The sequence below is a fragment of the Pteronotus mesoamericanus genome, unplaced genomic scaffold (assembly GCF_021234165.1).
Source record: "Pteronotus mesoamericanus isolate MK-2021 breed Mesoamerican mustached bat unplaced genomic scaffold, CSHL_Meso_final contig_123, whole genome shotgun sequence".
NCBI classification, from domain to species: domain Eukaryota; kingdom Metazoa; phylum Chordata; class Mammalia; order Chiroptera; family Mormoopidae; genus Pteronotus; species Pteronotus mesoamericanus.
This window is the reverse complement of record NW_026555049.1, coordinates 3,830,348-3,895,175: the sequence shown is the minus strand read 5'-3', so window position 1 is coordinate 3,895,175 and position 64,828 is coordinate 3,830,348. Positions and strand designations below refer to the sequence as shown.

At 45.3% G+C, this 64,828-nt stretch overlaps 2 protein-coding genes across 2 annotated transcripts; both read left to right on the top strand.

The window, feature by feature from the left end:
* The first annotated feature begins 5,917 nt into the window (after positions 1-5,917).
* LOC129081993 (von Willebrand factor A domain-containing protein 5A-like) lies at positions 5,918-31,005 on the top strand. Its single transcript, XM_054587695.1, is given in 17 exon segments — positions 5,918-5,978; positions 6,097-6,299; positions 6,596-6,818; positions 6,906-7,096; positions 7,352-7,466; positions 10,841-11,010; positions 11,283-11,371; positions 11,569-11,713; positions 12,168-12,247; positions 19,107-19,221; positions 19,975-20,139; positions 20,380-20,480; positions 20,772-21,040; positions 23,741-23,863; positions 25,047-25,177; positions 29,473-29,599; positions 30,124-31,005. Coding segments are annotated over 17 exon segments (2,370 nt in total). The 5' UTR covers positions 5,918-5,935; the 3' UTR covers positions 30,204-31,005.
* A 15,004-nt stretch (positions 31,006-46,009) lies between these two features.
* LOC129081904 (olfactory receptor 149) lies at positions 46,010-46,945 on the top strand. The gene has a single exon (XM_054587563.1). It carries the CDS (start codon positions 46,010-46,012, stop codon positions 46,943-46,945), a length of 936 nt encoding a protein of 311 aa, XP_054443538.1.
* Positions 46,946-64,828: the final 17,883 nt, after the last annotated feature.

The window sequence follows — 64,828 nt, the reverse complement described above, 5'->3', positions numbered from 1 at the left end:
TGGGTCCAAAGCGACCCCATTTCTCCTCCTCCCTGTCTCTTCACTCTTTCCTCCGTATGGCGCAGTATTTCTGTCTGAAATAGAGCTGTTTGTCTTTCCATGTAAACTAGATGGCACTGGTTTCTAAAAGTACTTAAATGTAGGGTAGATTTTTTCAGTCCATCTTACCTATTATTCATCCATCTATGATAAGATTCTGCTGGGCTCTGTTTTCATATCTCTTTGAAAACAAAATTTCGGCAACTTACCAGTGAGCATAAGTGAAAATGATAACTATTAATGGTAATTGCGTATCTCCAGTAGGATAGGCAAAAAAATTGCTTATAAGACTTGGGTACATTTATAACATTTGTTCGTTTTGATATCTGTCTTAAAATATCTCTAGCAAATAGCAATCATAAGGCCTATGAGTATGTATAACTATCAAGACTTATATGCATTTATTATTAATCAAATAATTTTAGATACTTGAGCATATTTTACTTAAAGGTTTATAAGTGTTAGGAGTACATGAAGGGCTCAAGTATGAAAACAATACTTGGAAATCTTAGATGAATTGCTATGGAAACATCAGAGGAGAGACAAAAAGAGCAGAGCAGAAGAATTAGCGAAACTCCATGTTGATAGAGAAGGGCAGTAAATGAGAAGACGAGGAAACAACTCATTAAAAGCCTGTTCCAAACCAGAGCCACATATTCTGTGTGGTACCAACACTAGCGTTTATTTCAGGAAGGACGTCTGAAGACCTGGGCGAAAAGAGACAGCCTTCTGTGCTCGGTGTCCGCTGGCGTAGCCTAGGGCACATGAGCTACATGGCTGGGGGCGAAGCAAGTTGGGGACTGTTCCCGTAATGCACGGATCTTTCTCCCTGTTATGCAAAATGCTTCTCATATTCAACGGGAGGTAGTTTCCTTAAACTTTCAACTTTTTATTGAGTATAATCAGGTAGGATAAGGATTGTGTGGCACTGAGCCCAGTAACAGTCACAAATCATAGAAAATACTTCTTCTTCTTTGTAAAGGTCTATGCTAATACAGCAGTTCTACTCCAGCTAAGTCTCAGGGACTGAGGGCCCTTTTATCTTGTTTCTTCTCCATTCCTGGGGTATCATCATAGTGCTCATGGCCCGAAAAAGGCTCAGAAGACGTTGGCAGTCTCTCCAGTGAGTGGGAAGAGGGCACGTGGAGCGGAGGCCGCGCTCTTTTCTCTGGAAGTGTGATGACCTGCTGCGCACACGGCTTCTTGGGCCCTGTGGGCCGGGAGGTAGGGAGAAGGTCACACCCAACTGTAAGGAAGATGAGGACATGTCTTTATTCCGAATGACCATAAGCTTGTTTCAACTTCGCTGAACTTGAGAATCAGTTTTGGAGAATACTTAGCAACATTAAGTTGCACGGGCAGGTTTTTGGGTGGCGATACCTAATCTAAAGTAGCCTCTATTCTCTATTATACCACATGTTGTATTCTCTTTAAGCACTTGGACTACTGCACATTTTCTTGTTTCTTTATTTCCTTATTTGTTTATTGAATATTTCCATCTCCTGCAATGTAAGCTCCAGGTCAATGAAAATTTTTGTCTTGTTAGTACCATAGTACCAATGTCTAGAACAATGCCTTGCATATAGTAGAAGCCTGGTAAGTACATGTTGACTAGGAAAAAGGAATTATTATATGTGCTTCTCTTTTAAAAGTTTGATCATTGGGTTCATTAAATAGTTTATACAAAAAGGGTAAAATTATTTATCATGTTTAAACAAAATATGTATAAATAGTTAAAATGCATTCATATTTTAATAGCTATAAATGTTTAGTTGTATGTGTGTATATATGTGTGTGTGTGTTATATATATATATATATATGCTTCAGAGACTTTACATATAAATGCCCTTCCAAAAACCAGCATCGCATACATGTTTCCTGATCCATACATACGTGTTCTTTCCAACCAAGCTGCCATGTCTGATCGGTGGCAGGCTTCTAGTTGTCACCTCAGCAGTCGAGCTGGATCAGATGACAAACTCTGCCTACTTTTCCAGCTTCTCTCTGTTGTGGCCCAGAATCTTCAGCCAACAGAAAGCAGTTGCAAGCAGAAGAAACAATGCTGGATATGGTCTCTATCAAGAGAAAAGGATTGTTCCCTTTCACAATGAGCTTGATACATGTAAAGAACATGGTTCCAGGGCCTAGTACTAATAAAACAGAACTTGGGCTTGTAGTGTGCTTTAGTGTGTGTGTGCGCGGAGTGGGTTACTTTCACATCTGTTGAGATCCGCTGGATTTTAAAAAACAGCTCAGGGAGGTGTAGGTGTGTCCTTATCCCCATTTCACAGAAAGAGAACAAACTCAAAGACAGCAAATGTGTCACAATGAGTGAATTGCAGAGACCGAAATCAACCTGAGTCATCAATACATACATTCTTTCCCCTTCACAGATTCTCAGCAGTGCTGTGACTTTCTTTAAGCCTCCGATTTAATCAGTCATCTTCAAATTGAAAAGACATAGGGAACTTCATCTCTAGAGTCCCTGAGCCAGGAAAATAAGCACAGAAATTCTCTCAATTACCTACATTATTTGCCCCCTGTCCCCTTCCCCCACCACAAGGTTTAAGATTCTGATGAAAACCCGTGATGAAAAACCCCTAAGTGGGGGAAAAGTTGTGACAACTGTAACTGAATAACAATAAAAAAAAAAAAAAACAAAAACAAAAACGTAAGAGACTCATGACTCAAGACTTGATCCCTGTGCACAATGTCCTGGCTCCTCACCTGCCCCTCCCCTCCCGCCACCCATGCCCTAGAGAGGATACGATCTTGGGAAAAGTGACTCAGATCAGAGATAAAACAATGATACAGAGCCCATAAAGTTCAGGACCCACACACAGTATTTCTAGGAGCGCCTAGAACACAGCCCCTTGGTAATGAGGTCTATTACAGAAACGTAGTGTGTGATGTCATTGTTGATGATACTATTACAGCATTATCACTTGGAAAATAATCCATTCCGTTTGCTTGTCCTCTGATTGTCCCTTGGCCTAGACCAGGCAAAGGAAAAAGAAAACCTTCCCAGTCTTGAAAAATTTTCCTTTGACCCAGAGGAAAGCGAAAGCTAGAATATTTGCTTAGGAACTTCCCCTCGATCCCTTAGTCATGCCGTCGCACTTTATCACCGGTCCCTAAAAGTGGGCAGGCTTTCCTGGAGCTTTTGACTGCAGTTTTTTTCTTTTCCCTGCGACTCAGGGGGTCGGACGCTCACAAGCTCGGGACCAGGAAGGCCACGGAAGGTAGGTGCCCAGCGGCAGCGCCGGGGCTGGATCCCGTCTCGTCCCTGACGCCCCGGACCCGCCCCTCCTAACCCCCCTCTCCATCTGCAGATCTGCGAGGCAGGGTTGTGCCGGCCCTCGGGGCACAGAATTGAGTCCCTCGTGCGAGCCCGCCCCGCCGGGGGCTTCGGCGGGTGTGGCAGGTTGGGGGAAGCTGGTGGGGGCTGGAGGTGGGATTTAGGCATCGCCTATAATGCCAAGGCCCCTTTTCCCACTCCTCTTTTCGTTCTGTCTCACTCGTCTTCTCTTTTTGTCCCTCTTTCCTGTGGACAATCGGTGTTTCCTCAGTTTTATTTAATTTTGTTCTGTGGAAATGGAGCTCCACGCCGCCCCCCCCCCACCCCCATCTAATCGGAGTGCAGCCCCCACACCCTTATGTATAGAAATTCAGGGGAACAGCTCAGACCCCTTCTGTCGATACCTGGATGCTGAAACTCTAGGACGGAAAGGGTGAAAGTTAAGTCACTCCCGGGTCTTACGGAAGCGGCACTCGGCGCCCAGCTGGCCTCCGGCGTCGCATCCCGGGTTCTGCTTCGGTCGGGCCCGCGGGCTGCAGGGTGTGGCCGCTGTGCCTCCGGCGCCCCCGCGGGAGGACCCCGGGGCCGGGCCCCGGAACCGGAGGGTCCCGCCTGGCGCAGGCCTTGGGTTCGCGGATCCGCCCCTGTTCTCCCAGCGGCCTGGGGTTCAAGACTCCGCTGCTGTGGCCGGTCTGCCTACGCGAGGCCACGTTCGTTTCCGAAATGCTACCCTGACCCGGGAGGACTAACTCAGAGCCAGCAGAGGGTGCACTGGGAAGAGTGGGGGAGCCGGCGCAGGAAGGCACGATTCCCCCTTGAGGGATGTGTTCGGTTGGAATCGGAAAGGAAGCCTATTTCTTTGCAGGACACACACCCCTTGCTCAGTCTGTTCACCTGAAGCCACCCGTGGCCAGTGCTGCCCAGAGACAGATCTGGTGGCTCGGCAGTTTCTTCAGGTCCGCACCCCTCTCTCCTTGTCTTCCCCTGCTTGGAGCTCCCCGCTGGGGTTCCTAGGGTTTCTTCCCTCCCCCAGGCACAGCAGGTGTTACCAGGGGACATACCTGGTCAAGTGTGTGCAGGGAAACCCTGTGCCTGAGCCCGCCTTCCTCTCCCCACAGCCAGGGGCGGCCCTCCCTGTGTCGATTCCGTAGGAGCCCTGCTGCCCAGTCCATCTTTACCCAGTTCCTCAGAATAGAAACAGACACAACACAAAAAGCCTGATTTACTGGCGCTGACCTGTAGATATGGGGCGTGGTGTACAAGACACACCATTGCTGCCAGATGGGTGAGCGCGGGGCCTTTGCTCCGGGCTGATTGAGTAGGGCCCACATTTTATGGTGGTTGGGGTGTGCACAGAGGGCCTGAGATAGTCCTGCCACAAGCTTAGGAGCCCCTTAGGGGGCTGGGGGGTGCGGGGTGGTTGCTCAGGGAAGGAAAGTTACCTTTCTCAAGAGCCGGCCTGCTTTTCTGGCCTGTGGGCTCCTGAATGATAATTTGGGTCCCCAGTGGGACCCTGGGGCTCCAGGTAAGTGCATTAGATTCACTTCCGCATTCTCTCTGTTCCTGGCAATTACATGTTGGTTCCCTAATGTTTATTTTCAGTAAAAATCCCCCCCTGATGGGTGCTGGAGGTTGCAGCTGAGGTCAGCCTGCGACAGGCAGGGAGAGGCAGCTCCCTGATGACTCAGTTCAGAATGGTTTGGAGGGCGGCTTCCTGTGACTTCAGGGCCAGAGACTAGGACCAGAGCCACCTGTTGATTGTTTGGATTCAAAGGTTATAAAGTCAGTTGTAACCCATGTGCATACATTTTGTGGTGCTATATCACATGAAATGGTTGTCTAAGAGAATAATAAAATTTGGAAGGTATGTGTAGGATGGCCTGACATAAAATAGAGGACATGTTGAATATATGCTATATTAATATCTTGGACAGAAAACAAACAGTGCTTTCAATTATAAACCACAAAGGAAAAGGTATGAGATAAGTTATCTAAGTTGCATGGGGCCCTTTGGTATCAGGCAACTTCTTAAGCGCAGGTCTCTGAATAGCATGATGCAAAGGAACAGCCAAGTTCTATTCGCAATAGTAAGAAGAACGATATTAATGTGCATTGTCATTGATTAAAATGCTTCCTATAGGCCAGGCCCCATTCTAAAACTTCATACGTATTAGTTCACAGATGCATATATGATGTGCAGGTTATTAGGATTTTCATTTTCGAAAGAATACTGAGGTTCAGAGGGGATTAAGTTAATCACCTACTGAATACACCTACGGACTGGTATCGTCAGTGCACTTCCGAAAGGCGGACCTGGTGTTTGAACCAGCCTTAGGGTGTTTCAGAGATTTCCTGTTTAGCAGGCACTTGGCGACTTTGACAGCTTTCAACCTGGGCCGGGCATTGAAAACGAGCCTTACTAGTGGCACTTTGTCCCCTTCTTTTCAGCTACTTTCTCCTTCCTAGTTCCATCATTAGCCCTCTGAATAGAGTTTTTCGCCCGAGAGAAGCACACAAGGTACTGGTGTTTGAATAGATAATCCCCACCATGGCCCTCTGTTCACGATGTGTCTCTTCCACAGCAACGCTGTGCCACCATGGTGTGCGCCTGTGGTCTAATAACGCGCCAAAATGAGCCAGGTGAGTCTGATTTGTGAGTCGTCCTTGCCATTGTAGCTATGGCACCCAACACGATGCTGGCCCGCAGGAGACGTTGTATTAAATGCTGTTGAACTCTTGAACTCCGGTCTGTCTCCAGTGCCCCTGAAGAGCATCTCTGTGACCGTGTCCATTCATGAGTTTGTGGCTGGTGTGTCTGCTACCTTAAACTATGAGAACGAGGAGAACGTTCCTTTGGAGGCCTTCTTTGTTTTCCCCATGGACGAAGACTCGGCCGTCTTCGGCTTTGAGGCCCTGGTGGACGGGAAGAAAATAGTGGCGGAATTACAGGAGAGGATGAAGGTACCAGGGATGAGTACATTATCGCTTCCCTTTTTTCCCTGTGTTGCGTACCCTTCAGGATCCGTATCGGACGGGCTTTACGAAAGCGCTGATACCGAGTGCTTTGTCCGGCACTGCCCTCCGACTGACGCTCCCCTAAAACCATCGGAGGGAAGAGTCACTCAGAGGCCCTCGAAGTGCAGCTGTGAACTTGGCCAGACCGGACGTCTCACCCACCAGGCTTCATTTCTGTGCCCCTCATCTCCTCATCAAACACGTCACCTGTGATACCGCCTTTCTCTCCTTCGTCTCCTTAGGCCCACGCCAATTATGCGGAGGCCCTCAGCCAGGGCCACCAAGCCTTCCTCTTGGAGGAGGACAGGGACTCCAGGGACATCTTCTCTTGTAACGTGGGGAACCTGCCCCCTGGGTCGAAGGCGGCGGTCACCCTGAAGTACGTGCAGGAGCTGCCCCTGGACGCAGACGGGGCTCTGCGCTACGTGCTCCCGGCCATCCTGAATCCCCGGTACCAGCTCTCCAGTGAGTGCCCTCCTCCTCAGAGGGTCGCGGGGGTGGCGCCCTGGGAAAGCCCCTGAAGGGCGTAGGGGTGCCAGAAAGGGTGGGAAGGGAAACCACAGTACGGTAACTTCCTGTAGGACGGCCGCAGGAGAGGGGGGATTCCTGTAGTCCCTCTGGGGGACCTGCCCTACACGCTCAGCCTGGTCGCCACCGTCAGTTCCCAGCACGGCATCGAGAGGATCCAGTGCAACTGCCCCTTGAGTCCCATGGAGTACCTCGGAGATAAGACTTCTGCTCAGGTGATTAGTAAGAGAAAAGTGTTGTTGCCAGCACCCTGTCCTTGGGTCCTGATCTTCTTCCTCGCTCAGGCTTTCCTCACTGTTCCGCGCTTTCCCCCAGGAACCCAAGGGGATCACCCTGTGTTCCTTGTCCTCCACCGCCCTCTGACTGACCCTCCCCTAATTTTCCTGTCTGCATTAATCTCCAGAGCCTCCTCTCCATCCTTGCAGGCATCCATAGTGCTAACGTGGCTTCTTTGCCTGTCCCCATCCCAGGTTTCCTTGGCTGATGGGCACAAATTTGATCGAGATGTGGAACTTCTGATTTACTACAGCGAGGTGCACGCCCCCAGTGTAGCTGTGGAGATGGGGAGCCCCACAGCAAAGCCAGGTGTTTTCTTCCGTCCTTGGTAGTTACCTCCTATGGGGGGAACCCTTGTCTTTAAGTTACCCTCAGATTAACCTCACTTTCTTTTTCTTCCTTCTATCCAGTAGCGGGTAAAAAACTGAAATAGCTTACACTAAGGGATGCAAAAATGGTTCAGGTCAATGAATATCATGTCCATGTGACTGTGTCGTACAGGCAAATTGAAGTGAGTTAGTAGATAATTGGACAAAGGACATGAAATAGAATGCACAGGGAAACACGGCTAAGTTATGAGCATGTGACAATAATCAATCTCTACAAGTATAAATGAAAATACAATAAAAATAATGATGTAACCTTTTTACTTTTCCAATGATCAAAGATTTTCAAATCTGGTAAAGGCTCGCGCTCTAAAAGATGAGGTGAATTTGGTGCCCTCATAGATTGCTTTAAGCAAAATACTTTGGTATCAAGCTTTTGAGAAGGAATTTGGCCACATGTGTCAAAATAAATGTTCATTTTGGTAATTCCAATTTTAAGAATGTCACCTAAGGAAACAAATTTAAATGTAAGTAAAAGTATTCACTAAATGTCCTCAAAATATCTTAGAGGAGCTAAATTCAGCATGGTAGGATTACTTGATGAGTTATTTCGCAGCAACCGAAATAATGTATTTTCACAGGTTGAAATAATATGGAATAAAAGGCTTCCAGAGTTTGTTAAATAAAAGTAAACAGACAGATTACTAAAAGAATCCAACCTATGGATTAAGAAAAACATTTAAAACCACATGAGATATGCAAGTATTAATTGTGATTAGATTAAGACCCAGCTTATTTTCTTAATTTGTTTTATCTAATAAATAACTTATGTATTGATTTATCAAACCAACAAGTATTGTTACCCAGAATTCTTTTTTTGTGGTAAAATTTATGACATAAATTTTAAGTATATGAAAACTAGTAATTTGGCCTAAATGTGTAAAATTTAAAATTAATAAAATTTATATAACCGGCGTTTTACCATTATAATAATTTTCCACATCTAGTTCTGTTGCCTGACACACGTTCACCTTGTGGTGTATTTGTCACCACCATCTGTCTTGAGAGCTTTCTAATCTTATCCTGGGGTCTTAATTTCTAAGTCTCAGTTTAGTTTCCTAATAGGCTCAGTGTTCACATTTCTTTAATTTTTCTGGTGGTCTAGATTTTCCTTAGTGTGTATGCACTTTTGATTATCACTGGTAGAGCACATGTCAGTCTGTTGGGCTCTTGGGGCTTCCTGGGCTTCCTCTTCCCGCTTGCAGAGACCCTGAGGGGTAACCGGGGCGGGGGACACTGCCCCTTCTGAAGCGTGGTCCACATTGGTGGCACGGACGCGTGCTTGGGCAACATCACGGCCAAATACTACGTCTTGGGCTAGGCTCGTATTTCTGTAACTACTGCTGCTCTGAAGACAATTAGCTATAGTTGGTCTTCCATAGGCTATTCTTCTATGTCCTTGGGACCCTTCGGCCGAGCTAGCCTCAGCCCCGAGCTGAGAGGTTGGAACTCCTTAGCCTGCCCTCACTCGTTGCCCCATCGTTTCCCCGTGCAAGCCGTCCCCGCTAAACCTGTTGGAGGCGGTCCCGGCCTCAGCCGGTGTGCTTCGCTCCCGTCCCATGGAGCTCCCCGCTCTGTCTTCTTCGCACATCAGTTGCCTGGCTTTCCCCTCCTCTAGCGAGCTCCCCTTGTGTGCCCCTGAAAGACTCCCAGAACAGTGACCCAGGTTTTCGTCAGGATTATTTGAATCCGCCAGAGAGAGTTTTAAAATGTTGCATCTTACAAGGTAAGGATTGAGGTCTCAGTGCCTGTCCCTCCAAGAAGGTCTGTCGGCCGCTTTGCAGATTGCGCCTTTGGTCCCCAGTGAGCAGCTGTGTAGACCAGGGGACGTCGGGGGCAGCCTTGAGGAGCCTCGTGAGTCCCCTGCAGCTGGGCCACTCAAGGCTTGCTTTCCAGATCGTGTGTGTGTGGCCAAGACGGCTTGCTGCTCCCACCTCTACTCAGAAGTGCAGAGTAGCTGGCAGCGCCTCAGCCATTTAGCGCTTTGCCAATGGGGACGTTTGTCTCCGTGATGAAAATGCAAAGTAGACTTCTTAAACTTAGAATGTACTCACCATACTAAGAACATGATTTTTTTTAAAAAAAAATTATGTTTACAATCTAAAACCAATAATTGTATCAAAAACTTTAATTTTATGAAATTATAAGCTTACTCTGAATCGAGCCCTAGATTGAGTTCCTTAAGTGAATTATGCCACTTAATTCTAAATGTACACTTGACGTAGGTAATTACTACCTTGACGAAGCAAGGATACTCAGCTACCTTATATCCAGAGACCTGGGTTATGTAAAAGTCATTCTTGAACCGATGTGCTGTCAAATATTTGCTGAGCCTCGCCCTTGTAGTCGGAAGCAGTTGGGCTAATGCAGTACTTTGTGTGTAAGCGAGTGGACTCGGTCAGCCCTGTAGTCACGGTGAGTCCCGGGCCCCTGAGAAGCTAAGCCTGCCGTCCGGGGAAGGCTGCGGCACAGACAGGATGCTGGCGTTCGATTCTGTGTCTGCTCCCGTTCTCTGAACTGCGAGGCTAGAGTTTATGTAAATCAGCCATCCCCGTTACACCTGTGTCTTAAAACTAGCATTTCCATTCCTCAGTTTTCACGTGCTCCTCAAAATAAAATCGTAACCATGGCTTTGACAACGTGGTGACACGGGCCCGCTCCCACGGTCTCCTCCATCCTCTGCTCGGGTGATACTATCATGGTTCCAGCACACATCCCGGTGCTTCTCTCGTTCTGGAGGGTATCGGGAAGTGCGCCGTACCCCAAGCAGACGGGCTGTCCTTGGTGTGTGCGACACTCATTTTGCGGTCAGCTCTCATGCATTGTCAACCAAAGAATTGTCCACATGGCCCTCATTTCTTTAAAGCTGTAACTGGAGAGCTAAACAAGAACCCATGTGATAAATTTCCTGTTGATTTGATTTGAGGAGAATGTGTCTCTGCAAATCAGTGAGGTTGATTCTTCTGGCAAATGCTGGAACATTTTAACTTAATGTATTTCACTAATTTGCGTAGCTGCTGGGAAACTTGCACCCAATTATAGTATTTTAATGTTTTCTTGTTCCCGGTAACCTCTAACCTCTTCATTCTCTTTAACACCTGTGCTGCTTCTACCACTTACATGTTTCGAACTCACCTCAGAACCTTTGCTGGAAGTTAGAGTACAAAGGTGAAAGCGTGGTTTATATTCGGGTTTTCTCAGCTTGCTCTGTAAGTCACTACAATCGATTCTTGGTGTCGTTAGTGTGTATGTTTGAGTTCCTTTTCTTCTTACAGTGTCCTTTTCCTTCCCGAGTAGGTTGTCTGATGGGAGATCCATCTGCGATGGTGAGTTTCTACCCAGATATCCCAGAAGCTCAGCCGCCGATGATGTGTGGAGAATTTGTCTTCCTCATGGACCGCTCAGGAAGTATGCAGTGTCCCATGAATAACCAGGACAAGTCTCAGGAGCGCATACAGGCAGCCAAGGTGAAGCTAGTTCTTTCTCTTTCCGGTCATGTGGCCACGTGCTTACGTGCGCCAGTGAGGATGAGACTCAAGGGCTCAGCTAGAGTCCATGTGGAACTTTGGGCCTGTTTCCAGCTGAACTACAGCTAAGGAGACACTGTGAGGCTGGCGTTGGAACACAGGGCCTGGAGGAGGGATGGGGGTGCACGGCCACACCCTCAGGGTTGGGTTGGCATCTGTGCGTCTGAGAGGACCCTCTCTCACGGGCTCCTCCTCCTACTCTCTTCCTTCAGGAAACACTGATTGTGCTGCTAAAGAGTTTGCCTCTAGGCTGTTATTTCAACATTTATGGATTTGGATCTACCTTTGAGGCATTCTTTCCGTAAGTTTCTAGGAAACTCATAGAGTTCAAAAAGGTACTCTAAAGAAAGGACTAGATTGTTAAAGTGGTTACAGCAGAGTGGACTTTGGCACTGGGGTTTTCAGGTGAGGTTGTTTACCGTGGGGCTCAACAGGACGCAGGGACTGAGTGCTGGACAGTGTGGAGTAGCTTCGTCCCTGAGCGCGCGCTCTTTTCAGGAATAGTGTGCAGTACACGCAGCAGACCATGGCGGAGGCGCTGGAGAGAGTCATGCTCCTGAAGGCTGACCTAGGCGGCACGGAAATCTTGGCGCCCCTCAAGAGCATTTACAGCGGCCCTTCCATCCCGGGCCATCCTCTGCAGGTACGAGTCGGAGCGGAGCCGACAGAGGGCGCCAGAGAGAGTGCATTTCTGTTCAAGGACGCTTAGCCCCGAGATTCTCTGTAGGGTTGTCTAACTGTGGCATGCCGTTCAGAGTTGTCTGCTGTGTAGTAAGGAGGGGAAGACGAGGGGCATTTAGTGGGATTCCTCTTCCTCAGCAGCGTGCTGCGACGTGTGGGCGATGGACATTCCTCGGTGGCTGCCAGAGCAGCTGTAGGTGAACCTAGCAGTGGAGGGGGCGGGGGTGATCGAAATGCCCAGGGGCTCAGTACAAACCACATGACACAGTGCAAGTGACAGTGTCCCATTAGAGATTTCACACCTGTCTGAAGAGGCATCAGTGTCTGTGGCGTGGAATAGTTGGGTTTTTGAGGGGCAAATTTTGGTATTTTAAAAACAAAGTCCACAGAGATTGATGAATGGCTCTTGTGTTCAGCTTTTTGTTTTCACAGATGGAGAGGTTAACGACACATTTAGTGTCATTAAAGAGGTTAAAAGCAATCGTCTGAAGCACAGGTATGTAGATAATGTGATTTCTGACTGACCCAAGTCGTGCCACATGTAATCTAGGGCCTCATGAGAGCAGCGTTCCCATTCCTTTTAGAGGACGGAATGCTTCAAGAATTTTAGTGTAGCCAGCTGACAGAATGTTTTCTACATCACCGTTTCCTCTCTGCTAAATAAGAAAAACAGTTTTCTAAATAACATCAATAACACAGTGCTGTCTTTGTCCCATATTCTATCTAAACTGCAGTGTAAAAAGCATTGAATAGTAAGACTCTTAAGAATAGAAACATTTTTATCAAAGTAGACAGAAGGCCTCACCAATGGGAAGTGTGCAGCTGAGTGAACTACCAGCGTGACCACGCGTGTCGTCATCACGCAGGTCAGGAGCCGGCCTGCCACTGGTGCCTCTCCTTCTCTGTTCTTTTCGGTCGTGTCCCCAGTTTACTGCCTTTTTTACCTCTCCAGAGAAATAGCTTTCCTGAGTGATGACATCAGGGGTTATTTTTGCTTGTTTTTGAATAAGAATAAATATTATACACTATGTTTTTATTCTGTGTATTTAGGTTCTTTCCCTCAGCAGTGTGTTGAGGTTCCCGTATATTTTGCATGAAAATACAGTTAATTTTTGTCGTTTTGTAGTATTCCACAGGATGGTTATACCATAATATATTTATCGATTCTATGGCTGATGGACATCAGTTTCACTGTTAAAAATAATGCTTTTGTAAATAACTTTGTATTCTTGTACATATAGTTTTTGCGCACACACGTGTATGCACATATATAAGCATGTATACATTTATTTTCACATATGTTCACACATTTTTTTGAGTTGGCATAGTTGTGGAATTTATTGTGAATGCCAGTTTTCCAAGTTATGTTAATTTCATTCATGCCAGCATTGTATGAGGGTTACAATCACCCCATTTTCTACATAAAATTTGGCATAGTTTGTTTCTTTAGATTTTAGCGAATTTTGTGGGTTTGTAGTAGAATCTCCGTATGACTGTAATTTGGATTTTTCTGATGACTAATGAAGTTGAGCACCCTTTTATTTTTTTTTTGACCACTTGGATGTCCTCTTTTGTGATGTCCATTAAAGTTTTTTTTATATTTTCCTCTTTGCTTTTAGTTCTTTCTGTGCTCTAAATATAAGCACTTTGTTCATGTCACTTGACATGAGTTTTTCTATTCTATAGCTTTCCTTTTCCCTGTCAAAGTATTATCTTTTGATTAATAGTTTTTCTTGGATTTAATATAGTTTAATTTTTTCGTCTTTTTCTTTGCACTTTATGTTTTTTGTGTGCCCTGTTAAAAAGTCTTTATGTACCGAAGATCAAGAAGCTATTTTCCTTTGTTATTTTCTAGAAGTTTTGTTATTTTTTGCTTTACAGTTAGGGCTACAGTTCAGCCGAGATTTATGTTTGTGCCGTGTGTGGAGTGGGGTCAGGCTGTCTTTCCTTTTTTCCACGTGCACATGAAATTGATACTGTGCCGTTTATTGGAAAGCGTTCCCTTCCTTACTGATAGGCAATGCTGCTGTTGTCACAGACCAGCACGTAAGCCTGTGGGTTGTTTCTGGAGCCCCTGTTCCATTTCCGTGATTTATGTGTTAGACGTGTGCTAGAGCCACACCTCGTAAATTAATGTCACGTTCTGAAAAATAAGTAATTTCCATTAAAGTCCTCAACCTCGGTCTTTTTCAAGATTGTCTTAGCTACTCTTGACATTTTGTGTACGTATTTTAGAATTAGCTGGTCAATTTTTACCACAAAAGAAAGTCTTGGGATATTGATTAGAATTGCATTGCCTTTTTGTATCAGTTTTGGGAGAACTTAGTATTAATTCTATTGAGTGTTCCAATTTATTTAAATGGTCTATCTTTCCATTTATTTAGGTCTTCTTGGCTCTTCTAAATGTGTGTTTCCAATATTTTCTTTCAAAAACTAAACTTACACAGAAATTGTAAAAATAGAACAATAGACACTCATACCTTTCACTCAAGTCTGCAGTTAGCAACATTAGCACATTTTCTTCACCTGTTATTGTTTTGTTCTGTTTTTTCTTTTTTTGCCACAGGTATCATAATCCTTCACATGCAAATAATTATGCACTGATTGAGAACATTTCAATAAATAACCAGAGTAAAACTACTCAATTCATGATATTTAATGTTGAGATAACACCATTTTATTAATACAGGCCATATGGGCCCATTTATCTAGTAATGCCCTTTATAGATTTCTGTTTGTATACATTTTGTTCCAGGAGCAAATCTCGGCACGTGTTTTATTTTATTGTTAGGACTCCTTAGTCTTCTCTGGGATAATGTCTCAGCTTTTCATTATCTTTCATGACATTGACATTTTGAAGATTCTAGCTACTGTTTGTTGTAGAATTTGAATTCATGTTCAGCTGCTTAAAATCATGTTTAAACTAATATGAAATATTTTGGGAGAAATATTCCAAACGTAACTGGGTCTGGTGACCAGTTTGACCACTCAGTTGAAGACGGTATCTGACAGGTCACTCTGCCATTTTGCAAACATCCTGCTCTCAGCAGTTTTTGCGTTCACTGATGATTATTGCCCAAGTGTTATTCCTGTCAGTGGATATGGAATGGTGACGTTTAATCTGTCAACTTTTCCATATTTATTGTCATCGGACTATAAAGAAGGACTTTGTCCTCCTCCTCCTCTCCCTTTACTTGTATCAACATACACTTTGAGTTTTCACCAGTTTTCAGTGTTTTCAGATTCATTAGTCTCATTATGCATTTAGATCCTCAAAATTTCCAGATTTGGCCAGTGGGAGCTCCTTTTAACTTGCTCCTATGTGGTTTCACATGTCTCTTTGGTTTATGAATATTTCCTTTTTTTCTTAAAAGAATGATTCAGGCTCACCTGTACATTCCCATTCCCGTAGGCAGTCATTTCTAGAATGACCCCTGTTCCTTTTAGTGCAAACAATAAATAGAAGTCAGTGTGGGAATGTTAGGTGTCACTCTTTGCCACTAGTCTGTAATTTAATGTAGGCATTTTCAGCAGACAGAACTAGCAAATGGTTAAGAAAAACATGTGTTTTACTGATACTCCTATCCAGGGTAACAGCATAACATTCTTTTTTTCTCCTATTTTATATTTGTGTCTTCTTTTCTCCATGATGAGAAACTTGATTCCCCACAAAATATACTTATTTCCTTGATCTAACAATACACAAAATGTCTCCGTAATATTTTATAATTCTCTGTATAGAGGTCTTCATGAACTTTTCCTTAGATTTTTTTCCTAGGTGTTTGATGCTAATTTAAAAAATTTAAATATATATGTGTGTATATTATCCTTACCTGAGGACATGCTTACTGATTTTAGAGTGAGGAAGGGAGGGAGAGAGAGAGGGAGAGAAGCATTGACGTAAAAGAGAAACATCGATCAGTTGCCTCTCGCATGCACCCCAACCGGGATGGAACCCACCACGTAGGCAGGGATCCTCACCAAAAATTGAACCCGCAACCTTTGGTTTACAGGATGACGCTGCAACCAACTGAGCCACACTGGCCAGGGCTAAATCGTATTTTTAAAAGCATTTTATATACTGGATGATTATTTCTACATAGAAATTGTTTACGATGGTTTTTTAAATTTATGTTGACCTTGCCTAAGGGAGGTATTAATTCTAATAGTATATTTGTAGATTCTTTTAGATTTTCTGTGGATAATTATGTTTGCAAATGATGTCAGTTTTTCCTTCCTAATCCTTGTATTTTAAATTTTCTTCCCTCCTGTATTGCCCTGGAAAGAAGCTCTAATAGCAACCTGAGTAAGAGTGGTCATAGCTCACAGCCTTGCCTTATGTTGCATTTCAGGAGGAGCATGATTAACGTTGCTTTAATAGTGTGCGTGTTTGTTCTAGGTCCTTCTGTAGATGTCCTGTGTCAGGTTAAGGAAATTTCCTTCTATTTGTGTTATGAGAATTCGTTTTCTCTTTCCTGACATTTAAAACGATAATTAATGGTTGCTGAAGTACATCAAAAGTGTTTTATGTATCTGGTGAGATGAGTGCATGATTTTATCCTTTATTCTTTAGCATGTGAATTACAATGACTATTGGTATCTGTTAGACCAACCTTGCATTCCTGAAATAAACCCAAGTTAGTTGTGATCTATTAACATTTTTCATATATTTTAACTCAGTTGGCTCATAATCACTCAGGATTTTCAAATCTGTTTTCATGAGAAATACTGACTTTCTTTGTCATTCCTGTTGTGTTTTACTGTCAGTGTTACAGTGGCTTCCCGCAGTGGACTGAGAATAATCGCCTGTTTTTCGATTGTCTGAGAGGTTTTCTTTCGTGTTTCCTAGATGTTGCCGGGAGAATTTTTCTGTGGAAAGTTTTTCAAATCTCTTTATTGAAATAAAACTGTATTTTTATTTTTATCAATGTTGTTGATTCTTATGGGTGTTGGTATACTTTATGTAAATTTTCAAATCTCTTTGCACGAAATTGCCTCTGATGTTGCCAGACGCTGTGACTGACGGAAACATTGGCAGACACAGAGGTGGTATTTCCTTTTCATTTCTCAGGTTGGTTGTGTGCGTCTTCTCTGTTTGTTTTTCTTGCCCTCGTGTTTGTCAATTTTAATAATCTTTTTAAAAAACCAGCGTTTTTGAGTGTATGGATCCCCTCTGTTCTATGATTGGTTCTGTATTAATGTTTGCTTCTATCTTTGTTATTCTCTTTCCTTTGACTTTTGTGGGTATACTGGGTGTTCTTTTCCTAAGATCTGGAGATGGATGCTCAGGTGGTTGAATTTCAAACTTTTTTTCTAATATATGTATTTAGAATGAGAAATTTAAACATATATGTAGCTGAATCCTAAATTTGGATATGTCATTTTCTGTTTGTGGTCACTTGAGAACATTTTCCAACTATCATTATGATTTCTTTTAAAACCTATGTTATTTAGAAGTATAGTATATAATTTCCTAATCATTTGTTTTTTTAAATTTTATTGTTAGCAGTCAGATATGGTATATATAAAATTCTGGAAATATTATGGGCCTCCAGATGCTGCTGTCTGTCCACTAGGAAGATTCGCTCTTTGCTTCTGGCAGGTTGCTAGACAAGAAGCAGGTAATCCTGCTTCTTAGTCCAGTTAGAGTCTAAGGAATATCAGTCATTCAATGGCTGGTTTCTTTTAGAGTCACCTCTCTAGAGTATAGTTCTCCGGGCTTCTGTTAAAACACCTGAGTGTCTCCCAGGGCACTCTCTCTTTGGGAAGCCTCAAACTGAAGCTGCTTCGCTTTCTAACCCCTTCGTTATCAGTGTGGACTGGACACCTGCTTCGAGGTGTAAAGGGATAGCAGATACCAGGCTCATCGCTCTTCGCTTCCCGCCTCTCCCTCTTCTCAGCCCACAGTCTTGGCAGCCGTCTGAGGTTTTCAAGGAGATGATTAAAAGTATTGTTTAGCTTCCTGGTTTTCCACTGTCTTGGAACAACTTGGTGTGGCATGGCTGTGAGCAGAACTCTCCCGGGCTGTTCTACTTTTAGTCGGAAGCCATATATTTAGGTTCCAGGTCTCCTGCTTGTCAGCTGTTTGGACAGATCAGTTGAGCTCTGTAAGCCTCAGGTGCCTCCCTTGAGAATGGAGGTAAAACTGTACTCATCGGTTGACCGTGAGGGTTAGAAAGGAGCGCGCCCAGGGAGAGCGTCAGGAGCCGGGCTTGACCCAAAGGGCGCGCTCCGCAGAGCTGTGCCGTTAATGCAGTTACTGCTCTTAGCATCGTCTCATGGAGCAGTTAGGCTGTAGGCATCTCGTGAGCCATCAAGAAATATTGTTATTGTTGATAAAACTAAAGCCAGTTTTCATTTTATACATAACAACACTTAAACATCCACTTTATAAGCCATAAAGAACCCAGCCTTCAGGTCAAAAGCTTGTTGGAAATTTAAAGATAATGAGATCAAGACGCTGGCGGGCTGTGATCTGTAGGGAAAATTGTCGCAGTTAAGTGTCAGTAATTAGCGGTCTGGCTTGGCCTTCCAGGTTCAGAGCATTAGTCCTGGTGCCGGTGTCCCTAGACACGGGGGTGACGATTCGCACGACCCTGGTTCAAAAGGGGCCGATACATGTGCCAGAAGAGCGCGGTATTTGTTTGCAGGAGAACTACCCTCGTCCTGCCGTCTAGAATTGCTGGGATTACTGGTACTGCCCGCACCTTCTCTGTGTACAGACAGGTGTATTTGGGGCGCCACACTGAGATTAACGAGCTACTTGGTGCCCGTGGCGAGGGCAGGGAGGGGCTGTCCAGTGAGAGGAGCGGCAGGCGCTGTTCCCGTCCTGCGAGGAGCCTCCCGCCGCCCCGGGCGGATGTGGTCCCAGATCAGTGTCAGTCCTGCGCTGAGGGGAGCATCTCTGACTTCCTAACTCTCCCGCTTTCTTGGGACTGGTTATTAAAAGAATTGATGAGGATATAATCCTATCGCATGGTTTTCTGTGCTGCTAGAATCGGTATAATAGGTAAGGGTTTGCAGAGGGCCAAGGAGTCAAGCAGATCAGCACTCCAATGCCTTCTGTGCCAGCGGGTCTGTGGTCTCGGACAGAGTTCTAAAATCCTTTGGGCCTCAGGTGAGCTGCAAAATGAAACAGTAGCCTGCCTCTTCGGAGTCCCGGGGTGATGAAATTGCATCATTAATTTAAGGCATGTGGCCTTCTGCAAGGTAGAGTATGCTCAATGAGCGGTAGCTCTTACGCTTTTGGTCAAGGACGTAGACTATTCCTCCCTGTATTTTTGACCGCTATGTATGATTTCATGATTTTGCCCTTGAGTGTCCGTCTGTGACATCCACCTGTTTTACACGTGCAGGTGTTTCTCCTTTGGTATTGGAGAAGGAGCCTCGACCAGCCTAATAAAAGGCATCGCCCGGGCAGCGGCGGGCACGGCGGAATTCATCACGGGCAAGGAGCGGATGCAGCCGAAGGTGCGGCCGTGGGCGAGGCCCCAGAGCGGCGCCCCACAGCGGGCGCGGCAGGGCCACCCGCCGGGAGAGCGGAGGCAGCGCAGCGCCTCTGGGGTGCATGGCCTCTGTCCCCAAGCCTTGGGCTGTGTGCCTGCTGGGCTCCTTTTGGCTTCGTGTTGAAGGGCCCACTGTAGTTTCTGGGGGAATGGCATTTAGTCCCGGGCCTTGGCAGCCCCGAAACAAAATGGTTGACGAGGTCAGGGCTGTGTGTTTAAGACAAGAAACAGAAACTAAGAATGTGACTGTCACGACTGGCGTTCCAGGTGTGCACCGTAGGATCTGGGTGGGTCCTGTGCTCTATCCTCCATGCAAATGATGTGCGGAAAATAAGGGCAATTGTAGTATGCCTGGCAGGGGGAAGAGGTGGGTAATCGATAGTCTGTTTGATTCCTATGCACAGGGGAGGGCACCTTCCCCCGCTGGTGGTACTTCTAAGTTCTGCTTTCCCAGCTGGTGCTGTTTCTTATCTAATGCCTAGTTCTCTAGGGTCTCTTTCCCCAGACATTGCCTTCCTTCACATTTATTCAATTCCTCTGCTTTACCTTCCTCATGTGTAAAGCAAAAGTAATAACGCCCATCTCCTGATGCAGTTTAAGGAATAGGTATAACATATATCATGCTGCATAGCACCTGTGCGTAATGAACATTCCGTCAGTTGGAGTATTTGTTGCCATTATTAGTATTGGTTATTATTCTGTTCTCTTTCTCCCCCAGGTTCTTAGGGCCCTGAAACGTTGTCTACAGCCTGTAGCAGAGGACGTTTCTCTGAGCTGGGAGTTGCCGCCTGGTCTGTCTGCTAAAATGCTTTCCTCAGAACAGACTGTCATCTTCAGGGGTCAGAGGTCGATCGCCTACGCCCAGTTGACTGGGAGGATGCCGGTGAGAGTCCATTCTTGTTTGTTTCTCCATTGAGAGTAGCTGCTGCCCTGCGCTCTGCTCTGGGCACTTGCAGGACAGACTTGGGCTGCCCCCTCCTCCGGCAGGTCGAGCCTCCGGTTTCCTGCGCGGCCTGGTCTCCGGTCAGAAGTGTCAGCGTGTGGGGTTGGGGAGCTGCCCCAGCTCTGACGTTTCCCGAGGTGCATCTCCCTTCCGTCATTTCTACTCTTCTGTAATTTCTAGGCAGCAGAGGCAACAGGAGAAGTTTGCCTCAAGTACACCCTCCAGGGCAAGAGCTTTGAGAATAAAGTGACATTCTCCCTACAACCCAAGTCTGATGCCAAGTGAGAATTCAGTTTTCCTTCTGCATTTTCTTTTTCCACTTCTTACCTCCATTGCTCCCTCCCTTCCTTTTTTCCCTCCTTCCTGCCCCTCCCTCTCCTCTCTCCTCCCCTCCCCTTCCCTCTTGTCTTTCCTATTTTGGTCTCGATTATTTCCCTAAAGTAACGTTTCCTTTTTAAGCCCCTCGGTTTCCTCTCTCCCCACGTGGTTTCCTCTGGCCCTCCCTGCCCAGCGAGGCTCCGGGAGCCGGCGCGCGGGCTTTCCCCTGCGTCACAGGGGTGGTTCTCTTTCAGCCTCACCGTCCACCGCCTGGCCGCCAAGTCCTTCCTCCAGACCAAGGACATGGGCTACGGGGAGACTCCAGCAAATGATAAGAAAGACGTGCTGGCAGTGAGCCTCGAGTGCGGAGTGATCAGCTCCCAGACAGCTTTCATTGCCATCAACAAGGATCTCAACAAGCCAGTTCAGGGACCCGTGGTCCAGCGTGACGTTCCAAGGCCAATGCTGTTTGGTTCTCCTGCGATGTGTTGCTCTCCTGCAATGGTGCCCTTCTCTGGAGCTCGTGAGTTTTTTTCTATTTCAACTCACATAAAACAAGGGGCCCTGGATGTCTGGATACAGGAATTAAAGTAAATGCCTGTGACTGGTCCTCTTGTCCCCCTTGTCTCTGCACATCTAGGATTTCGGACTGGTATCAAACTTTTCTGTCCTAGAAACCTAGAAAATATTCCTTTAGCAAGAAAATTTAGAGCAATCCAAGGGGATAAACATGAGGAAAAGTAAACAAAAGCATACATAAACACTGAGTATTTACCCTGTCTAAGTGGTCAGTTGTGCCGATAGATGACTCAGGACCACACAGACAGCCGAGGGGCAGCCTGGCCACGTCGGGACAGGCCGGTGACATGGGCCTGCCTCCGCCGCCCGCCGTCTCGGTGAGAGCTCCCGACAAAGGCTGGCGCGGCTGTTCAGAGGGCAGGCACAGGGCGAGGTGAGAGCGGACGGGAGTGGAACATGGAAGGGTATCTAGGGATGGACGCGCCGACCACGGGAGAAAGGAATAAAGTAGCAAGAAAAGAAGTGGGTGCAGAGGAGTGAAAGTAAAACTGAAAAGGCTGGGGAGGAGGGATCGAGACACAAAAGAGGGAGGAAGAACTCACAGACACAGACAACAGTGTGGGGATTGTCGCGGGGGGTGGGGTGGGCGGAGGTGGCAGAGGTCATAGGAGACATACATGGTAATGGGGAAATAAAATTTAAAAAAAAAGGGCATATTGTGTTAATATGAAAGGAATGCTTGCAACTCAAACCAAGGACAGTTCCGTGGGCATAGAGGAAGAAAGCATCTACATTCCAATGTTAAAGAGCAAATGAGAGGTGGGAAATGAGACGCGGCCTGTGCCTGAGCTTTTTATAATTGTTGCAAAGGGGAAGGCGCAGAGAGCGGTATCTCTGAGAGAACCGTCAGGGCTGCTGTGCTGTGGTGTGTGTGTGAGTCTCTGTGTGATTGCAGGACAGAGGGACCTGAGGGCGGGGTGCTGCTGACGGGGCAGTGCCCCTGCAGAGGGTCAGCGTGGGCAGGGCAGCCGGGGAGGGGCGCGAGCGAGGAAGCGGGGCAGGATGCGACCCCGGACAGCGGAGGAGGCTTAGCCTTTCACAGGACAGGACAGGCGCTGGGACATTCTTCCCTTACTGCCAGCGTGTGGAAGGAAAGGGGTGGAAGTAGACTTCAGTTCAGAGGCGGTGAGGCAAGCTTTGGACTTTCTGTCTGATCATTTTCTGTTGTTTTAGTGAGAGACAGCAAGATTCGCGAATGGGCGTGAGAGCAGAGGTGCAGAGCAAGCGTTTGAGCTGAGGGTTGGAAAAGGCCCTGCGGCCATGTGCAGAGCGCACTGCTCAGGGAGACATGGAGCATTGGTCAAGGAATGTGGACGGTCCAGTTTCATTGTGATATGTTGACTTTGAAATGTTTCATTTCGATATGTTTTCGTAGCGGCACAAACTACGAAAGGGAATCGGTTCATGTACCTGAGTTCAGCAGTGCGGAACAGCTTCGGTCTAAGAAAGATCGAAGAGAGGAGAGCGTTGGCTTAATTCTGAGGTTGGGTTTTGTCAACAGAGGTGGTGAAAAGGAAGCGAGGCACGCGGAACTGCAGATGGCAGTAAGGGAGTTGTGGAGTGTTGAACCTGAGATTTCGGCTGAATGGAAAAGAGACTAAAGATGCCAGGAAGGTTTTCTGTAGGAAAAAACAAAGGAGACAAAGACTTAAAGGTCCAGATGAAGTGGAAGTCCAGGTACAAGGAGAATCTGAGTTAGAAAGCTGGGAAAATTGGGTATTGTATTTTAAAAGTAGATTTCTTTTAATTAATTTTTTTCAGTGGGAGCAATTCTGCGTGGTAGCCAGAGCCTGGCTGGGGAGGGAGCGGCTGGGGTAGAACGGAGCGGAAGCCCTTGGACTTGAGCCTGACAAGCAGCTTTGAATCCGGGCGTCAGATGGGTCACCTTTGTGGTCCCTTCTCCTCTCGGGGCGATGGCAGGCTTTGGCCTGAAGGGAAAGTCTTTGATCTGGTTTTCAGATACCTCCGTGAACGGTGGACAGGGACAGAGAGGGCGGAGGTGGACAGCAGTGAGGGCCTGAGGAAGGTAGCCCGGTGAGGATGAAGGGGGAGCGATGTGGGTGTGGCAGTGGGGACAGAAGAGGTCGCCAGCCGCACCGACCCCACCTCGCAAACCTGGGTGCCTGGAGCAGCCGCCATGCGAGGAGCAGAGAGGGAGCGAAGATTGTTAGAAGGAGAGCGGAGATTGAAGTGACGTCGTTGGGGGAAGCCTGCTGTACTGACACTAAAGATGCACAAGAGGCCGCTGTGGTGTGTCAGAGTGGGCGGGTGTGTGCGGGATCTGGGCTCGTGGGAGAGGAAAAAGTGCCCAGGGAAGAAGGTGACTGAGGCCGACAGGGATGGGCCACCCCGCGCGTGTCTCCAATTCCCAGGGCCCTTCGCCCCCAGAGGGCAGCACGGGGAGGGGCGGGGAAGGTGTCAGTGTCTGTGCTGGACTTTCTCTGCTCTTACAACGGCCCCGACCTCCCGCTGTCCCCCGGCGCCTCCGCCCTCAGGAGCCCTTTTTCCTGCGTGAGCGCCTCGTACCGGAAGAACGGTTACGACCCCCATAGGCCCACGACTAACACAAGCCGGGACCCCCTAGGTGCGCATCTTTCTAGGGACTTTTCTCACCAGTGCTTGTCTGTCACACATATATGTCTAGGCCTGTGTCGATCTCCTGGTGCTGCAATAGGGAAGAAAGGCATGCTTCTCATAGCGGCCGACGCCGAGCCGCCAAGGGCTGATTCTTACTCCGAGAGCACCAGCGTGGGAAGCCACTGCACAGGTGAGGTGGGCCTCGGGTCTCCCTGCTGATCCATGGGGACTGCAGCACTCATCTTTGTTGCTCTGCTACCTTGTGGCTCCCTGTCCCCGGGAGGTAACTCTTTGAAAGACGTCAAGCAGAGGGTAAAATGTCCCCGTGTGTGCCAGGGTCTGCCCAGCTTCAGTGGTCTGCGACGAAGGTCACGGACCCCTCCCCCCGGAGCCCCTCGAGCTGAGCCTGCCTTAGACTCACCTCCTCTGCCATCGCAGCTCGCACCTCGCCTGCAGGTGCGCCCCCTTGGGCCCCAGCTGCATCATCACCCTTTAAGAAGCTGGGTTTGAAGACAGACCTTTCTGATGCTGCCCGATGCCTTTCTCTCACCAGAAAACGTTCCCCGGTCCTTCCCTTTCCTTGTGTTCCGAGCAGCTGGGCTTTTGTGACTTAGTTGGCAACTGCTGTGGACAGGGAGCCATGTGTGGGCCCTCCAGGCACTTTCCCTTTTTTCTCATGGGTCAGGCTTCATTGGCTCCAGTGCAGAGAGAAGGCTGAGACTCCTGCCGATTAACTGACTGTTAGATTGTGCATGTTCGCCAAGCTGAGATTCAGACTCGGACTTTTGAAACTCAGAGCCGTAGATTTGTTTCCCATTGGAGCAGATCTGTTTTTCTGGCGGACTACCTTTTAAGTTGCTCTATGTATATCATCCCATGTGATAAACAGCGAGATGTGAGATACTTTCTATGAATATTCTGTGATGTTTAAGCAAGTTCCATACCACTAGCCTCAGACACTAGACTGCTCTTAGGGGTGAACTGCTAACGGCTTCCTTTGTATCTGCTTTTTTTGATAATTAAACTTGAAGCTGTACTTGCTTAGACTTTTCTTCATATCCCTAATGTGTAAAGGGTCATTTAGCAGGACTGGAGAAGACTTTAAGCAGCACCTCCGTGTGGGTCCTGGGGTTCCCGCTACCTCTCTCTTGTTCCTGAGTTTCCAAGTGCAGCGCAGCCCTGGGGCGACCCTGCCCTGTCAGAGAGAGGACGCGTGTCCCCCAGGGATGGACCGAGTGGGACCTTGGTGGGATCTGCTGAGCTCTGCACCCTTTCTGCAGCCTGTCTCTGTATTCAGACCTCTCTCGCTCAAGTATGCCGAGGGCCAGAAGCTTCTCAACTCCTCATCCTCTTTTTTTTCTTTCTCCCCAAAGACTCTGAAGATAATAAACTTGTGCAGCTGATTTCCCTCCAAAAGGCAGATGGTTCCTGGGATCTGAATGAAGGTCTGGCCAAGGTCCTCGGGATGAGTGTGGAGGATGCGGCGGCCGCACTCCCTGGCGAGGTGAGAGTCAGAGAGGAGGAGTGTGTATGCGTTTGCGTGGCTGGAGTCCATAAGGAGAAGTGCGGTGAATCGTGCGTCGCCTGAGGAAGGAGAGTGTAGGGGGACATGGACTAAGTAAGTTTCCAGTGAGTAGAGGTCGAAGGTTTTTTTCCGGGTAGGTTAGAACAGAAAGTACAAGGGACTAACTTACTGCCTGGCTCGCGGGAGTGATGGATGACAAAGGGGAAGCAAAGATGCTCTCCTGCTTTACCTGATCCCCTGCCAAGCATCTTCGTTATGATCACAGCCGTTCACTGAGCGACCACTCTGTGCCCAGCGCTGCGCTAAGCACTTACCATTCCCAATCTTAGTTATTCATCACAATGAAGTAAAATAAATCCTGTTCATGTTGCTGTTTGTCGATGAAGACACTGAAGCCCGGAGGAGTATAATAATGTGTCTGAGTTGCCTCACCAGTTAGTGGCAGAGTTGGATTCAATGCTAGGACTGTCTTCAGAACCCCCATTATTGCTCCTCTTCTTCCTAAAGGAAGTGGTCCAGAAATTAGCAAAATTTTACGGAAGCTTGGGAGGGCGAAGTATTAGAGGGGGGTGGCCAAAATATTTCAAGTGTGTTCAGGTCTGCTGATGAAAACAAATTACGTTCCAGAATTTCAAGGTAACTTACTAAATGTTCTAACTGAGACATTGTTAAATATAAGACAAATGCCAAAATCCTGAAAAGGAGAAATGTCATTTTGAATTTACAAAATGTGGAAGGCGATTAGAAAACTTCAGATATCCAATACTACAACACCAATGCAGCATCTACTGGTCAGATGTGGCTATTAAGTTGTTAGAATATGGCACATGCAAATGAGGAATTTTTAATTGGATTGAGATGTGGTATAATTGGATTGAGATGTGGTATAATTGTGAAATACATGATCATTTTAGAGACTTAACGTGAGAAAGAATGTAAGATATTTCACAATTATTTTTATATTTATTATATGTTAAAATGATATTGTAAGCCCTGTCTGGGTAGCTCAGTTGGGTAGAGCGCCGTCCCTGTACGCCGCGGGAGCAGGTCTGATTCCTGGTCAGGGCACATACAATAATGAAACAAAAATGCACGAATAACGGAAACAGCAGGTTGATGTCTCCCTCTTTCCCTCCCTCTCCTCTCTGGAAAAAAAATTCAATCAATCCAAATATTTTAAGTATATTGTTAACTCAAATAATATTAAAAAAGGAATTGTGCCTTCCTTTATACTTTTACATATGGCTACCAGCATACTTCAAATTATATGTGCATCTAGCACTCTATTTCTATTAAAAATACTCTTCTAAAAGAGATAATTAAAAAGAGTCATTTTAAACCATTATACATTGGTTAATAAGATTAATGTATAAAACGTTAATTGAAGATATTGAGCATCATGAAGTTCTAACTTGGTTTCACTGAGAACAAAACATGGTAGACTAACGTTTCCTTTGGGCCGGCGACTCGGCCAAGAAATCAGAGGAATCGGGAGCCCTGGCCCCGACCGGTGGCACTCTGTTTTGGGCATCGTCCCACATAGTGGAAGGTTGCAGGTTCGATTCCCTGGGAGGGCACATGCCTGTGTTGGGGCTTTGATCTCCAGTCGGGGTGCATTTGAGAGGCAACCAAAGGATGTTTCTCTCTCACATCAGTGTTTCTCTTGCTCTTCTTTCTCCCTCCCTTCCCCCATCTCTAAAAATAAATAAGGAAAATCTTTAAAACCCTAAAAGAGCCCTGGTGTATCTGAATTTCAGTAAGGAATGTGAATTTTTCTTTTTTAGAAAAATTTTAACTGATTATATTTATCTTTTATTATTTTTTACTTTCTTACATTTATTTACTATGTTATTATTAAAAGATAATATGCGTATCTTCATGAATTGGTACCCTTCTTTCTGCAAATTACCTTTCTTTTTTTATATTATATTTTATTTCTTGTTTATTCTGACAGTTGTCCCAGTTGTTCCCCCCGTAGGGCCCCGCCCCGCCCCGCGCCCGCCCCCCACAGCCAATCCCCTCACTGTCGCCCATGTCCCTGGGTCATTCCTACCTGTTCTTTGACTCCTCCCTCCCCCCTTTCCTCTGGCAGCTGTCAGTCTGTTCCATGTTTCCATGTCTCTGGTTCTCTTTTGGTCATTAGTTTATTTTGTTCATTAGAATCCTCATATCACGGAGATCGTATGTTATTTGTCTTTCCCCGACAGGCTTATTTCGCTTGGCATAATCCATACTGTCGCAAAGGGTAGGAAGTCCTTAACGATGAGTATATGGACTGATTACAAACTAGTTCAACAGCCATCGTACTGAATAATGAATTTGTTTAACTTGAAACCGATGTTTAGAGCCACCGGGCTCTGAATTCCCTGGAGGTGCAGATATTCGATGGACATGTCGGTGCAGATGTCCGACAATGCTTTCCTATTTGTGTGTGACAAAACGGGGAGATAGAGTGTTAGACAGGAAAGTCAGGGTCCCAAGAGACGCGAACCATGGCTTGAATGAAAAGGAAATGAGCAGGAACCAACATACTGGTTTTCATTCTACATTCTCAATCCTACAGGTAGAGAATAGCTACCAAGTGACTTAGGAGCCGTTGCACGCGAAACTAGACGTTTTTCATGACCACGAACATGGTTGTTGAGGGCAAAGGATGTCAGAAAAGGTCTGCGTGTTACAGAGTGTGGGGCTGGGGCCACAGAAAGTTACAAGTGCATGTCCCTCCTGATGCACCCTTGAAAGAGGTAGATTTTAGACACCGCTGTGCTTGTTTCCAGACCAGGAGAGCCAGCATGGGGACTCCTACTGCTTTGATACAGATCCTCACAGGGAGAAGGAAAGGGACTGAGGATCTGGATGTGGAACAAGGCTACTCAGAGGACAGGAAAGCTGCTTCCAAATTGTAAAGGTCACGATAAAAGGGGACCTGTTGTCTCTAAACACTGGAATTGCGGGTCATGGCTGAAAACTCAAAGGAGCCTGTTTTCTGTTTTTATGCATGAGGCTTTCTGTTGAGCTACATGAGCACGATGACTTAAACCTGAATATTTGCTGTCCGACCCCATGTCGTTCACGTGCTAAAAGACTGACTTGGGCAAATCGTTTTCCTTTTGTAAACATGTTTTCTCTCCTAAAAATGTGGCTGTTGATGATCTCTCTCTCTTTTTTTTTTTTTTTTTTTTTTTTTTTTTGTGAGGGTTCAAATACCAAAACACCATCAAGATGCTTTAGAAGATAAAAGGCAACTGTACTCTGTTACGATCCCCACAAGTATGAGCTCAGAAATTAGAGTTTGATCACACACTCTTTATTATTTGGCCAAGTTTTACCTGCGCAGGGGCCACCTTTCCCTCGAAAGGAAAAAGGCGCCGCTGTAAGGGTACACGGGTTTTTATAAGCAGAGCAAGCAAGCAAGATACAAGGGCGAGAAGTGGCAGTTAGCGATAGGCAGCTTCTTTCTTTCTCCCTTTGCTAATTAGGTTCAAGGCTGTTACTGGGCCCCCCACTCTTTCTCTGGTCAGGATGTTTACCCGAGGCAAGGCTCAACCGTCGCCCCATGCCTCCTCCTCATTCTTGTCGACTCTGGCCCAGCTGCATGGGGGCTGCACCCTGATATGTTTTCCTTGGTACCAGTTTCTCCCTTATCCTCAGCTCTGACCCTGCCCCTACCGGCTGTTTATCTGAGTCAAGGCTCAGCCGCTGTCCTATCCTGCTACCAAGGGGGGCTCTAATTCTTCCCTTCATCTTGGGGCACTGTCTGCTCTAGTTTCTTGTTTCGGCCCAGGCTTGACCTAGTGTTAAAGCCTGGCCCCTTCATACTCCTGAGTTTCTTTCTGTAGTTTGTTAAATTTTACTGCTCACCTAAGACATAGTCATTGATTTTAGAGAGGAGGGAGGAGAGACACGTCCATCAGCTGCCTCCCGTACGCACCCTGTCTGGGGATGGAACCTGCAGCCTTGTGGTGTACGGGATGATGCTCCAGCCAACCGAGCCACCCAGCCAGGGCCGCATGCGTTTCTTTCATCACAGAGGGCTAATTCCTGTTTGGGGTGTTGGGGACTTTCAAGCGCTGTCCAGGGGGTGACACTGGCTTTCAAATTTAAGGCCTTTGCACCCTCGGAGGCAGTGGGTCCTCCCCTCGGCTTCCGGGCGGAACTGCCTTGCGACTCATGGTGAGACATAGGGAGGACAGGCAATGTCACTGAGCCGCATGGCGGGGGGCGGGGGAAGTGAGGAGGAGTGGAGGCTTCAGGGGAGCCTCTGCCCGTTGCAGGGTGCGGATCCCTCAGCCTGGGCCACAGTCCTGGCCGTGCTCTGGCTGCATGACAACCACAAGGACCTGAGATGTGAGTGGGAACTTCTGGAGAGGAAAGCTGTGGCCTGGATTCACACCCATGCAGGTAGGAGCTCAACCCTCAGACCCCGCCTCCTTCCCACCAAGGCCACTGGGCGCCTCCGCAGACAGGCCACGTCCGGGCCTGCGAGAGGGCGGCCAGGAGAGCGGCGCCTCCGTCCCCTCCCGGGCCATCCTGGGCCTGGCCTGTCCCGGTCGCCCCGCTCGCTCGCTCCGGGGTGGCTGAGGGTGCGGTGCGACGCTGGGCCGGGGGGGCGGGACATGACGCGGCAGAGGGCCCTGGACGCGGAGTGTGCGCTGCGCAAAGGACGTGCAGTGGCGTTGGCTCACCGGGCCAGCGCTGTCCTGAGTGTGAGCCTGTCCCCCTGAGGGGTGAGTGTCTCGCCGCTGCCCGCTGACTCGGGGCCGGAGGCGAGTGAAGGGAATCTGGGCGGCCTGAAGCCCGCGGCCGGCCGAGAGCTCAGGGCAGGACTCCGGGGCGATGCTGGGAGGCGCAGGGGAGCCTGGGAGAGGCACGCGTGCTCTCGTCGTTGGTCCGGAACCCGCATTTTTGTTTTCTCTCCGTCATAGGCTCCGCCGTGCAGGTGCTTGTTGAAGCCGCCATTGCTCTTCTGAAATCGTCCGTGGACCCGGCTGTCTTTGCCCCCTGAGCTCGCTGTCCGGAAGCTCAAGGGCCCCTTTTATGCTGCTGTCCTGGCCTTTCCCCTTTTTCCTGCGCATGTGTCTGTTTCTTGCCATTAAAGTAAAGGGTGCCCAGCCCTCCTTGCCTGTGTGTCCCAGGTTCTGTACGGATGTGATTCTCCTTTGCCCAGCACGTGCCCTCAGAGTGACAGATGGAAAACAGGTGACAGGGACTCCAGACTAAAGGTCGCAGCACTGCTACTAGGAAATGCCTGACCTGGAGAATTGTCCGCTTCATTCCTGTGTGTGCACTTTTGATTTCATGTCCTTAGGCGACCGGACTGGTGAGCGATACAGGTTTCGCTTCTTAGGCAGGATGAAGAGCTGGAGGGAGGCGGGGAGACAACACTGGGATTCCTGCCCTTGGGGAGACTGAGAGAGCCCCAAGGGTCCGCTGTGAGAGTGGGCGCCATTGGCCGCCTTCCGGATGACTGTGCTGGGCCCTACCAGCCTTTCCTGGCGCCCGCCCTCACTGCCTGAGGGTGGAGTCGCACCTGTGGGAGACAGGTGTTTCGTCCCGTGCAGGTTGCATCTGCGTAGGGGGCGATGACCGCTTGGCGCCCTGGCGCGGACCCATGAGGCCCCCAGGCAGGCTCTGACCCAGTCGCTGAACGAGACCGCAGGCTCAACGGCAGCTTCGCCTGAGCCCTGCAGCCTGGGTCACTCACGCCAGGGGAAAGGAAGCAGCTGACCTCTGCCCACATACCCTGTCCCAGTGGAAGTGACCCTCCTTGATGCGTTGTTTCCGCAAATGCTGTTGTATCAATAATAAAACGATTGTCTCTACACTATTCTTTGTTGTATCTGATCTTTTAGAGATTTAGTCGTTGGACCTGCATTGGTTTTGAAATTCTTTCCCTCCCAACGTTTCTGATACCTCCACAGGTCACATTGTGTCCTGTCCCCATAGCTTTGTTGCAGGCTGATTTCCTGTCTCGTAGGAATCAGGAGAAGAGCCCTAGCTAGAAATCCCCTGCTGGAATCCTGACCATGCACTTAAATAGTTACAGGGAAATAAACGAATGATTCCTCCCCTTAGGAGCTTAGTGTCTCCATCTGTAAACCAAGATGATTTAAATCAGAATCTTGTGATGACTTTTCACCCTGAGCACACAGGAACTGTGACAGGGCCTTAGAAACTGTTCTGTGAATCAGAGGATAGCTGAGGTGCGGGCTCCGTCAGATTGCGGAGGGAACTGGAATTGGGGAGATTTGCCCGTGTTTCATGTTGGAGACTGATCTCCCAGGACTCTTCCTAGTTTGCTCGCGGTTGAGAGTGTCCTGCGCAGGGCTTGTTTTAAATGCAGGCTTTCAGGCAACCCCGAGAACTCCTGTATTAAAGTCTTCACTTTAGCAAAGTCTCCAGGTAATTTACATGCACATTAAAGTTGAAGTGAGGGCTGAGCCTTTTCATGAGATAGGCTTGTATCCAAGCCTACCATTTTGATAGGCCACACTGATGGAATGACAAGGGACAGTTTCCTAAGGACCATGACATGTGTGGAACTACCCTCTGTCCACAAGGAGAGCCCTTTACATTTATAATTCCGAGCAAGTATTATATTTTTTTATTGATCTCCTCTTTTCTTACCCTTCAGCTTCCAGAATAGGGTTAGGCTTGGGGATTACCGTAGCAAAAAAATAGATGAACAAAAAAAAAAAAAAAAAAAAAAAACAATCTTGATCCTTTTTCTCAGTGCAGATTCAACTAGTTTATAAAATAACGTGGTTTTAGTTTTCCACTTGAGCTCTCCTGCTACAAATCGACCAACTGTGAATTCCTCAAATCTAAACAAGTGTCAGTCTTCATAATCAACAGACACGTTTATGGAAGGCCACATTCAGTGCTTGTTGCTTCACGTGTCAAGAAAATACGAAGCAACCGCGGTGCTTTCAGGAACCAATGGTCTGGGCCAGGAGACCACAGGAGAAGCTGTGTCGTCCCTCCCATTCCTTGTCCTCCCCTGGCAGTGGTTTCCGGGCTTCCTCAGGCTTGGCTACAAGAAGGACGTCAGGCAGATGGCATGGCCTCAAGGGCCACCTGCCCAGACTGAGCCCCGTGCTTCCAGTTCAGGGCATGATGTATGTTCTGCACACACTGAGGAATGAAACCCATGGCCGCGTTGCCCCAATTCCAACATAGCTGTTCTTCTCCCAACTTGCAGCCATTGCTTCCTGAAAAACAGTCCAGTTTGAAGATTCTGGTGTCCAGAAAACCGAGAAAAAGGCCTCTGCTAGTGCATTAACTCTAGATTCTGTTTTGTTTTTGTTTTTGTTTAGTTTTGTTTGTTTCTGCCTCAGTATGTTTATGTTTTCTTATTAAGGATATACATATTTAAAATTATGGTACCTGAGGCTTCACGGAGGCGGAGGAAGAATGGAAGTCACACTGACCTCCTCCCAGGACCAATCTGGAATTACAACTAATTGTGGAGAAATCACCTGGAACAAACAAGTGAACAATATCAAGAGAGGAGGCTTTGCAAGAGAGGAGCCTTATAACCTCAGACAGAAGAATCGGCTTTAGCACTACCTAACTGGTAAGGAGTACCGTAGAGAATCGAGAAGGAGGGCTAGAGGCCCACAGGCGGCAGCACCAGAAGGATATTGTAACAGCCAGTTGAATCCCCCTGAGAAGACTGGGGCCAAAACCGTCAGCTGGGACCCCAGACTACAGCACCAGAGCCGAAAAAGTACACAGATAACAGCCAGCTGCGATAATTGGCAGGGTAGCTCTCCGCCAGAGACGATCACCTGGAGACACAAAAAGCCATTTAAAGGGCCAACACACACATTTTAATTTGCAGCCAGTTCCTATGGGCTCTGGCAAGAGTGGGGGCAGAGTGGGCTGGAGACGTCAGAGAAGAGACCGGGGAAGGAGGCTTTGGGGACAGACTGAGAGAGTGGCCTGTGGGATCCGGGTGCTGAATCGTTCTCTATATGGCAGCAGCCACCGGGCTCCGGAAGACCACTCCTCTGAGTTTCAGAAGCGTGAGACCACCCAATAACCCACCCACAGGAGGGACTCAGGCCTGCCCCGGTGGTGCCTAAGCCTGAATGCTGAGTGCAGAGTGACTAGATTAACAACTGAAGGGGACAGCCACAGGCAGTAGATTTCTGAAAGTCTTGAAAAGACTGCCTAGGTCAGACAGGGTGAACAGCTAACATCATTAGAAGCAGATCCAGATAGAAAAAAACAGCAGTTTCCTACCATAGAAGTACACACCACCAAGTCAGGCAATCAAGACAGATCAATTTAAGAAGCAGAAACAAAAATGAAGAGTCTCACAAATAATGGGATGTCAAAGAAACAACCCCCAATCAAAGGGAAAGGAGGAATCTCCAGAAAGAGAACTAAATGAAATAGAGGCAAGGGAACTATCAGATATTGAATTCAAAACAACAGTTCTAAGGAAGCTCAGTGAGCTCAGAGAGCTCAAAGTGATTACCGAAAATTACAGGGCAACTTCAAGGAACTTACTGCAAACTATATCAGCATGAAAAAGGCGAAAGATTTATATGATCTGAAGAGAAACCAGAGTATGAAAAAAAAAGAAAGGACATAGAAACTATCAAGAAGAGTCGAGAGGAAGTGAAGAATACAATTTCAGAGTTGAAGAACATAGTGGAAGGAATCAAAAGCGGGCTAGATGAAGCCAAGGATCAAATCAGTAAGTTGGAGGACAAGGTAGAATAAAGCTCCCAGAAAGACCAAGAAATTGATAAAAGACTCCAAAAGAATGAAGAGACATTTCAGGAAATGCAGGACAACCGGACATGTAATCATATCCGTATAATAGGGATACCAGAAGGAGAAGAGGAACAAGTGATAGAGAACCTGTTTGAAAAAGTAATGATGGAAAACTTCCCTCATTGGAGGAGAGAAAAAGTCACACAAGTTAAGAAGCACAGAGAGTCCCAAGCAGGAGGAACCCAATGAGGCCCACTACAAGACACATCCTCATTAAAATGACAAATCCAAATCGCAAAGACAAACAGAATCCTCAAGGCAGCAAGGGAGAAAAGAGGTAGAAACAAAGGAGGGAACCCTGATATGCTTGGCCGTTGACTTCGCAACGGAAACACTGCAAGCTAGAGGGGAATGGCAAAAAATATTACAAGTTAAGAAAAGCAAAGGCCTGCCACAGAGACTGCTCTACCCAGCAAGGTGCTCAATGAAAATGGAAGGCAGAATAAGGAGTTTCCCAGACAAAAGACGGCTAAGAGAATACACCTCCACCAAACCAGCACTACAAGATATGCTAAAGGGACTGTTTTAAGAAGATGAAGAAAAAGAATGGGAAGGAGAAACACAGGTACAAAGGGAAAAAATGAGTAAGTGCCTATCCATAATAGCTTCAAAGGTAAGTATATTACATGCTCCAATCAAAAGACAGGGTAGCTGAATGGATAAGAAAACATGACCTGCGCATATGCTGCCCACAAGAGACACACCTCAGAACAAAGGGCCTACACAGACTGAAAGTAAGGGGAAGGAAAAATTATTCCAAGAAGATGGGCAGGAAAAAACAGCAGGGGTAGCAAAACTTGTATCAGTAAAATAGATTTCCAAACAAGAGCCATAAAAAGAGACCCAGAAGGGCACTTCATAATACTCAAAGGAAGAATCCATCAAGAAGACATAAACATTGTAAACTTATATGCACCCAACATGGGAGTACCCCAATATATATGGAAAATCTTCGAGGACATCAAGAAAGATTAGACAGCAACACACTGTTAGGAGGGGATTTTAACACCCTACAGTCAACAATGGGGAGATCTTTGAAACAAAACATCAACAAGGCTCTTGTGGAACTGAACGACGCATTAGATCGAATGCACTTAACTGACATATATAGAACTTTTCATCCCAAAGAAGCAAAATACATATTATTTTCAAAAGCACGTGGATCATTTTCAAAGATAGACCACACGATAGGACACGAAACAAACCTGAACAAATTCAAGAAAATTGAAATCATAACAAGGATTTTCTTGGACCACAAGGGTTGGAAACTGGAAACCAACCTCAAGGAAAAACTCAAAAACTTTCAAACTCATGGAGACTGAATAGCATGATATTAAACAATGAATGGGTCAATAAGGAGATCAAAGAAGAAGTCAAAACGTTTCTGGAAACAGATGAAAATGAACACATAGCATTCCTAAACCTATGGGACACAGCGAAGGCAGCCCCGAGAGGGAAGTTCATAGCGATACAGGCCTACCTGAAAGAGAAACATTTCCAGTAAACTGCCTAACCCGATGTCTTCAAGAACTGGAGAAATAACAACAAACAAAGCCCAGGGGAAGTAGATGGAAGAAAATAATCAAGATCAGAGTAGAGTTGAATGACATAGAGACTAAAAGAATAATTCAAGGGACCAATAAGTCCAGGAGCTGGTTCTTTGAAAAGATAAACAAAATCGACAAGCCTTTAACAGACTCCTCAAGAAGAAAAGGGAGAGGACCCAAATAAATAATATCAGAAATGAAAGAGGAGAAATACCAACTGATACCACAGAACTACAAAGGATTGTGAGAAATTACTATGAACACTTATAGTGCAAGAAATTTGAAAACCTCAATGAAATGTACAAATTTCTCAAAAAATATAACCTTCCAACACTGAATGAAGAAGCAGCAGAAAGCCTGAACAGACCGATAACAGCTGAAACAATCCTCAAAAAGCTGCTGGCACACAAAAGTCCCTGGACCGGATGGTTCATGGGAGAATTTTATAAAACAGTTAAGGAAGAGCTAACCCCTCTCCTGCTCAGACTATTCAAAATATTCCAGTAGCGAGAAGACTCCCAAAATCTTTTCTATGAGGCCAGCATCATCCTAATCCCAAAACCAGATAAGACACAACGCAGAAAGAAAACTACAGGCCCATATCCCTGATGAACATAGACGCTAAAATCCTCAACAAGATATTGGCAACCCCACCCAGCAATACATTGAAAGATCTTACGCCATGATCACATGGGATTCATCCCAGGGATGCAAGGATGGTTCAATAGTCACAAATCGATAAATGTAATACATCACATAAAGAAAAGGAACGACAAAAACCACATGATCATATCAAGAGATGCAGAAAATGCATTTGATAAGGCATAGCATCCATTTATGATAAAAATACTCAGCAAAAGTGGAACTAAAGGGGTCATACCTCAACATAATAAAGGCAAAAAATAGAAAACCCACAGCCAACATCATACTCAATTGAGCAAAAACTAAAGGCTCTCCCAGTAAGGTTGGGAACAAGACAAGGCGGTCTGCTTTCACCACTGGTATTCAATGTAGTATTGGAAGTCTTAGCCACAGCAATCCAACAAGAAAAAGAAATAAAAGGCATTCAAATTGGAAAGAAGGAAGTAAAACTATCATTGTTTGTAGATGACATGATAGTGTCCATAGAAAACACCACAGACTCCACCAAAACTCTCCTTGACCTAATAAGTGAATTTGGCAGAACAGCGGGGTAAAACTCAATATTCAGAAATTGAAAGCATTTTTGTACACCGACAATGAAATATAAGAATCAGAACTTGAGAAAAAAATAATCCCATTTGCTATTGCAACAAGAACAATAAAGTACCTAGGAATAAACTTAACCAAGGAGGTAAAAGACCTGTACTCAGAATACCAGACAACACTGAAGAAAGAAATTAAATGGAAGCATATACCATGTTGATGGATTGGAAGAATGAACATCATCAAAATGTCCATACCACCCAAAGCAATTTATAAATTCAATGCAATCCCTATTAAAATACCTATAATGATATTTCAGATGTAGAACAAACATTAAAAAAAATTATATGGAACCATAAATGCCCCTGAATAGCTGCAGTAATTTTGAAAAAGAAGAACAAAGTAGAAGGGATTGTAATACTTGACATCAAAGTATATTACAAGGCTATGAGAAAGAAAGAAAGAAAGAAAGAAAGAAAGAAAGAAAGAAAGAAAGAAAGAAAGGGAAAGAAAGAAAAGAAGGAAGGAAGGAAGAGAAAGAAAGAGACAGAGGGAGAGAGGGATGAAGTAACGGAGGAAGAAAGAAGAAAGGAAAGAGGGAGAAAGAGAGAAAGAAAGGGAAAAAGGGAGAAAGAGAGAAAGAGAGAGAGAAAGAAAGAACTCCTACCTTTTGCGACAACATGGATGGAACTGGAGAATATTATGCTAAGTGAAATAAGCCAGTCGGTGAAAGACAAATACCATATGATCTCACCTGTAAGTGGACTTTATTCCACAAAATAAATTAATGAACAAAATAAACAGCAGGTAGGGAAAGATGGAGCAGACCGAAAGTGACCAGAGGAGATGGAGAAAGAGAACAATGGTGGGAAGAAGGTGTAGGGAATAGACAAGGAACATGTATGAGTGACCCATGGACATGGACAACAGAGTGGGAATTGACTGTGGGAGTGGGGCGGGGGCAGGTGGGATGGGTGGAGGTGGGGAAAGGGGGGAAAATGGAGACCACTGTAATAGAATAAACGACTTAAAAATTAAAAAAATAAAAATAAAAAACTTAAAAAAAGAAAAAATGTAACCAGCAACTTTGAAAGAAAGAAACAAAGGGGCAGAAGTGAGAGGGCAGGAGGGAGGGCCGTAAAGGGGAAAAGAAGGGGACAGGTGGAGCCCCACGGTATGCAAGGTTCAGGTATGAAGGACCGCTGCGACCCGCGCGGGGTGGCGGTCCCTGAGTGGGAGCGACCAGAGCTGGAGAAAGGACAAGACAACACGAAGACTCAGCACACGGCAGTTTGGAGAAAAGCGGGGCCAGGTGGAGCTTTGTCCTCTGATGGAGAGACATTGACAATGACCACGGTCTCCGCATGTATTTTATAGGGGTTGGTTAGATAAAGCTCAAGGGAGTTTTGAGACTGAGGGGGAGCGCTGTGGGTACGGATTGTTCCGTTCCCGGCTGTCTGCAGGATAACACTTTCTTCTGCAAAGGTTGCAGTTGTCTTCAGTGGGAGGTTGCAGGAACCTACTCCCTTCTCAACCCCCCCGCCCCCCGACCCCGGGCTCTGGCTGTCACCAGTTGCCAGGTTGCTCTGCCTTGCAGATGACAAGCGGTTCAGCGTGGCCTTGCCAAGCACTTAACCTGGCTTTTGATGTCAGCCTTCACAGTCTTCCACAAAGGACCCATGGACAAAGCCAAAGTGGGGACGGATGGAGGGTGGGAGATGTGGGTAGATGGGGCAGGGAAAAGTGGTGGCGGGAAAATAGAGACATACGTACGTGAACAATAAAAAAACTTAACAAATTAAAAACAACAAATTAGTAGCTACAGAATAGTCACAGGATGTAAAGTACAGCATTGGGAATGTAGTCAATAATATAGAAATAACTATGTATGGTGTCAGATGGGTACTGGAAATATTGGGGGGAACACTTTGTAAGATATACGATTGTCTAATCATGATGCTGTCTGCATGAAACTAATAAAAATACTATCGAATGTTAAAAAAAATGGAAGAAATGATTACCCTGCTAAATCTAGCCTCCATCTGACACCATATGTAGCTATTATATTGTTATTGGTGGTATTCCCTACACTGGACTTTACATTCCTATGACCATTCAGCAACTATCACTTTGTACTTCTACATCCCTTCCCCTTTTTATCATTCCTCACCAACTCCCTTTCCTCTAGCAACTGTCAGAATGTTTTCCATCTCTATGAGTTTGTTTCTGTACTCCTTGCTTTTTATTTTGCTGTTTAGATTTCACATATAAGTAAAATCATCTGGCATGTGTCTTCCTCTGGCTGATTTCACTGAGCACAAGACCCTCTAGCTCCACCCATGGTGTTGCAAATGGCAAGATTTTATTTTTTTCATGGCTGAGTCATGTTGCAAGGTGTATATGCACGACTTCTTTTTTATCCATTCATTTATTGATGGACATTAGGTTGCTTCGATATCTTAGCTATGTTAAGTAACGTAAGTGATGCTGCAATGAACATCAATGTACATGCTGTTTTGATTTAGTGTTTTGGGTGTTCTGGGACACATAACCAGAAGTGGAATTGCTGGTTTCTTTTTTGTCTCGTTATAACCTTTGTTTTAGTCTTCTTTGTATGGTGTAGGTACCTCAACTTGTTTTTTTTTTCTAAACAGTTAATTTATTTATTTCATGAGAGAGGAAAATGGTGGGAGAGGGAGGGAAACATCAGTGTGTGTTTGCTTCTCGCCTGCCGCCTACTGGGGACCTTGCCTGCAAACCAGGCATGTGCCCTGAGTGGGTATCGAACGAGTGACCCTTTGGTTCGCAGGTTGGCACTTGTGTTGTGACCGTTCACGGCTGGACAGGTTCATGGGATTCGTGCATATGGAAGAATATTCACGGAGCTGTTGGCATGTTGGACACGCTTTTTTTCAAAGGTGGATGATCCAGGCACGCTGCAAGCTGCGTGTCACCTGGCCCCTCCGTGTGACACGCAGTGTGGGCCCTTGCGTTGCCCCTCCATGTCTATGTCTGCGTGCACACTAAGAAGCCCCTACCTTCTTAAGTTCTAGAAGGAACAAAACCAGCCAGAGGCCAAATTCTTATGTAACAGCATGAGCTGCGCTTGCGAGCCAACTTCATGTTATGGGAGCCGTTTATCGGACCCAGACTCCGCGCCGTGAGACCCAGTGTCAAGGCTGGGAGAACACGCCTTTATCAAACCCCTTCAAGGTTGCGAGAAACTGCTTCCCTTAGTTACCCAGACACCTGGGTGAGGAAGCCACACTGTCTCCACTTACCCTACACACTCCATCCACTGAGCCACACCAGCCAGGGCTGTTGTTCTGTTTTATTTTTATTTACTGAAATACCTTTTTTCATCCCTCTACTTTCAATTTGTGTGTCTTTCCATGTGGAGTCTCTTGTAGAAAGCACACATAAGGGTCTTGTTCTGTTATCAATTGCGTCACAGTGCACCTTGACTGGAGCATTTAATCCACTTGCCCTTTAAGCAATTGTTGACATATGTATTTATTGCCATTTTGTTATTCAAATTTTTTATCCTTTTTTAACCTTCTTCTTCTAAAAGGAATCCCTTGAACATTTCTCGTAATACCGGTTAGATGGTGATGAACTTCATTTTTTCTTGTCTGGGAAGCTGTTTATCTGTCCTTTGATTCTAAATGATAGCTTTCCTGGGTAGACTAGTCACGGTTGTACGTCCTTGCTTTTCATTACTTTGAATGTTTCATGCTCCTCCCCTCATGTCTTCACATTTTCTGTTGATAAATCAGCGGTCAGTTTTCTGGGAGCTCCCTTGTAGGTAAATAACTGCTTTTCTCTTGCTGGTTTTCAGATTCTCCTTTTGTTTTTAACCTTTGGCATTTTAATTATGATGTATCTTGCTGTGGACTTTGTTTTTTGTTTGTTTTTGTTTTTCTGGCTGGGGGATTTCTGTGCTTTCTGGACTTGTATCTCTATTTTCTTCACTAGATTAGGGAAGTTTTCCATCATTATTTTCCCTAATAGGTTTTTGATTTCTTGCTCTCCTCTCCTTTTGGCACCCACACGATGGGCATGTTCACACCCTTGACGTCGTCCAAGGGGATTCTTACACTATCCCCGTTTTTTGGATTCTTTTTATGTTTTTAAAATATTAAAAGTGTATTTCATTGATTATGTTATTACAGTTGTATCAATTTTTCCTCTTGGACTCCTTCCACCAGGTACCCTCCTTCCGTCCAGTAATTCCCCCCTAAGTTCATGTCCATGGGTCATGCGTATAAGTTCATTGGCTTCTCTATTTCCTAACTATTCTTAACATCCCCCCTTTTTACATACCTACCAAGTAATACTCTTTAATCCCTGCACATTTTCCGCCATTCTCCTCCTTCTGCCTCCCAGCTGATAACCCTCCAAATGATCTCCACACCTATAATTCTGCTCCTGTTCTAGTTGTTTGCTTAGTTGTTTTAAAGATTCAGTTTTTGATACTTGTGAATTTGTTGTCATTTTAATGTTCATAATTTGACCTTCTCTCTTTTTTTTTAAACAAGCCCCTTTACTATTTCATGTAAAAATATCTTGGTGATGATGAATTCCTTTAGCTTTACCTTATCTGGGAAGCACTGTATCTGTCCTTCCATTCTAAATGATAGGTGTGGTGGATAGAGTAATCTAGGTTGTGGGCCCTTGCTTTTCATCACTTTGAATACTTCTTTCCAGCAGCTTCTTGCCTGTAAGGTTTCTTTTGAGAAATCAGCAGATAGTCTTATGGGAACTCCTTTGTAGGCAACTCTGCTTTTCTCTTGCTGCTTTTAAGATGCTCTCTTTATCTTTAACCTTTGGCACTTTAATTGTGATGTGTCTTGGTGTGGTCCTCTTTGGATCCAACTTGTTTGGGACTCTCTGTGCTTCCTGGACTTGTAGGTTTATTTCCTTCACCAAATTAGGGAATTTTCCTTTCTTTATTTTCTTGAAATACGTTTTCAGTTTCTTGGTCTTCCTCTTCTCCTTCTGGCATCTCTATGATTCGGATGTTGGCACATTTGGAGATGTCCCAGAATCTTCTTATACTTCTCTTATTTGAATTCTTGTTTCTCCATTCTGTTGTGATTGAATGTGTATTTCTTCCTTATGTTCCCAGCTTCTTTCCCTTCACTGTTGGTTCTCTGTAGATTTTTCTTTCTTTCACTTAGAGTAACCTTCTTTTCTTCCTTCCTCCTGGCTGCCTGTTGGTCTTAGCCCCCGCATGAGCCTTCAGTGGTGCGATAGCTGTGTTAGGCAGTGTTTCATGAGTCACCAGGAAGGGGTGAGTGGTGTTTACCACGGTGATACAGATTCAAACTCAGTGTCAGTTCTGTGTCTGAGGCCACTAATAAGTGTTTCAGGGTACATCAAGGCCATCTGCCACCTGCCTGGGACTTGTAAAACTTTGTGGCATAGCAGGGTCTCCAAGAGTCATTAGGGTGAGGCCAGTGGTGTTCATCAGGTTAAAACAGATTAAAATTTGGCTGTGTGGAGGGAGGGCTCAGCACAGGAATGGTGGCATTGGTTGGGGCACATGGGGGTGGTGAGGGCGAGGGAATGGCTCTCATCCAAGAGCCACACAGAATGCACCTTGAGTCTGCCCAGATCTGCTCAAGAGTCCCTCAGAAAGAGAGCAAAGCGAGCCCAGGCTGGCCACAGCAGCAGACTCCTTGGCGCGACCGAGCCTCAGTGGGTTGGGATGGGCGGCTATGCATCTCCCTAGGACAGTGCTGGGGCGGGGGGTGGTTCGCTGGTCAGGTGTGCCAGAAAAAAATGGTGTTTCTTCCTTTTAAAAATATGTTCATAACATTTTTGGGACTTTAATAGTCAGTGTTGTAACCACAACCATCATATTCATGATATGTTTTGCATAAGGTTTATTTGAATTATCATCAATAGATTATACTTTTATTTTCTTAGGCCAGTGTCATTAAAAAGTTTTATAGTATATATAAGGTCAAATAATTGCAGGATTAGTAAGACTTACAACTTTAAATCTATTCAAATTGAAAGTATTGTTAGTTATATAACTGAAGGATGATGCTCTTTACACATTCTTGGATATTTCCAGTGACAAGGAGATGCACTGCTCTCCATTGAGATGTAAAGCTGCTAATTAAATTCTTTCCATCTACATTGAAAATGAACATCTTTTTACCATGTCTGTCCTTAGTTCTTGAGGCACCACATGGAATAGGCCTCATCAAGTTTCTACCAACCTTCAGGTGCTTGAAGACCATATTATATCTCTGCTGCTTTAACTAAAGCTCTGGAATTTATAAGATAGTGCTTAAAAGCATTGGTGTTGGAATTAGAGAGCCTTAGCTCAGTCATTTCCTAGTTATGTCATCATCAAATTATTTAATGTCTTTCAGTTTGTTTGTAAAATAATACCTTCTTTTTTTGAAGTTTCTTGTGGAGATTAAATGTAGTAACTTTACAATTTATCAAAAATACTTAGAACATAGTAAGTGGACACAATACATAATTAACTGATTAACTACTTTGTTAATATTTTTCCTTGAGATGACTTACACCCCTTAGTCCTATGAATGTGCCCAGCATGTGACTCTTTAACAATGACTTAAAGTGCACCTAATAAGAGTTGATCATAATGAATGGGACCAGTTAGGTTATAACCTAACTGATTCGTATTCTGTCTTGAATACTGATATTTATTAGAGAAAACTATAGAGACCTAGGGATACACAGATAATTTCAAAAGCAGTGAGACACATGCTATCACAAGCAAAGGCTTTAAAGACATAAAAACAAACAGACAAAAAAAGGGGGGGGCGCGTAGCAATGCAGGTGACGTAGGTTAGAACTGGAGCCCTTCTACCATGCAGAGTGTCTTGGAGAGGTACGGGTATTTCCCACTTGACAGCATCCCTTTCTGATGATCTCATTGCTACTGTTTCAGAACTAGATGATAATGTAGTTTCACAAACTAATTGCTCCCTCAGGGCCATCCGTGAATCCACAGCAGGGCCTAAGGGGGTCTGAGAAACTTCCAAGGAAGCAGTTCCGGGAGGGTGGGTTTGCCCAGGTCTTCACTGCGCAAACCCTAGGAGGCCCAGCTCTTCATTAGCAGGACGACCGAAGGGCCTTCTGCGGGAGCGCCCTGGGCTCCGCTCAGGAACCGTGAGCGGGGGTCTGTGCCGACCTGAGGGAAACGCGCTGTGCTCCCGCTGGACTGCGTGAGTGTTCAAACTGCCGCTCAGCCTCACGCTCAGCCTCTGCTCCTCACACACACAGGGGCCCCGCACAGCGCCGCTTCTGGTCCCCGTGCGCTTCTTTCCCTAAACGGGACTTAGAGAAGACAGGAGTATAGACTCATACATGACCATGATGTGTGATCACAGGCCTTTGCCACCCAGGGAGAGGTGACCCGGACCTCGCAGAACTGTGCGTGGCTCAGAGATGACACTCGAGTTTGGCTGAAGGAGGCAACAGGAAGCCGGCGGTCCGCAGCATTCCTCCCCGTCGCCCGCGTTTCCCCGTCCCATTGCCATCGCTCCGCACGTGCGGCTCTAGGGTGGTGTGTGACTTGCTCGTTTTGCTTGGTCATGCCCTTTAGAGAAGCTTTGAAGTGGCATTTGCCACAGCCGATGATTTGAATTCCCATGGCAAACGTGTCTCTCTATAGCTTCAAAGCTCCCGTCCTGGAGTTGATGTTACGGTATAGTGTCAAGGTAAGGCATAAATCTGCTGTCTGACCTTTAAAGCTAAGCGAGGTGTTGACTAGATGTGCTCTGAAGTCAGGACTGGAAATGACCAGCAAGAAGAAAAACAAGAATGCTTTTCCCACCTTCGTGTAAAATGGTGAGAACTCATCTCGAGGGGCGGCACGGGCCTAACAACAGGGCAGGCTCTGCTCAGAAAACAGAGGCAAATATAGGACAATTTCCTTAGTGATTAAGGGTGTGCGCGAGGCATGAAAAAGTTTGAGTCTAGGCCCTGTTACATATTTGCTTTGTCAATTTGGGCAGCTTGCTTCCTTTTTCCAAGTGTCAGCTTCCTGATCTGTAGACGGAAATAGTGATGATAGTTTCTTCTAGGAAGTTTCTTTGAAAAATTAGTCATGGTTTTAAAGTGTTAAGACCAGTCCTTGAGGCACAGGAAATATTCTTCAAATGGAATGTATACATAGGCACGCGCCCATGTCTGAATATTAGGATCAGTATTTATTAGTATTAGTTTTCGTATCAGCACGTGATATCGGAGGAGGCGGCGTCTGTGTCTTCCGACACCATGCCCTGCCCTTGACTTGTTTAACCTTCCCCGTTAGGGCCGCTCGTTGCCTTCCTGCTCTGTGGTCACTGTATTTCGTTCTTCACTGCAGGAACATGGATTTGATGCTTTCCTTGCTGCTACTATTTTTTGTTTTTGCTTAGCGTTTCAGAGTTGCCTAAAGTCCACTTAGAAAAGGTAAAAAAGACCAGAAGCACCAGAGCAGCATCTCCTGATTGATTTGGGGGTATTAGACTCCCCAAGTCTGGAAAGATGTGAACTGAAAAGGATATGATCTAAGTCTATTCAATAATGTTGTTTAATAAAACATTTATTTGCAGGTCATTATATGGTACATTTAAGAAAGGCACTTGAAGAAATAAGTTTAAGATACAGAAAAGAAAGGAACACTTTTCATTACGATTTATGTTTTTGCCTAATTTCAGACATTTCATAAGCTTTACTATGGTACTAGGGCATTTTTTGTGTTGATGTTGTGGTTGTCATAATAACTGATTTTTATTCTGTAGGTAATGGAACTATATCTATGAAAATGTGTGAATTACTTCAACTAGAATGTCAAATAGTGGCAAAAACAAGACTTAAATGAAGTCTGCTGAGTTCTGATGTGATTTCCTTCCCTGATATTTTTCAGAGTAATAAATAGTGAAAGTTTGTTACTCAAAGATATTGTGAGAATCAAACTGTGAATATGCCTAAAGAAAGTCAATGCATGAATTAGATAACTGTAGAAAGGTTTTTAACTTAACTTAAGAATGCTCTGAATGTACCTTTACATTTCCGATCCTGCCGAAGACAGCTCCTGCCTCCACAAAAACATTTCTCCCGGGAGCTGGATGGACAGTGGCTCCAAAATGAGCCTTCCGTCTTCAGCGGCACTTTTACGCAGACCTCGCCGTTCCTAGGCAGGCCCGTTACTGCAGGTCCAGGACTCAGGCAGCGCCGGCGGCGGCGCGGGGCTCGGGAACTCGGGCCGGCGCTCAGGCGCGGCGTCGGGAGCCTTTCGCGCAGGCCCGCCCGCCGGGCCATGCGGAACGCGTCGGCGGTGACCGAGTTCGTCCTGCTGGGCCTCCCGTGCACAGAGGGCCTGGAGACGGAGCTCTTCGTCCTCTTCCTGTCCTTCTACACCCTCGCCCTCGCGGGGAACCTGCTCATCCTCCTGGCCATCGCCTGCTCGGCCCAGCTCCACACGCCCATGTACTGCTTCCTGTGCGAGCTGGCCCTGTGCGACCTGCTCTTCCCCTCCGTGAGCACCCCCGAGCTGCTCTTCTACCTCTCGGGACACAGCCACGCTGTCTCCTATGCGGGCTGCGCGTCCCAGCTCTTCTTCTACCACTTCCTGGGCTGCACCGAGTGTTTGCTGTGCACGGTGATGGCCTATGACCGCTTCGTCGCCATATGCCACCCTCTGCGCTACCGGATGATCATGAGCCACAGGGTGTGCGCCGTCCTGGCCGTGGGCACGTCGTTCTTTGGCTGTGTTCAGGCCACCTTCCTAACCACTCTCACCTTCCGGCTGCCCTACTGCGGCCCCAATGAGGTGGACTATTTCTTCTGTGACATCCCCGTGATGCTGAAGCTGGCTTGTGCGGATACGTCCGCCCTGGAGACGGTGGGGTTCGTCAGTGTGGGCCTCATGCCGCTCAGCTGCTTCCTTCTCATCCTCACCTCCTACAGCCGCATCGTCTACTCCATCCTGCAGATCCGCTCTGCGCAGGGCCGCCATCGGGCCTTCTCCACCTGCAGCGCCCACCTGACGGCCGTCCTAGTGCTATACATGCCCGTGGTCCTGATCTACCTGAGGCCAACCCCAAGTCCCTGGCTGGACGCCGCCGTTCAGGTCCTCAATAACCTGGTGTCCCCCATGCTGAACCCCCTGATCTACAGCCTCAGGAATAAGGAGGTGAAATCTTCTCTGAGGAACGTCCTCCATCGACTGGGCTTTCTTCCTGAGCGGTGGTAGAGAACAGTGGCTTACCTTTTAACTCTACTTTGTAATTAAAAAGTATTTTTATATTGTTCTCAGAAATATTTTTGAATTTGAGAGTGCAGGTGTTAGTATGATTCTCCCCATTTCACAACGTAGGGACTAAGGTTCAAAGAGCTAAAGTGACTTGGCAGAAGATACAGAAGGAGTGATGGCAGAATGAAGACCCTAGGCTGGTGCCAGATGCCGGGACCTGTGCCCTCTGGAGGCCCTCACGTTGCTGACGGGGAGGCAGGGGCCTGTCGCAGTAGGCGGGGCGCCTGTGCCTTCTACTCTCAGCGCCATTTCCTTCCTGCACCCGTACCCCCTCCTCCTCTCCTTCCCCCTCGCTGTGACTCTTCTTTCTCTTGGCTGCACTGATTTTCTCTCCACATATCTGAATTGAATTCATTTGATCAGTCCAGAGCTTGTCTAAAACATGGGAGAGGTACATCCCCATGGTTGTAAGTAGCACCGGAAAAATGAAGCTGGGTGAAGAGAAGGGCTTGTTGTAGGGACCTGGGGCAGGGTTGGCATGGATCAAGCAAACGTGCTGGGGGACTGTTATCGCCCATAAACCCCGTCTGTTGGGCCGTGACCTGGAAGTGGGCCCTGGCGGGAGCAGTGCAGGCAGTGACCGAGGACGTGGAAAGGGCCGATGGGGCCTCCAGGAGGGGGAGTGTGGTCTGATGCCGCCTTAGAAATCTGGACGAGGCTTTGCAGTCCTCAGTGCAATCAGGGACGACTGTGGGTTCAAGCTGTCACTCTTTCCTGTCTGTGGTTTCTCTCTGTAATTTAAAGTGTTTCACACGGTTCCCCATTCCCTCTTTTTTATTTTATTATTATTATTTTTTTTTTTTTTTTGCTGAAATGAGCTAAGAAGAAAAAAAGTGCTATTTCAACGCAGCAGGCTTTTTATGACTGAAGGCAGTGATATGGCCCCTGTGGAGTTTATTCCAACAGTGACGTAGAGCAGGAAGGCAACTGAGAAGAGGAAAGTGGACAAGGAAGGGGCAGGGGTGGAGACCAGCCCGTGTGTACTTCTCAGAGTCAGAGAGCAGCCAAGGAGCCTGCCTGAGCAAACAGCATTGCCTGTCAGCCTCCAGCCCAGGCAGGGAGACAAGCTGCCTGTCACTGCCCCGCATCCTAGATCCCCTCCCAGTGCCGGTTCTCCCTTGTCTCCCCCTGGACAGGAGCTGGCGGGAGAAAGTGGAAATCCATCTCCAATTATTTCAAATTCAGTACATCCCTGCTGAAGCTTCTCCCAGTCCCTTTGAGGATCCCTTCCCACTCCTCAGTGTCCTGGGGGGAGCTGCTCAGACGGTGAAAATGCAACAACATGTAAGAACATGTAAAGGGAGCGATCCGATTCCCTCCTGTTTGCACTCACACAGGAGTCATTTGATGGATGACTTTGTGCTGGGGCCGGGGGAGTCATGAGAAGGCGGAGCAGACATGGTCACCTGCGTGGGCCACAGTCTGCCGGAGAAAATAAACAGATATGCAACTGCCATCCCACGATAGCGGCATGAAATATAGCAGAAAACATGGACTGTGTTTTCTGGGGCTGTGGAGGCACCCACAAAAGAGGTGTAGAGGGTTGAAGGTTTTTGTTTGTTTTTTTGCCCCCCACCCCCCAGGAAGAATGGCTTTTACAGGGAGAAATGTTTTTCAGGGAAGAATGACATACTTCTCAATCTTTTGTGTTTGGGGTGTGGGGATGAGACAGAATTCCTTGCATGGGAGTAGACGTTCTTGGAAGAAAAATGGAGCAGGGAATAGGCAGGATGGACCAGAACAATGGAGGAAAAAATGAGACAAGTGTAAGAGAACAATAATAAAATATTTAATATAAATAAATTTAATTTGACTTGTTTTCAGAGTTCTTCCTTTCGGCTTGGCAATTGGTCCTGAATTGGAGCAATGCCTTGTACCAAAGGACTCTAAATCCTTGAACAAAGTGACTTGTCTGCTTGTCTAGGGCTTTGGAGAGACACAGGAAGCTCCCCCGGCCTGCAGGTGGCGCCTGCGCTCTCTTTCCACCTGGCCTGGAGGCCGGCGTGTCAGGCCCAGCCTCGGGTTTGGAAGCTCCGACTGGGTTTGAAGGTGGGATGAGACTTTTCTGTGCAGCAGGTATGAAAGGACAATATTGGAAGAATTTTGAAAACGAAAACACTGGGAGCACTCCCAAGCCAGGCTATTTAATCTGCAGGGGCGGAACACACACAGCAGCTCCAGGCCGAACCTGGCGTGGGCGCAGGAGCGGCAGCGGCGTGTCGGGCCTCCGGGAGCACAGACGTGGAGGCGGAGACTCCGAGTGCGTCCTGACCAGGGCGACCTGGAGCAGTGGCATTCCCTAGGCGCTGGATTCCAACGTGGCCCAGGACTGGCCCCTAATTCCTGACCCCGGGTGGACCTCGTTCCTGTAGAAGGCTTCTCTGGTCAGCGTTGCAATGCATTCTGCAAACCTACCACTGTGGCCTCCACTCATTTCTCTCGGCCCCTCCCTCAGTCGGCTACATAACCAGTGCCTGTTCTGGATTTCACGGATGCCTTTCGTTTTACCTACATCGCCCGGGGAGAGGCACTGTGATGAGGGCAGGTATCGTGGGAACCTGAAGGGGTGCTGAGCTCAGGCTGCTCACGGGCTCTGCGGGAGTGTGCGCGGACGTTTTCCGAGGCGTGTCCACGGCAGCCGCCTGTTCTGCTTATTCCTTGCTCTCCCGGGCACCCTGCTGATTGTTCCCAATCAAATTAATTGAAATAAATAACTGGTCAGAGTTAATGGTTTTAGTCGTTGATTTGCATTTTTTTTTTTTTTTTTGGTTCCAGAAAATAATGCCTGTTGTATCTCAATAATAAATCGGTGAGGAATAATCTATTATTTATCATTCCTTTATTTTACCTTCCATTGTTTAAAAAGATTATTTTCCTGCTTGTTTTGGTAATATTCTAGATGGGAACATCAAAAAGCCATCTTTCATTGTCCAGCTTGTTGCCTTTTTAAGAAAATATTTTCATGAAATAGCACACAGTTAGAAAGTAATATGAATAAAATTCTGTAAAGTATAAAGCGCCTTGATCCCGTGAGCGCCCAGCTCCCCGCCCACGTGAGGAATGAGGAGGGGCGCAGGGTAAGGGCCCGGATGCTCCCAGGGGCCCGGCCTGACTGCGCATCTTCCTCTCTCCCTAGAAAGCATCGCTGGCCTGCGTGGTGGGCTTATTATTTTCTTGTTGTTCTTTAACTTTTCTCTCCGATGTTTGTGTCCTGAAGTACCACATGGCAAGTTTTTGAACTTTGAATGAATTTGATTATACTGAAATTTGCTTTTTTGAACTTCGTTACTTTTTGACAGTTATGTCATTGTACAAGTCTGAAATTAATTCATTATTACCAAAGTGTGGCATCCCATTGTGTAAATGGATACTCATTTATTTTCTCTTTTTGTTTTTATTCGTTAATGAATATGAATTTGCAGAATGTAAGAGCTTTTCTTCAAACCCCAATATATTGTGGGGTCCTTCATCCCTGTCAGTGTGTATTGATATCACACAAAGATGTCATCACTGGCCTTTCCTCAGGAGTTTCTTCGACCAGAGAGGAGAGAAAGTAGAAGATTTATTTAGTTTGGTTTTGGCCAGTGACAGGCACTGAGACAGGGTCTGAGTGTAAGCAATTTATTAGGAAGGTGCCCCTGGGAAGCCTGACGCGGGAGCAGGAAAGTGAGACAGGAAAGGACACTCGCGAAGCCCGTGGCGATCAGTGGTCTCCCACGCCAGAGAACGGGGCTCGGTCACACCCGCAATCCTCTGAGAGACGGTGTACACGAAGCTCTAGGCTGTTCCACTGGAGTGTAAAGAAAGCCAGGGATTTAAATACCAACTATTGGTCCACTCTGCTTGGTGGATGCTTCTGGGACAATGAATATCAGGCATTTCTGGTCAGCTCCATATATATGGACTGAAATGTTTACCCCCAAACAGAAGACATGGGGAGCCCTCAGGACATGAAGACAGTCCCCGAAGGTGACCCGTGCAGTGGGCGGAGGGGGTGTGGCCAGCGGCCACAATCTATTTGCATCTTAAACTAGTGTTCTTACAAAATGCAAACCCTACATTACTAGTCTACTCTTTTAGAAGATTCAAGAATTGTTGCTCACAGGTTACATTAAGATAACTTAATAACTGAGTGCCGTGTCTGTGCAGTCAGCGCTCAGACCCACCTACCTCTTCAGTCTTTCGAAGCCACACGTTCCCCCAGCAGCACGCACAGGGCTCCTCTGTTTAGCTAGACTGTCCCGACAGGCCCTACAGCTGCCTCTTCGCATCTTCATACATTCATCGTCGTGTTCCTTTAATGAACACCCATTTATGGAATACTTACTATGCTAAGCACTGGATTAACAAATGTCTAAGTCATATTCTTAAGAAGCTTGCAGCTAAGCGTGGGAGTCAGATCTAAACCTGATTAAAATAAAGTGTAATGAATATTTCATAGAAATATATAGAATAGACAAGGAAAATGAAACAGAAATAATTCATCCTGTAAAGAAGTCGAAGAGTTTTCAACCCACTTTTAAAATCTATTCATTCACAGTTTTGTGCCTTTGTGAATTGTGTTCTCTCCTCTTGAGATGTCCTTCCCTGGTTCCCCTGCTGGACATGCCTCTACTTATCCTTCAAAGGCAACACTGAACAGTTAGTTATTCATTTGCAAAATTTTCCTATGTAAGACACAATTAAGTTCTTATTTCTCTGCATTTCAATTTTACGTCATGACATCAAGCATTGAATCATCCTGTGACAATGAGATTGACAACGTGATTCTCCAGAGTAAGTTTACTTATGTTCAGAGAGATGAAGAGAGACAGATGGGTACTTACAGTTTAGAACTGCCCAACCCTTCATTTGCTGAATGAATAAATGAAAATGTGACTTCCAACACCCAGATGATGTTTTGTTGACGGCGAGGACCACAGTCTACACATTTTGAGATGCTGTTAAGCATCTGCTGGAGACAGACTCATATTGTACTTTGAGAAGAATAGTGATGGTTTATCATTAGAGACATAATATAATCAGACAGATATGGTTTAAATTTGCTCTTAACATGGATGTATTTTATAACTTTTAACAAGTTGCTTCCCTAAATTGCTCTATTTTAAATGGGAAAATGGAAAAATTTAAATCCTCTTCATTGAAATTTAAAGATTGACTCTGATGGTTATTTTTTTTGTACACAAAAATTGATTCAAAATGGAAAAAGACCTAAATATAAGACCCAAAACAACAAAGTAAATAGAAGAAAACATAGGTACAAAACTTATGGAACTTGATCTTATAGGCGATTTCATTATTTTATGAATTTGACCCCAAAAATAGAGGAAGTAAAGGCAAAAATAAACTAATAAGACTGTATCAAACCAAAAGCTTCTGCACAGAAAAAAAAACAACAAACTGTCAATAAAACAAAAAGGCACCCAACTGAATGGGAGAAGATATTTGCAAACAACATGCCCAATAAAGAGTTAATACCCCAAAAATATAAAGAGCTCATAAAACTCAACAACAACAACAAAACAAATAATGTAATTAAAAAGTGGGCGGAGGACCTGAACAGACACTTCTCTCAAGAAAAAGTCTTATAACCCTTTGTGACAGCATGGATTGCTCTGGAGAACACTATGTAAGAGAAAGAAGCCAGTCAGAGTCAGACAAGTACCACATGATTTTATTCATATGTAGAATCTACTGAACAAACTGAACTAACAAAATAGAGACAGATTCATGGCTAGAGAGCAGGCTGACAGCTCTGGGGGTGGGGTGGAGAGGTGGAGGGATTGAGGAGAAAAGGAAAAAAAAACCCTCACAGACAGGGATCATAGTGCGGTGATTGTGGTGGGGGAGATGGTAGGTGGAGGCAGAAGGGGATATAGGGGGCTAAATGATGGGAAAAATAAAAATAAATAGAAAACACATACTAATTGCCAACAGATTTACAAAAAGATGCTCCCCTGCACTGGCTATGAGGGAAATGCAAGTCAAAAGAACAACGAAACATCACCTCACACCTGTTAGAATAGTTGTCATCAACAAGTAAAGTAATGTGTTGGAGAGAATGTGGAGAAAAAGAAACATTCATTCATTGCTAGTGGTGACGTAAACTGGGACAGCCACTATGGAAAGCACTATGGAGGCTCCTCAAAAATTAAGAATAAAGTTACTATATTACCCAGCAACCCCTCTTCTGGGTGTCTACCCATAATATTTGAAAACACTTATTCACAAAGATATATGCACCTCTATGTTCATTGCAGCATTTTTTATGGGGGCTGAGATATGGGAAAAGAACCAGTGTCCTCCAATAGATGATTGGATAACGAAGATGTGGTACATGCACACAATGGAACACTGCTCAGTCATAAACAAGACAAAATACTGCCATTTGCAACAACATGGATGGATCTTCAGAATGTCACGCTGAGTGAAATAAATCAGACAGAAAAAAGAAACATAAAACTAAAAGCAACAAATGAACAAACAAAAAACAATGAAAAAACTCATAGACACAGACAACAGTATGGTGGTTAACAGAGGAAAGTGGATAGGAGAGGTAGACAAAAGTAAACTTAAGTATCATGAACTTAATAGAGATTTGGTAAATGTATTACTTTCCCCTCTTTCTTGCTTTTTAAGAAAGATGTTTATTTAAGTTAAAAAATGCAATAGGAAAGCAGTGTTCAGTTTACAACACTTTTTTTCTGGTAATAATTCTTTAAGCATAGAGCAGTGCTTAGGAAGAGTGTGTGGTCTTTGTAGCCAGGCAGATATAAATATATTTTGTCATTCAGCCACTTGTCATTCATATGGTGTTAGGTGAACTCTCAGGACACAGTTTATTCCAGTACATTATGAGAAGAACACAAGCACCCAACTCATAGGGTCATTGTGAATGTTACATGTCAAGCGCTTAGCGTAGGGCTTAGCATATAATAAGTACGTGATAGCCAGTATTGTGTATATTAAAATATTTTGGTTTAATTTACTATAAACTACTTGTTTTTACATTAACTTATACTCAGGTAATACCTTGGATTGCGGCAAGATTGAATGAGGCTCTGCTTCCTGCTACAGTTCTTATGACGACTTTTCCTTCCTCATGTTCCCACAGAAGGGGGAGCCAACGGAATTAATGGTGGGATTACACGGTTTACGTCAGCTCAACATCTTCTGGGTTTTAGCCATACTAGCAAATCATGCGTAGAAATAAACAAAGACTGAGAAAATTAAAAAGCAAAAAAAAAAAAAAAAAGAAAGAAAGAAAAAATGAAAAAACAGGTTTTCCAAAAAGAAAACAATATACAAAATTCTCAGGAAATATCAGAAATAAAGATGATACTGCTGCTCGTAAATGTTATTTTAAAGAAACAAAAACATTAAAGGTCATATTAGTTGAATATGACTTTGATTAGAGAAGCAAGTTGATAATTTTATTAAATTATAATTGTAGATAAAAAAGGACAAACTAAAGGTACTATCAAAAATGGTACAAAAATATAAAATTGTGCTATGATTAGTGAGACTGTATAGAGCGTTTACCACGTGCTCAGCACTGGGCCAGGCCCTTTGCATTCTCACCTCATTTCATTCTCTTAATAACCCTACGAGGCAAATGCTTATTATTGTTGTCCTCATGTTACAGTTTAGGAAAATGAGATTGGGAGCTCAGACAACTTGCTCAAAATCATGTATGAAGTGCATGCTGTTCTTTGCTGTTAATCCTAAGTTTGTCTTACTCTCTGTTACAGGCTGAATGTTACCTCCAAAATTCATATGTGACGCCCTACCACTCAGTCTGTCAGAATGTGCCTGTCTTACAGAGATGACCACATTAGAATGAGGCTCTTGGGGGGGAGCCCTAATCCAATGTGACGGTCGTCCTTAAAAGAAGAAGAAATCTAGACAAAGAGGAATAACACTCAGAGGAATGGCCACAGGAAGAGGCAGCAAGGCGGGGCCGTATGCAAGCAGAGGGGCTGAAACAGACCCCTCCCTTGGGCCTCTGGTGGAAACCGACCTTTCTGACACCTTGGCCGCACTCTCTGGGCCTCCAGAAGCTTGAGAAAACACATTCTGTTGCTTAGGCCACTGTGTTGGTGGTGGTTTGTTATGGTTGTCCTGTGTAACTCGTACACGTGCAAGCCCAGCTCTGCTCTGACGCCTCTCATGGACGTGTGGTCTGTGCCTCCCACATGGCATGTACGTCCTGTGTGCATTCCACTTAACTCCTTGTTCCTCACGTAGCTATTGGAAAGCTCCAGGTAAGACACACATTTACAGAAGTTTTCTTGCCACTTACATCAGCTATAAGACTTCTCTAAGGGAATCATTGAGAACTTTTTAGCTAATTAATCTCAAAGGCACTCATTTCTATGAGAGGCTTCTCATGCTCATTATGACTTTGTCTTTTATTGCTCTGTAATATTTGGTCCCCGCTTGTGAGATGTGTAATGGGGCAAAGTGGATTAATAAGACTGGGAATTATTGTAGGAAGTACAAGGAGCTTGTTAAAATGTTTATGGTCTTGAGTTCTTTTTGCAATTATTATTCCAAGGGAAAACTATGGGTGAGTGTAAGACAAATGTGTGTGCTCATGATACACACGCATTCACTGACATTTGACCTCCTTTACACACACATGTACTTCTGCACAATTTTATTCCTATCAGTTTTTCTAGCCGTTTCAAAATGAGGCTCATTTTTTCTAAATCACTGTAGAGAGAGAGAGAGAAAGAGAGAGAGAGATCCTCTATTACTTTTCATTGTGAGAATTAATGATAAAAATGCCATTCACCAGTTACAATGAAATTAAATACCCTTGACAGAACAGTGAATATGTAGAGTCCCTAATGTCGAGGCTGCATGCAGCTGCATATTCTGAGTGTGGAATCTTCTCACTCTCGATGCATTGGTGGAATCTGTCCATCATTCTTTTGTGCTCTGAGCTGGCTTTGCCTGCCGCATTAAAATAAGGCAGGGGCAGGCAGACTGAGCGGCAGGACCAGGGTAAGCAATCTGAGACTCGGTAGATTTCAACAGCAAGTGCAGAAAGCTCAGTTTCTCAACCATGACAGTTCTCGTGGCTTACGTTAATCAGATTTTTGCTGTCTTTTTTCATCCATGCATTCTGTGAAGATTTATCCTAGCTCATGTCTCCCCCCTACAATTTTGAAGTCCAAAGTTTAGAAGTACATTGCGTTCTTAATTATTTTGAGGACACGAAGAAATATTTAACCCTTAAATACATACAAAACACACAATATAATCAATAGGAATAAAGAGAAATTCTTTTAGACGTAAGAGGAGAGAGGTGGATGGGACTTTAACATATAAAGACATTTTTATGTATCATGAAAAAAGACACAGTGAGGCCAAACGATGTACATGCAGTCATCCAAAGCAGGAATGAAGTGAGGTACTAGTCAAGGAGAACGGGGCCAAACACAGGGCGACGGAAGGGGATCTGACTTGGAGTGGGGGGCACACAATGCAACACACAGATCATGTATCATAGAAATGGGCACTTGAAACCTACATAATCTTATCAATATCAGTCACCCGAAAAAATTCGGTTGAGATTAGAAAGATAAACAACAAAAAAACCAAAAAGAAAAGATTGGTATCTAACTTAGAGTGTTAAGTTTTCTATTGCTCTTTCCTGCTTCAGAGTAAGTTTTATATGTATCTTTGTACTGGTCTTATCCACCTCCCGACTGCAAATGCCCTGAGAACCAGAACGGCGAGCGTGGGTTTCCTGCCCCTAATCCGGCTGTGGGCTCCCCTGCAGAGCTCAGTGCAGGGCCTGGGCAGGGCCGAAGTCCACTTCTACTGGTCCTACTGAGCTGGGTGTCCTCTTGGAAATGGGCTCCTCCCTTAGCACGGCCCCTCGGTCCTCTGCTCATTGTATTGTTCTTGGAACTAAAGCCACTGGCTTGGCAGCCAATGGTAGCCCGAACTAAGATAACAGATTTGTACTAGGTCCCACAAAAAAAGCCAGTCAAAACGAACCATATAATCTTATTTTAATATCATAATTTGTATTTCATTTATTTATTCACTTATTTCTTTTGCTGCGCAAAGCTTTATTGTTTCCATTTGGTCCAATGCATGGGGGAGGGTTCCAGGGCGGATGAAAGGGTGTCTAGTGGTGGCAGGGAGAGGCCGAGGCCACAGCCAGACACCAGGGAGGGCAGCGGGGCCTCTGGGCTCCAAAGGCCGCCTGGTCGTGCTGGAGGGGAGCCTTCGGGAGAGATGCCCGCGCTTCGCAGCCTGGGGGCCGGCGGCCTGCGGGTGTCCGTCAGGGGGCCGCCCATCGTCCTGATGAGCTTCGCCTCCCCGCCCCGGAAGTGGGTCCTCAGCAGTCACGGAGCTGAGGGTCTGTGCGGGCCGAACCGGGGCCTGCAGACCCAGAAGGGCCCGGTTCAGGTTCTTCTCCAAGGCCCAGGCCGCCTCCCTGGTGTCCTGAGGGTCGCCGCACTCACCCCGGGGCGGCTTCCCCAGGGCCTGGAGGGGAACGCGGCCGCCGCGCTGGCTTTGCAGCTTTCAGAGCCGCTGGAGGCCCCACGCGGCCCCTCGGCCGCCTCTTTGGAAACAGCGGCCCCCGCGCGGGGCCAGGGCGCCAGGTCGAAACAGGGGCCGAGAGGGGGCGGGCGCGGGAGGCCGCAGCGGCGGGTCGGCCGGGCGGTCGGCGGCGCCTCCAGCTCGGGGAGGAAGCCCGAGGACGTTGGGAGCTCCGGGTTGCTCGGCAGAGAAGAATAAGGACCCACCGCCACCGCCACCCGGTGTCGCCTGGTCTCGGGGGCTGAGGTGGTTCCGAAGGTGGCGACTGGAAAGAGGGTGGAGGGTAGTTGGAAACAAGGGCGCGCCCGGGTCTGTTCTGTCCAAACCCTGTCGAAGCAATAGACAGGCCCAGGATGGCCGAGAGCGCGGGGGAAATACAGTTTTTACGCAGGAAGTCTGAACCAGAAGGGGCCTCAGAGGTCTCCAAGACAAACGCCTCGCCTTCAAATGAGGCGGGAGGCCTGTAGAGCTAAGCTAGTGCGTGGAGATGAGTGTACTGAGTTGAGAGTTCGGGTCTGCAACAGGGATTTGAAGCCTGAGTAGGTTTCCTCTTGTTTTAATTAACTGATGGGTTAATTTAGCAAACATTTATTGAGGATCTATTAAGTGACTTAACGAGGTGCTCTGGAGAACAAAAACTAAGTCAGAGGTCTTTATGTACTTAACTATGAAATATATTTTATCTGGCATAAGAAAAATATATTTAAAGTATAAAGTGCGCTTATTGAGAAGTGATGGAAATATTATAAAGTTGGATCATGGTATTGGGTGTAAAATTATGTAAATTTACTAACAATCCTTGAATTGTATACTTTAAGAGGATGAGTTTTATTGTATTTTAATTATATCTCAATGAACCTGTTAGTAAAAATGCCAATAGTCTAGGTTTCTTCAACATTAACTAGCCACCTTAATAGTACTTTTAATTAAATAAAAAATAATCAAGATAGTTTACTCATATTTGCAGAGAAATTTACATTTCAAAAACTGCTTTATATACACAATATCTTAATTGAAATCAATTAAAAATACAATGCGAGTAGTATTATCATCTGAATTTTATAGGTAAAGAAATTTGGTGGTCAGACTACTGAAGTAACTTGTTCATTCTCATACATTAGTCGATTGCATGCTCAGGATTTAAACCCTGATCTTATGGTTCAAAATCTCATGCTCTGATGTAAGATGGTGGTCTAGTTTCTTCCTTCCTCCCTCCCTCCCTTCCTTCCTTCTTTCCATGTACCAGTCAAGTTCTCCCAACACCATTTATTGAAGAAGCGTCTTTACTTCATTGTATGCTCTTGCCTCCTTTGTCAAATATGAATTGACCATAAAGGTATAGATTTATTCTGAGCTCTCCATTTGGTTGCATTGATCTATATGCCTGTGTTTATGCCAGTACTATGCTGTTTTGAGTCCTATGTCCTTGTAGTGTAGTTTTAGGTGGTGGGATCCTTCCAACTTTTTTCTTCTTTTTCAAGATTGCTGAGGATATTAAGGTTAATTTTTGGTACTATATATACTTTTGGAATATTGTTCTAGATCTGTGAAATGTGCCACTGGTATTTTAATAGGAATTGTGTTGAATCTATAGATTGCTTTGGGTAATATGGACATTTTAATGGTGTAAAGTCTTCAAATCCACAAACGTGGTATATGCTTCCACTCATTTGTATCTTCCTCAATTTCTTTCTTCAGTGTCCCATAGTTTTCCAAGTACAGGTCTTTTACCTCCTTGGTTAAATTTATTCTTAGGAACTTTATTTTTTGTCATTGTTGTACCAGTAAGTGGGGTTGTTTTTTTATTTTCTCTTTCTGATTGTTATTTGTGTATAAAAATGCCATGGATTTCTGATTATTGATTTTGTATCCTGTCACTTTGCCAAATAAATTTATTAATTTAAGTTGTTTTTTGGTGGAGCTTACAGTGTTTTCTACATATTATATCATGCCATGCAAATAATGACAGGTTTACCTCATCCTTTCTAATTTGGATACCTTTTACTTCTTCTTGTCTGATTGCTGTGTCAAGGACTTCCAGGGCTATGTTTAATCTAGACCATTATCTTATACCATACACCAGAATAAATAAAAAATGGATAGAAGACTCGAATATAAGTTGCCATACTACAAAAATCTTAGAGGAAAACAGTAAAGTTTCTCACATAGAAATATTTTTGCTACTATATAAGGTCTGCCCAGAAAAAAGTCCAGCCATTGTTAATATGACAAGAATGGTTTGCATGACATCAGTGGTAGACACCGTTGAGTGAGCACATGTACTGTGTGGCCATCGCACTCAAAATGACTGAGCAAGTAGAGTAACAAATCTGCGTCAAATTTTGCATTAAGTTTGAGCATTCCTCAGTGATTCAGAAGGCCACAGCTATGGGCAACTGGTGATTGGCAGCTTCATTATGACAACGTGCCCGCGCATGCATCACATTTTGTGCAGAGTTTTTTTGTGAAACATCAAATCAGCCAGGTGACTCAGTCTCCCTGCAGCCCAGATTTGGCACCCTGAGACTTGTGGCTTTTCCCAAAACTAAAATCACTTTTGAGAGGGAAGATATTTCAGACTGTCCATGAGATTCAGGAAAATACTATGGAGCTGCTGATGGCAATTGGGAGAATTGTGTGAGGTCTCAAAGTGCCTACTTTGAAAGGGACTGAAGTGTCATTGTCTTTTGTACAATGTTTCTTGTATCTTCTTCAGTAAGTGTCTCTTTTTTTCATATTATATAGCTAGATACATTCTGGACAGACCTCATATCTCCTAGGGCAAGGGAAACAAAGGAAAAAGATAAAAAAATGGGACTATGTCAAATTAAGAAGCTTCTGCACAGCTGAAGAAACCATCATCAAAATGAGAAGGGAACAAACTGTATTGGAGAACACATTTTTCCAACAATACATTGGACAAGGGTTTAATCTCCAAAATATATAAAAAACTTACACAACTCAACGTCAGGAGGACAAACAATTAACTAAAATAACATGGGCAAAGGACCTGAATAGACACTTCTCTAAGGAGGACATACAGTTGCCTCATAGACATATGAAAAAATGCTCAACATCACTAGCCATCAGAGAGATGCAAATTAAAACCACAATGAGATACCGCCTCACACCTGCCTAAGTGATTATCATTAATAAAACTGCTAGTGCTGGCAAGGATATGTAGAAAAGAGAACCCTGATGCACTGTAGGTGGGAATGCAGAGTGGTGCAGCCACTGTGGAAAACAGTGTGGAACTTCCTCAAAAATGAAAAATGGAACTGCCTTTTGATCCAGCAGTCGCACTGCTGGGAATATATCCTAAGAATCCTGAAACACCACCTTGAAAGATTACATGCATCCCTATGTTCATAGCAGCAGTGATTACAATAGCCATGATTTGGAAACAACCTAAGTGCCCGTCAGTAGATGAGTGGATTACAAAACTGTGATACAAGTCACACAATGGAATATTAAGCAGCATTAAAAAAGAAGGAATTCTTACCTTTTGTGACAGCATGGAAGGAACTGGAGACTACTATGCTAAGTGAAATAAGCCAGTCAGTGAAAGACAAACACTGTGTGATCTTACCTATAAGTTGAATCTAATGAACAAAAGAAACTAACAAGCAGAATAGAAACAGAGGCCTAGGAACATGGAACTGATGGTTGGGGGAGGGGGAGAGGTGGGGGCTGACTGAGAAAAGGTGAGGGGATGAGTCAAAGGACATCTCAGAATGATCAGGGACATGGACAACGGTGTGTGGCTTGACTGTGGGAGTGGGGGGTGGGCTGGGAGAAGGGGGGCGCAGGGGGGAGTTGGGACAACTGTAAGAGCATAAACAAGAAATATTTAAATTAAAAAAATCTCATCCTCTGGCTCTCAGGAAATAATTACAAACCTTGTAATTGGTTTGGGAAGAATCAACCATTGAAGTTTTGTTAAAGTGTCAGAAAAAAGAACTTACCAAGTGGCACTGAGACTGATTTTCAGAGACAGAAAGTTGAATGTTTTCCAGGGTACCGGATCGTTCATCCAGAACGGTCCTGGGCAAAAGTTTTATTTTGTGTACAAGAACCAGTTGGATTTGTCCCTCCTAAAAAAATGAGTTTCTCCCAACCAGTTAGTGAGATAGTGGTATCATTTCATTAGGAGCTCAGAACAGACTCCGGGGAATCTGGTTCCCTGGTGATACCTGCTCTGTTTAAGCTGATGGTTCCCACTCTTGGTGGAGGCTTTAGAGCCCACAGAGAGTGTCTGAGAACCAGCGGGGTACGGTGGGAGGTTGAATCACAAGGAGCCTGACTAGCTCAAGGGTAGGAAGACACGACACATGTCTAAGGACCCAGGGCCAAGCCAGTCTATAGAATTCTTAGTAGGAAAAGCATTCATAAGTGGTACCAGAAGAACAGAAGAGAAGAGCCTGCATTTGAGTTGGATCAGAACACTGCTTGTGTAAGGGTGGTAAGTGTACACTGTTATTACATACTTTGTTTTCTCTGTCTCTTTCCTTTTATCTTTTCCCGTCGCACTGTGCCCTCTCTGCCCTTTCGGCTGCACTTTATTTAAAAAAAATTTTTTTAACCATTTTTGTGAAGTGGACTACAATTTTTACTATTCATCATAATTATTTTTTACCATTTAGTTTTATTTTATTATTTTTAAACATATTTAGCTTTTCTTTCCTTTTTTAAATTTTTCTCCCCCTTATTCCCCTCTGCCCTGTATTCCCCCCTTCCCACCAGCATTCCCTCCCATCTTAGTTTATGTCCATGGATATGAGTACATATAAGCTCCTTGATGTACTTGGAAACAATACATACATACATATACACCCATATATGTATGTTTTTTAACATAGCATGAAGAATATATTTTCAATCTTTGATTCACTGGTATTTTTCTTATTCGTTTTCTATTTTTTTAATCTAGAGTAATCCTATATTTTCATCTAAAACTCAATAAAGATTGTACTATTTAGCAAAGTTATTAAAATCAATACTTATTTAACAGAAGTACAGATAAGCCCAAAGGAGATTCATAAATTTGATGAAATGGAGGGTTTTATTAACTGATGATGAGCTGATCTGTTTTGTGTCCAGATTTCTTTGTCAGGACGGGTGCTCCATGAGAACTGGATCCTTATCTGCATAGTTTGGCTCTGTATCCCCCGTGCGAAATGCAGAACCCAGTGCACTGCAGGTGCGTACTTTAATGCCTCTTACAAGGATATAGGAAAAAGAAAAAAAGCAACGAAAGGGGCCAGCCTGCAGGCAGCAGCAGGAGTGTATGGGAGGTGGGAAGGGAAGGACCACGGAGTGGGATTCTATGTCAGGAGCTGGTCACAGAGCCTCGGAGGGAGCATCTGTCCTCCCATGACTTCTGATGGGAGAGGGTGGCAGGCAAATCAGGCAGAAACTCAGGGGCTCAGGCAGCCGTTCTGTGCAGGACAGTGTGTCCTCCAACTAGGAGCGGGGACGAGGCTGCAGGAGAGGGTCAGGAATGGGCCAGAGAGATGACTAATTCCTAAGTACAATCAGGCCCTTCTGGAAACTCTCAGAAATCCTTAAGGGGATTTCCCAGAAGCTGAATTCCTGCATTAGTTTGTGGTAGCACAAGCAGATGGAAGCTATTTTATTTATTTTTCTTTTTTTGTGTTTTTCTTTTCCCCTTAATTCCCTTCTGCCCTGTATTCCCCCTCCCACCAGCATTCCCTGCAACACCCCGCCCCCACACTTAGTTCATTTTCATGGGTTGTACATATAAGTTTTTTGGCTTCTCCATTTCCTATACTATTCTCAACCTCCCCCTGTCTATTTTGTACCTACCATTTATGCTTCTTATACCCTGTACCTTTTCCCCACTCTCCCCCTACCCCTCTCCTCTGATAACCCTCCATGGGATCTCCATTTCTGTGATTCTGTTCCTGTTCTAGTTGTTTGCTTAGTTTTTTTGTTTCTTTGTGTTTTTAGGTTCAGGTGTTGATAGTTGTGTGTTTGTTTTCAATTTACTGTTTGTAGTTTTTTACTTTCTTTTTCTTGGATAGGTCCCTTTAACATTTCATATACTAAGGGCTTGGTGACGGTGAATTCCTTTAACTTGACCTTATCTGGGAAGCACTTTATCTGCCCTTCCATTCTAAGTGAGAGCTTTGCTGGAGAGAGTAATCTTGGATGTAGGTCCTTGCCTTTCATGACTTTGAATACTTCTTGCCAGCCCCTTCTTGCCTGCAAGGTTTCTTTTGAGACATCAGTTGATAGTATTGTGGGAACTCCTTTGTAGGTAACTGTTTTCTTTCCTCTTGCTGCTTTTAAGATTCTCTCCTTATCTTTAATCTTGGGTAATATAATTATGATGTGTCTTGGTGTGTGTTTCTTGGGTTCAACTTCTTTTGGACAAACTGAGCTTCCTGGACTTCCTGGAAGTCTATTTCCTTGGCCAGATTGGGGAAGTTCTCCTTCATTATTTTTTCAAATAAGTTTTCAATTTCTTTTTCTTTCTCTTCTCCTTCTGGCACCCCTATGATTCAGATGTTGGATCTTTTAAAGTTGTCCCAGAGGTTCCTAAGCCTCTCCTCATTTTTTTGAATTCTTGTTTCCTCATTCTGTTCTGCTTGAATGTTTATTTCTTCCTTCTGCTCCAAATTGTTGATTTGAGTCCCAGATTCCTTCCCTTTCCTGTTGATTCCCCGTATATTTTTCTTTATTTCACTTTACATAGCCTTCATTTTTTCCTCTATTTTGTTTCCATACTCAACTGTTTCTGTGAGCATCCTGATTACCATTGTTTTGAACTCTGCATCTCATAAGTTGACTATCTCTTCATTTTTAGTTCTATTTTTTGGAGCTTTGATCCATTCTTTCTTTCTTTCTTTTTTATTTAATGGGCAAGGAAGACTTTATTGAAGACAATTGCAATAGAAAAAAGAAATAAATTTCACTGAAACAAAAACTAGGAGAGATTTTAAGCATCGGGGTGGGCTAGTGGAAAAGTACTGAAAGACATTAGGAGAAGGTTGGTCAATGTGACTGTCGTCTGCGTTTGTTAGGTAATATTTAACAAAGTTAGGCTCCTGTCTTCTGGAAGACAGTGGGAGATAGGGGAATGATCTTTCTTTATTATATTTCAAAGGGTTGACTCACAGGTCCAAGAGAAACATATCCCTTGGTTGTACATTTACTGAAACGGCTGGGAGCAAGTTTATATTTCAGAGGGGGTGTGCCCTAAGAACAGAGAGACCAGGGGGAAACCTGTCTAAAGTT

Coding starts and splice junctions, on each gene's coding strand:
- LOC129081904 (XM_054587563.1), top strand. CDS start 46,010: ATGCGGAACGCGTCGGCGGTGACCGAGTTCGTCCTGCTGGGCCTCCCG.